Below are 72,089 nucleotides of genomic sequence, written 5' to 3' on the forward strand. Positions count from 1 at the left end.
TCGACACATCGTTGCCTCATGCTGTTGATCAGACGTCTGAAGAACTCTTGGGGAATGGCCTGCCACTCTGCCATAAGAAGTTGACCCAGATCATGAAGGTTGGCCGGAGGGGCATGGTTATCCCGAACTCTCCTGCCTAATTCGTCCCAGGCGTGCTCTATTGGGGCCAAGTCAGGCGAATATGCTGGCCAATCCATCATGGCGATACCTTGTTGTCTGAGAAAGTCCGTTACCACCCTGGCGCGATGGGGTCTGGCATTGTCATTCTGCAGAACTGCCCCGCCGCCAATCTGCTGAAGGCCTGGGAGAACCAACGGCCGGATAATTTCATTCAGATAGCGGATTCCATTCAGATTGCCATCCACCACATAGAGGGGGGTCCTGTGGTGGATAGAGATGCCGCCCCACACCATGACGCTGCCACCGCCGAACTGGTGACGTTGTCTAACATTAACGTCAGCGAAGCGCTCCCCAGGACGTCTGTAGACACGAACCCGACCGTCGTTGAACTGGAGACTAAACCTGGACTCATCAGTGAACATCACTCGACCCCACTGAACACGTTGCCACCGCAGTTGAAGCGTGCACCAGTGACGTCTGGCCGTTCTGTGACGTGGTAGGAGTGGTGGTCGAACAGCCTGGCGACGGCAGCGTAGATTATTGGCTCTCAGACGATTGCGTATGGTTTGATCAGACACTCGAGTTCCAGTCGCAGTCCGCAGATTGTCACGTAATCGGCGTGCAGTGGTTGTGCGTTGACGTAGAGCCATCCTGAAGCCAAGCAATAGCCCTTCCTCGATCTTCGATAGTCAGTTGAAGTCGTACCATTATCGAATTTGGAGTGTGCACCGTACACGAACGCAAGCTCCAATTATACAGAAATTCAGCATTGGGAACATGGAATACACGTGCAAAGCGTGCAAATGAAGCGCTTTGTGAAAAAGAAAGTTATGGGCACTTAGCAGACCTTTCGCTTTCGCCCTAATTTACATGCAAATGTAAGCATGTTTTCGCCATTAGAACTAGTCGACAGTGTCAATGACAGTGGATTTTAATTCATTTATGGGTTGCTTAGACCCACTTTCGTCAAAATGGAACAATACCATGCGTGACATTATGGTCTAGCTAATATAATTGACATTCAGAAAATAATGTCGAAAATATCGTCTGACCCTTAAATTCTTTTGAGTAGTATATATAAGATCAGTAGAATTGCGACAATTTCCTACATGTAAAGAGTCTTCACCAACATTCCCCAAGAGCCAGCTACCAAAGTGCTACATGAAGACTGGTAGCTGCTACAGATGTGACAGCTCTACAAGAGTGACAAGATGATCTGGGTAGCAGAATAGGAGTCTAATGATTACTTGATCACCTGCTCCCCTGGCCATCTTAGAACTCATATTCTGTATATACCCTCCAACGTGTTAATTCCGCCAGCGTTTCTCTAATGGACTTGAGTGTATAGATTAGCGCTGTCTTCTGGTCTGCACCAACATGACATATTTCTTACATGCATGAGAGGGTCAATTTAAAGACATCCGACTGGTTACTCCACTGTGCTGATTTAGACCAATGAAATGAACGCAACTGAAACTAATTGTTCAATGATGTGTAGTAAGGTAACTGTGCAAACGCCCCATAAATATGTAAAAAGGTGTTTAAATTTCAATTAAATGTGTGTTGTTGTTTCTTTGTTGTTGTTTTTTTTTGGGGGGGGGATATCTAAAGATAAATATAATACTACATTCCTACCAGTTGGATACCATTTATTTTATAATTCATTGTCTAAAAACGTATCCCACTTGCTTTTACTCCTTAAACATGTTTTGACACAACTTGTAAGATAAATGGTATCCACTGACCACGAATGTTGCATTCCCAATATTACAATAACCTAACTGATGAGGAGAACAGTGCACATGATTTAGACTAAATACTGAAGTTGTGCTCCAACAATCATTTAAAGAGTCATCTCTGATTCTTTGATAGTTTGTTTGTTTTGTTTAACACCACCACTAGAGCACATTGATTAATTAATCATCGGCTACTGGATGTCAAACATTTGGTAATTCTTACTCGTAGTCATCAGAGGAAATCCGCTACCGTACATTTTTCTTAATGCAGCAAGGGATATTTTATATGCACCATCCCACAGACAGGATAGCACATACCACGGCCTTTGATATACCAGTCATGGTGCACTGGCTGGAACGTGAAATAGCTCAATGGGAACACCGACGGGGATCGATCTCAAACCGACCGCGCACCAAGCGTGCTCTTTACCACTGGGCTACGTCCCGCGTCCTCTGTGATAGTTGCCAGTTTTGTTATGAATTCATTTATAAGCATTGATCCATTCACTTTGGTTTTGTTTAGATGCCTATCCATGTGTGTCAATTTTGTTATAATATTTAACATATTTATGCCATTTGCTTTCAATTTGAAGTGATGAATTATCCAATTACTCTCAAATTTACATTTCAATTTAAATAATTAGTAGGCGGTAGTCTACAAAATTAACTTTTTACGATTAACAGGTGTGGATGCCCAGCAAGCAGTTGTGGATTAACATATGCATAGCCACAAAGGGGTGGGGGTGACCCAATCACAGCTCTTCTTTCTCGTCACTTTTTAAAGTTGCCCGTCACCCCGTAACACCTCTAAAAACAGAGTGGGTACCCCACCCTAAAAAATCATGACTATGTCATTAAGACTTCCTTGTCCAAAAAGATGAACAGATCAAATTATGTTGTAAAATAAACAGGCATTAAAATAATAGATTCCAGGTATTTATTTTAATTTATAATAAATAATTTCTTTCCACAAGAACATTCAGAGCCTTTTCCCCACAACAATTTTAAGTTACTAGAAAGGTAATTAAAATGCGTCTTAAAGTATACAATCACATCTGTGATTAAAAAACCTTCCAAGAGAGCATGCCTCTGAATTCATCTAAACATGTCAGTCTTCTATTGCCCAATATTAATGATTATTTACAGCTATGCCCTCCTCCACTACCACTTCCAAAATTCTCTAACAAGCCTGCCATTTTATGATACTGGAATATCACATCAATACATACATGTGACGTGCAATATAAACGTTTAAACATCGCATGTGTTTGTGGTGGTTCAGATATTTATAGCAGTTTATAGAGTTCTTGAAAATTTGGAAAATGTCAATGCGCATTTTAGTAATTATTAGTATCTGTAAATAAATAATAATAATAATAATAATAAAACAAATTCAACAACATATATTTTTTTAATCTTCATGTTTAGTAACCTGAGCCTAAGACTCAAGTGACCTACTGCAATCCATTTTCGTATGTCGTGATGCGTAAACTTTTCAAAATTGTTATTGCTTCTCCAAAATCACTTGACCAATTTCAATCAAGCTGATACCCAGGGGCCCACGAAAATGAGTACCATGCAATGCAGGAGTCTGGTAATCTGATCCGCGATTTACTCAGCTGATCATTGAGGCCCATGTGCTTCTTGTTTTTGGGTACCTATCATCTGGGTTGGGAGTGATAGTCTCGTCAGCCCAAATAGTGGTTTTTGAATGCGTCCTGCTATATCGGTGCATGTAAAAAGTACACATTTCATAAGCCTTGTTTTGAATCCCTTCCAGATGTGGCAGTGTTCTGCATTCTTCCATAACACTTGCAGTTCCTCACACGAGTCCGACTGCACGAACCTTTTTAATCGTCTGCATGTTTGCATGTGAAGTTCATGCCTTGTTTTCGATAGCTCTGTATTCAACCTCTCACAAAACGATCGACTGTCATCAGCTGGTACACGACTACTGGAAACAGAGGGCACTGTTGTCGGTCTTGACAGCCGAGTTACCTTGATGTCAGAAGCCATTGTCGGATATAATTTCTGGCGAGACACGTTTGACCTTCGACCTGAAGGTCTGCCGTTTACTGTGGGTTCTTTTCTTTCTGTTATGTGTCCACTAGCTAAGCGCTGACCGATACATCTCGCCTGGTTATTTCGACCAACAAAGCATGTTGCATTTTCCATACAAGTCATAAAACAGCATGGGCCTGCCAGACATCCTTTCTCTTGCAACAGACATCCGTTTTCTTGTAACAGACGAGCTGAACTTGACTCTGCGTTACCATTCTGGTTATACGATTCTGTACTCCCATCTCGGATGGCAATGTTAAGCTTGGATTGATGGCTGATAATGTGACACTCCAAAGTGGCCCTTTGAAAAACATAACTTGAACACTGTTTGCTCATTTCACACATCGAGGCACATGAATACAGACTGGAATGAGGATGTATGGTTGCTTCGGGTGTTGACATCTTTCTGTTCTCTACGACCATTCCCAAACCACGAACACATGGCAAAGCTATGATGTTAGCCATCAAACATATCCATGAAACAAACATGTCCGAGATAAGTGTGGTCTTGGTCTTTACACTGAAGACAAGACTATGATCCTAACGGGTCTTTGGATTGCTTAACATATTTATATATATATGGTTAATCGTTTACTAATGTATGAATTAAAAAAAAAAATTCTGATTAAAGGTGAGATTGCAGTGCTTACCTAAATCGCACCTGTATAAAGATGAAACTGATAGCTAGCTTTAACCGAATTGGCTGATAATCTCCTTTAACAAATGGTTCCTGGGAGATATACATTATGCATGCACGATTATGTAACCAACACCATTAATGTCAGGTATAAAGCTGTTTGCCTTGTAATACACTGTACTTTGATTTTATTAATATGTACACCGATTTAGCGCCTACAGCAAAATTCCAATGTATGTTACGGGCATTGAAATGACATACACTTTCACACAATCTACTGAACCGGAGACAAACATACTGAGCAAGTACTCCACAAGTAGGCTTACTCTTTTAACAGGGCTTGTACACAGAATTTGGAGGAAAACAAACATTTCTTTTTGGCCTAATTAATGCCAAAATGTTCCATGTTTATTTGAAATTATTTTATATATAAATGTAGACAAGATTTTGATGTTCGCTAGGGTTTTTTTTTAAACTGCTTCTTCCATACATATTATGTCCTGCCAGGTATGATACTGTAACCACATGGGTCAGTAAATGCATGAACATTGATTGCAGGGCAACATTCATTCCCCAGAAACAAAATTATGTGATCTAACACAAATAATCTGTAGCCCAGTGTTATGACTAGGGCAGGTATCTAGAAAAGAAACAGCCCCCACCCTCAAATATAATAAAAAATGCTGAGGTTTTTTTGTGGTTTTTTTAAATGCTTTTTTTTCTGGCTGGAGGATACCCTATATCACTGTTCACTGGGGTTTATTACAACTGCTTCTTCCATCCATGTTAATTTAGACTAGGTATGACACTATAACCATATAGGGGTCAGTAAACTCAAGAATCTTAATTGACATCTGTTTTATTGCAGTTAACAGTAAATAGTTGTGCACCTCAGATGTACAAACAAATTGTACTATGTATTTCACATTACCCATGTCAGTATTTCACATTACCTATGTCAGCATTTCACATTATCCGTGTCAGTATTTCACATTACCTATGTCAACATTTCACATTACCCATGTCAGTATTTCACATTACCTATGTCAACATTTAACATTACCTATGTCAACATTTCACATTACCCATGTCAGTATTTCACATTACCTATGTCAACATTTCACATTACCTATGTCAGCATTTCACATTACCTATGTCAGTATTTCACATTACCTATGTCAACATTTCACATTACCTATGTCAGCATTTCACATTACCCATGTCAGTATTTCACATTACCTATGTCAACATTTCACATTACCTATGTCAACATTTCACATTACCTATGTCAGCATTTCACATTATCTGTGTCAGTATTTCACATTACCTATGTCAACATTTCACATTACCTATGTTCAGCATTTCACATTATCCGTGTCAGTATTTCACATTACCTATGTCAGTATTTCACATTACCTATGTCAGCATTTCACATTATCCGTGTCAGTATTTCACATTACCCATGTCAGTATTTCACATTACCTATGTCAACATTTCACATTACCTATGTCAACATTTCACATTACCCATGTCAGTATTTCACATTACCTATGTCAACATTTCACATTACCTATGTCAACATTTCACATTACCTATGTCAGCATTTCACATTATCCGTGTCAACATTTCACCTTACCCATGTCAGTATTTCACATTACCTATGTCAGCATTTCACATTACCTATGTCAGTATTTCACCTTACCCATGTCAGTATTTCACATTACCTATGTCAGCATTTCACATTACCTATGTCAGCATTTCACCTTACCCATGTCAGTATTTCACATTACCTATGTCAGTATTTCACCTTACCTATGTCAGCATTTCACATTACCCATGTCAGTATTTTACATTACCTATGTCAGATTTGGCATTAAACAATCTGTGAAATCTTACGGGCAGTTGTTGGGAGACTCCTCAAGATTTCAAAATTGTCCCATCCATCATATTACCAGACTTCAGATAAACAGATGTATTTGGTCTAGATACAAATTAACATTATGTCACCCATTTAGAATACTCGAAGCATAAATAAGAGAAAGGACAAATTTGTTACCACTGATGGTCAATAAACTTACTGTTTTATATAAAGTATGTCAATAGCATACACATTTATATAGGACTTTTATTGACATACACCACTTTGTTTAAGATTTATTCAGTGTTTTAGTTGTTCATTGGCAATTTCTAGTTATAATGAAAAATAGTCCCCTCCCCTCTATTTCTCGTTCCAGCCAGTGCACCACAACTGGTATATCAAAGGCTATGGTATGTGCTATCCTGTCTGTAAAATGGTGCATATAAAATATCCCTTGCTACTAATGGAAAAATGTAGTGGGTTTCCTCTCTAAGACTATATGTCAAAATTATGAAATGTTTGACATCCAAGAGCCGATGATTAATAAATCAATATGCTCTAATGTCATCGTTAAAAAAAAAAAAATTAACTTTTTTAACAAAAAAAGGGTACAGAATATAGAATTGTCTCCAGTGCTTTCCTCTAATACATCTCATAAATATTATTTTAACAGAAGGTGAGACAGAGTTTCAATATTTAATTTTGACATTTAATTTGTGATCTTGTGTATGCAAAGTGAAAAAAAAAGAAGATAAATAATTCAAATGATGTCTTACTCAAATGATTTAATCTACATACTATCATGTTACCCTCATTTCTTCAATGAATAATATATTATTGATAAATACCAGTCATTGAAAACTAGTTATTGATTATCAATTCATTTAAAATATAATACCCAGTAGATAATAAATCATGATGGTGATTACAAACTACAAAAAGAGAGGGAAAGAAAAAAAAGAAGGAAATTACAAAAATAATTACATGAATATGGAGATAAAAAAGTCAAAAACAAAAATAGTAATAAATGTTGTTTTTGAGACAAACTTTATATTTTAAAAGATTAAAATCATACTTTCATTACAATAAAAATATCAGCAGTCTTTTTGTTTTTTTAATGTTTTGTTTTATTATCAGTTGACAGACACACAAAATGTCATGACATATATGACTACACTGTATTTATGCATTCACACACAAATCAAGGCCCACAATGTTGGTTTCTGAGAAAGTAGTTTTATATCCATTGGATTCTGAAGAAAAAAACCCAAACACACTAAAGCAGCCACCTGTCTTAATACACCATCTTACTATATATTATTTCAAAATTTGAAGAAAACTTCTTTTTTCATGAATACTTAACCTGAATCCCCCCTCCTCTTTTCCAACGATCTAGTCTGAACATTTCAACAGCTGAACAAAATGAATGAATGAATGAATGTTTAACGACACCCCAGCACGAAAACAGCTGAACAAATGGCTAATAATCATCCATTGCTGTTTTATTTATATATTGAGCAATGTTTTTACAAATTGCACATAAAAAGATAGAACATTTTTGTTATTTACAGAGCACTTTTCTTTTTCTTTTTAAATGAAGCCAAACTGAAATAATTGACAAAACACACAAGAATGCTGGCTGGTACACGGTACAAGTAACAGGACTACAATTTGGACACTTTTAGATGCCGTAATATAACATTTTAACTGTTTATTACGAGAGGTGGCTACATAACACAGAGCTAAAGGTAATTAGTCCTCTTACAATATTGTATGGTATTTTGTGTTAAAAAAGTTCATACAGTTTCTTGCTCAAAATAGTAAGTTATTATGCTTACATCTAGGTATGTTAACTTTGTTTGTGAGTGTACAATCACCCACACTCACTTACACATGAGTCTGGCACTCCAGAACCAACATTTTCAAATCTGATCTGAAGATGAATAAATGCTTATGATCATTTAAAGTTTTTTTATTGTCACACACCCTGATAATTAAAGAGGAAATTATGGAACTGGCTAAATGGTGACAACAAGACACTGTTTTGAGTTTCAATGGACACGAAGATAAACTGGCTAAATGGTCACTCAGTGGCACAGTGGTTAAGCCATCGGACTACATGCTGGTAGGTACAGGGTTCGTAGCCCGGTACCGGCACCAACCCGGAGCGAGTTCTTAAGGGCTCAATGGGTAGGTGTAAGGCCACTACAACCTCTTCTCTTTCACTACTCACTAACCACCTAACAACTAACCCACTGTCCTGAAACAAGACAGCCTAGATAGCAGATGTGTGTGCCCAGGACAGCGTTCTTGAACCTTAATTGGATATAAGTACAAAATATAAGTTGAAATGAAAAACAATGGTCACAACAAGACGCTGTTTTGAGTTTCTATAGACATGAAGATAATAAAGAAGCAACTGCAATTTCATCATCGATTATAATCAGTTTTAACCAACCAATCAACTTTCGATTATACAATCAGTTAGAATTATATGCACTCAAAAGCATTAGAATTATTAGAACCATGCTGAAGTAGATCCTCAAATTTGGGCAAAAATGATAGAGATATTCTGGCAAAATGTGCTAACCTGAGGCCTTTTTATCATGGATTTCCATTATTCTACCTGCAAAATTAGTTGCAATGAATGTAAACATGCATAGTGATTCATTTACAACCCTGTTTGACAGTAATGCTAATGTTATTATCCAGATTCAGGCATTTTTGTTTAATTCTGGCAAAAACAAGCCTGTCACCCTACAAAAATGGGAGCCCGTATGCTGGCCTTGAAATAAGAAGAAGTGAGCATAACCTATTAGTAGGTTATGTAATATTGCTCAGTCGTAACCTATTGAGTTACGACTCAATTTTAAAAGTTTTAACAAGAAGAAAAATATAATTTTTACATAAATAGTTCAAGTAGCAAATAAGAGTGATGACATTGCCATTTATTTGACTCGTGGCATGGTTGCATGTTTATATTTATGATATCATCATGTATGAATGTGTGTGTGTGTGTATGCTACATTTTAGCTATTTTTAATCCATAATTAGTCATGGGTAGAGCTGACAACACCCTGGTATGAAGTGGTTTGTATATAAGTATAAACGGGTAGAATAAGAAACAAAGCAAGTACAATATCTATTTAGTATGACCCTTTTAAATGTCATCATATGATATCCTATGAACCATTGATAAGACTTAAAATGACGTCAATAAGTCTGTACCACCACAAAAGCATTATGATAAATGTAATTAAAAATATCTGTTATTTTATTTGTATGTCTTGCAGGAAACATTGTTACTTAAGAAAATAGTGAAAACCATGTATTGAGAACTATAATTTTGTTGCAAACAAAGTATCGGTTACATGAAAACAGTAAGTCGTTACCGATAAGAGACCAGATATATCATTTGTGACTTACATGTATTTTGAGGGCTGCTTTTGTCATGTTAACCAGGATAGACCCTACAAATCATTTAGTTTACCTTTAACACCTATTCAGCATCTGTTTTCTTTATGTACACAAGAAAACAAACCAATATAAATATTGTTTCGGTACATATATATAGAGAATAATACATGAGTGGCCGTTAGATACCATTTATCTCACGAGTTGTTTTAAAATGTATCTAATGAGTTGTGAAATAAATGGTATCTAACGGACACGAATGTATTATTCTATTTCTTACATATCCTCAAAAACCAGGTTTTAAGCACATTTTAACATCTTTTTTGACTAAAAAGTATTTACAGCCATTGCACTTGTAGCTGACTTACGCATCACAGACACATGAATGTCAGGTTAACTATACGTCATAGTCTAATCGATTTTCATTGTGTAATTTTTCATTGGATGTATGGCATTGGTGACCTGGTCATCACCTTGGAGCAGCCAGTTGTATGTCTTGAAACTGTTAACATACGTACATGTGTTAACAACCATGGGTAACCAAAAGCAACGCATGGAGTTCTCGCCAATGGTAGACCAAACCCACTTTGGACTACTTACAAACATTAGGACACCCAGAAGCACATTGAAAGTACAGCAGACCTCTAAGAATTGATAATTTGCATAATCCATTTATGGGTTACGCAAAAACACATCGAGGTGACCCATTTCATTTTTACATAACCCGTCATGCCCATGTAAATGATGTCATAAATTCAATGCAGGAACGAAAAATGAGTTACGCCAAACTATACTTACACGACTGATGCGCGAACGAAACTATCACTCTCGCAATTTTCAAAGGCCTGTACAGGCACTGATATTCTAAACAAGAAACTATATTCAGTGTGTAATTTTAGAAAACATCTTACAATAACAGCAAACTCAGGACAGTCCCTTTAATATTTTAAGCAAGAGACTGTCAGTTTCAGCCAGAAGTTCGGTACAATATTTTACAGGACTATGCACCTTTAACTGCAGACTGTAAAATGTTAAAATGTCGTTAACGTGTTCACACTACACAGAAGAGATTATATCACATTCCAAGTCGTCGAGTCCCGCACTCACAAACACTGTATTCTCACGACCACCTGAATTGTGCATAGGCTCTGTTGGCGTCGCACTGTTTGTGCAGTTCCTGCTTTCTTCTCACCGTTTTCCCCTGTAAATACACAGATATATTTGTATGCAGGGCTCACACTGGAATAAATTTGGTTTTAGACAATTTTCAGTTATGTACAGCATTTCCTTGAAAACGATTCAAAATGGATTAATTTAAAGAACATTTCATCAGCCAAACACTAAAAGTTGTTACTGTAGCCACTTTGCATCTAAATTAGCAACTGGCTAATTTGGCAGTGGACTGTGGACAGTGAGAACCCTGTGTATGTATATATAGGTGGAAGGAATAGTTCAATCCAGTACAGGCCTATAAATAGGTCATTTAAGTGGAAAGGGAGAGCAAGACATTTTTATTATTTGGTATTCTCAAATGTGATTTCCAAATAACAAGAACAAAAGAGCAATTTTTTAAACTATAATTATATATTATATAACTATATATTTTATGGGTTATTTTTCTACATACAATGTATATATAGTTGGAAAAAACCACCACCTCTTATAGTCCTAAAGTTGGGAAGATGGTTACTGGCACCAAATAACAACACACATACAGAAAAGCCATCTTGGATATTAAGATGGCAGCCACATATTCAATGTCACCATTGGATTCCTACTAGGAATGTGGGTCTAGGCATTAAAACTGTAATCAGTTTGATATCTGTACTACTAAATGAGATATTGAGCAAAATAACTTGTGAATGGTAGCCATCTTGGATTTCAATATAGCAGCTACAATTTTCAACCATTATCTGTCGCCATTGGATTCCTAGACCCCTAAAATGTAGGTATGGGCATTTCCACTGTCTCGATATCTGTACTAGTTACGGAGATATTAAACAAAACAGGTCCACAATGGTGACCATCTTGGATTTCAAGATGGCAGCCATGCAGGGTGCAGTTTCCGGTGGGCCCTGGACTGAAAATCCCTGTAATGTTTTTTTTTTAGCTAAGCCACCCCACTAAAATGTCTGAAGACTGCAGAGACCATAAGTGGCCTATATACAGCTCTTGGCCTAGGGAAATTACTAAACTACAAGTTTGAATCGTTTCTTAAAGTTTGAAATTATCTGCAATAAGCAGTCTTCCAGATTGCAGGGAACATTTTATTCTCAAAATCTCGATTCGCGATATTTCTAGTTAATTGAAAATTAATTAGAAACCACTGTTTAATGTTTTAGAATTGTGTAGCGATCTCTGAAACTTGTGTAGCAAATTGCGATACTGAACAGAATGTTCCCTGGACTGGACAAAAAGAAGATTGTTGTATGAAATGGCTCAAGAATGCTGGTTTAAATAACAACACCTCAGGATATTTTAGACTAGGACTATTTGGTGTCTAGCATATATGGTTATTTTGACACATCGTCGAAAGAGAACAAACAAACTCTCTGCTGCCACATACGTCATTCCTATGAAATAGGTACACGATCCGCCCATCAAACAAAGGTCATGGTGACCTAGTTATGGCATGCAACACACCACTATCCCAATGAATTGATCAGGAAAATATGGGTCCTGATAAGGATTTCCTTTAATGTGCAGTAAAGCATGAAAAGCAGGTTGCATTGACCTAGTTATGGTATACGACACACCACCATCCCAAGTTGTACTGCAGGCATGGTTTGATGAATTGGTAACATATGATCCAGAAATGAAGAGTTTACGATCGGACGTACATACATGTATGTGTGGATAAACAGATGGACAACACCATAATACGACACGTCAAAGATGGGCGTATAAAAATTTACTTTTTAAGAGGTGTGACAAACAGAATAATACACTTGTGGCTGTTGAAAACTAATTATCTTGCATAAAACTTGTGGTATCCTAAAGTATCTAACTCGCTTTTGCTCATTACATAAATCTGGAAATCACTAACTGCGTTATTATTTATATTTCAGCCTAAATTAACTCATTAGCCTAGAAAATCTCACGGTCAATATATGGTCCCGTGGCATAATTATCTTGAGCTGTTGACTTTGGTCTCTTCAAACTTGACACTGACTGCTTGTTGAAAACAGTGACTTAATAGAGGAATTGTTTGTCATTTCTTTGTGAATGTATTGATGTATAACTGTCTCAAATTGCATAAAACTGCATAGCATAGAAAAGCGATGTTATATTAATTTAAATTTGTGACTGTTATACACCGATAAATTAATTAAAAATTATAACCAATTCTTTATAATTACAAACAATACACTACATGTAGTTAAAAATATGTGTAAATCAGTTTCTTTCATACTTTCCATGATCTGTTTTACATTTTCTGCAATGTCACTTACAGCATTTTATTGAAGAATATTATTCAGTTCTTAGTAATATCATATAATCAGAAATGAGAAAATCATGTCTCAGCAGAATGTTTGCACATATACACGGACAGTACAGCCCATGTATGAACAAACGGCTGATGTGTAATGTGTTGGCTGCTGGTTTCTTTTGATAAGCCTGTCAACAAGTATATCAGATGTATTTCAAGTCTTAGCTAAATAACAGTTACTCAACAAATACCTCATTCCTATATGCATCAAGCATCTCCCATGCCAATTTCTGTTCCATGGGAAGCTTCCTCTCCTTGTCTCGACAGCTATGTATCAACCACTTCATCGCTTTCGACTGCTGCATGCTAGGATTACATGGGACAGGCACCTAGAACAAACACAACACAGAATAAAATACCAGACAATTCAGCACTTTCAACTGTTGGCATACTAGGATTAAATGGGACCGGCACCTAGAACAAACACAACACAGAATAAAATACCAGACAATTCAGCACTTTCAACTGTTGGCATACTAGGATTAAATGAGACAGGCACCTAGAACAAACACAACACAGAATAAAATACCAGACAATTCAGCACTTTCAACTGTTGGCATACTAGGACTTCAAGGAACTGACACCCAGAACAAACAACACAGAATACAACAGCAGACACTTCAGCGCTTTTGACTATTGGCAATCCAGGACTACTAAGAACTGATACCCAGAACAAACAACACAAAATAAAACAGCAGATGCTTCAGTACTTTTTACTGTTGGCAACCCAGGACTACTAGGAACTGCAAACAACACAGAATAAAACATTCTGAAGACACGTCCCTTCTTTTGACTACAGCATGCTGCACGATAGGTTCCAACTGTTAGCATGCTAAGACTACTTGGAACAGAAATGTGGAACAAACACTGAATAAAACATCAGATTCATTTCAACTACAGCATGCTGAACGATAGGTTCCAACTGTTGGCATGCTAACACTACTTGGAACAGAAATCTGGAACAAACACTGAATAAAACATCAGATTCATTTCAACTACAGCATGGCGCACGATAGGTTCCAACTGTTGGCATGCTAAGACTACTTGGAACAGAAATCTGGAACAAACACTGAATAAAACATCAGATTCATTTCAACTACAGCATGCTGCACGACAGGTTCCAACTGTTGGCATGCTAAGACTACTTGGAACAGAAATCTGGAACAAACACTGAATAAAACATCAGATTCATTTTGACTACAGCATGCTGCACTTCATAGTTTTCTAAGTTGTATTGTACTGGATCTGCAAAGAATGGATGATCTAGAATGGGTGAACAGAGAAGTAAACATCAGCCACATGACTGATTTCGACTGCTTGATGATAGGGCTACAAGGAAAAGGCACCTAGAACAAACAACAAAACAATTCAATACTTTCAACTGCTGTATGCTATCATAATGGCTATAAGGCATCTGAAACAACACAGAATTAAACTTGAGGAAAATCAATAGTCAGCTAAAAATACCAGAAAAGAAAAAAAATTCTAGTCCATATGGATTTTTTTTTTTGAAATACAGGCACTAATCTACATGCAGCCAGTAAAAGAAGATTGTTGCTGTTGTAACATGTGCCTGACTAGTACAGCTTTTCTAATAACTTACATATCTAATGAATTTTCTTCTTTAGAATGTCGGCGTCTGTACATGTATCAAATGTGTTTCTCGTCATCCTAATGTTCGTACCAATCCAAACTAGATTTTTTTTCTCCCAGTGATTTCATACATACAAAACAATGTATATTAGGAAATAAAGAGACGTTTAAGTGACAACAAACATTAGGATGATCATAAACACACTGGATACAGAGACACTGATTTATTACATTGTGATGGAAGAGACACCCATATGATATTTATCGTCTTTTCAAATTGTGGAATATGCCTTTTGAGAGGTCATGACCTCTGATCAGGTGATTAACTGTGTCACATAGTACAACTCCGCATACATCTTCATGCAAAAAGTGTGCACATAGTTCTTTCGATTAATATTTTTAAATTGGAATACTACTTGCTGTCAATACTTATAATTAAAGTTAGCAGCATAATTTAACAAAATATGTATGCTAATAATTTTGTTTTAGCCTTGAATTTTTGTTTATATTGTTTGTGTAAACGTCATTGATAGATGTGTGATGTAGGAATGCAGTTTCATTGATGAACAGCTAAATGAAGTGACCACAACATGATGTCTTGTTTAGTTATTTTGAAAATCATTCTGTATGATTTTTGTTCACTGATGTGCCAGTGTAATAAATAAAATACTATACTCGTTCCCGTGTGAGACCGTTTACATTAATTACAACTTGTGTTTTTAATCGTACATACAACACGATTGAAAACACACTCGTTGTAATACAAACGGTCTCACATGGGAACTCATTTAGTATTCTCTATGTACTAAACAAGAACATTTATTTTAAATGTAATTTTAAATTTTTTAAATGCCTTATTACAATGACAGCCAATTCGGGACAGTCCCTTTAACACTATTTTAATTGAAATATTCAATTATTTTGCTCAGAGCTTGCTAGGGGTGGGACGTAGCTCATTGGTAAAGCACTTGCTTGATCAGTCTAGGATCTATCACTGTCATTGGGCTCACTGGGCTATTTCTTGTTCCAGCCAGTGCACCATAACTGATATATCAAAGGCTGTGGTATGTGCTATCCTGTTTGTGGGATGTGCATATAAAAAGATCCCTTGCTACTAATGGGAAAATGTAGCAGGTACCTTCTTTTGTACTACAGAAGTATCGTTAAACAAAACAAACTTTAATTTTTCAAAGCTTGTTAATATTATACTGAAAAAGTAACATTTTATAACAAAATATTTTGATTCGGATCTTTGCAATTAAACATGGAAAATGATCAAACACTCACAAATGTACTGACAATTATTAGTTTCGCCTATTTTTATAAAACGTCTACCCAATGTTCTGCAAAGGGAAAAGCCACATCTACTTTTTCAATCCTAGATTAGTGCCCGAAATATTTATACATAATATACTACTGTGTAGTTAATCAATACACAGAAACTAGTCCTTGTCAACAGATTCACTTACCTGGTATGATATACCGCCTCGGACCACTTTTGTTAGTATCAACATAGGTTTACAGTTTTCTATGGCTTGGTGAAAAATAGCAACAGGATTACACTCTATGCCACTTTTCTCTTCATCTGGTGCCTTGTGGTATTTCTCCAGTTGTATACACTTAATATTCTCCAGGGTCTGGACAAAAGACAGTTAATATGATTAATATTTAACAGGTGTGTACTTATTTGTATCTGTAACATTTTCTTCAAAGATCCATTGTTCATTAAAATTCAGTTTCAGCTGGTGATCAGAAACACTTTGTATAAACAAACATTGGTATTCTAGACAAGAAAATGTTGCCTCATTACTCAGAAACATTTAAGGATTATCTGTTTTCTTTTACGTTCATTGGAATATGAAAAAAAAAAAAAAAATCCCAAACTTTGTCAATCAGCTAAGCCATTCATGTATAAGTTTGTGGATGATTTTCTTGTTTCAAATAAACATAAAATAAATAACAGATAATCCTTATAATTAAATATAAAACATGCTTACAAATATAAATAATAACACTGAAAGTTTGGATTTTCTATTGAATTATATTTTGTTTCTCAGGCAATAACACTCCATAACACAAAGTCCCAATACAGAGTGACGTCATCAAATGACATTATAGGATATTATTTTTACGCTCAAAAAAACCCTCATGCTTCAGCAGCTGAACCAATGGGTTAATGCTTAATTGTAATGAATGAAGCAGAACTTTAATTATAATACAACACTCGGAATAGTCTCTTCAGGACAAGGTTTATATTATTATGATATACTGAAATTTATTACACTTATACCCATGTGATATTTTTCGTCTCCCACAATGACAGGTCATAACCTCCTCAGTTGATTGACTGTGCCACACTGTATGTCTCCATGTAGGTCGTCATGCTAAATGCAGGGCTTCTAGAATTTTTATAAAATTCACTAGCTATGGGATCAGTAATTTTTCAAATTTACTAGCCACGATTAAAAATTCACTAGCCCTACTTTAAGTTAATAAAATTTTATTAATAGTAATAATGTCACCTAAAGAGTGAGACAGAAGCTTAAAAACACTACGATTGGGGGATGGGGGCAGGATATTCATATTTACAAAACAGACTTAAATGCAGCATTTCTCAAAATAATTTCACTAGCCATCAGGCATGGCAACAGTAGTTATTTACTAGCCCAACACTGAATATCACTAGCCATGGGAGTGGGGCTACCATAATCTAGAAGCCATGCTAAATGACAATGTCATCTTCCCCGGTCTTAGGGCCATGTCTCTAATAATTATCAAATTTATTTCCCCAAGTGAAATAATTTTTACTTGTCACAAGCTTTATTGTGTGACAAATGAAAATTATTGCATAACTGGTACCAAACTAATTATTCTATTTATTACCATAGTTATTTTGTTTTCTCTAAATGTCTTTGTATTCGATATACATACATGTATAGACTTTCAGAAATGATGCAAACCACTTTACATACTGTTCTGAGTATATAACGTTATATTTTATTCATGTTGACAGATACGTTTTTTAAAGTTCCATTTATTCTGTAAAACAAGAAGAATGAATTGTACTAATTTAAAAGTAACATTTTATTGCAAAATTAACAATAAAACTGAGATGGTAAATGCATACTCTTTAAAATGTGATGTTATTGTGTATGACTGTCAAATGATGATGATGTCACATTTAGTACTGACAGTCATTGGTTTTAAGTACCAAATTATCCAGTAATATTGTACAATTAATACACCAGTGTGAAATTATTTTTATTTTCTGTTATGAATGCCTGCTGGCTTTTGATTACTAGTAGTACATGCACACAACTTTATTATCTTTTTACCTTGTCCATAATTCTTTTGCTTTCCTCCTTTCTTCCACCAATCATCAGTAGATTTGTGAACTTTCTAAAAAAAAAAAAAAATTAAAACAAAGTATACTAATTTTAGACACATAATTATTATTTTATGCCTATTTTAATCTCCTATTGAACACTAGATGCAGAACTTTGTCAAAGTACTGTTACATGCATGTCACTGTATACAGTACTAATACACTGGCAACTTCATCCACTGTAGGGGGCGGGACGTAGCCCAGTGGTAAAGCATTCGCTTGAAGCACGGTCGGTCTAGGATCGATCCCCGTCAGTGGACCCATTGGGCTATTTCTTGTTCCAGCCAGTGCTCCACAACTGGTGTAACAAAGGCCGTGGTATGTACTATCCTGTCTGTGGGATGGTGCATATAAAAGATCCCTTGCTGCTAATCGAAAAGAGTAGCCCGTGAAGTGGCGCCAGCGGGTTTCCTCTCTCAATATCTGTGTGGTCCTTAACCATATGCCTGACACCATATAACCATAAATAAAATGTGTTGAGTGCAGCGTTAAATAAAACATTTCCTTTTTCCTTCATCCACTGTACATTACGCTTTGCTACAAGAACATGTTGGCTGACTAAAACCCAATCCCAAATTTTGGTAATTCAGTGCTTTGGCATGCTTTTAAAAAAAATAATGTACATACCAGTGAAACGTTCAGAAGGGACACCAGAATTATTATAGGTACATGTACTTCCCTAGTTTAAAAATAAAATGTTGAACAACAATTACAGGACTGCATTCATTTGTAATCTTTATGTGCACAATATAGACTTAGATTCTGCATTTATAAAATTAATGCAATCCCCAACAGGCTTCATACACTTTGTTACCAACCATGCAAATTCCACAACATCCAAAAAGGGTTGTCCATTACCTTTTTGTAGAATTTTAAAGGATTTTTGTGCAATCATCAACACAGTCAAATAATATTACAAACTTTAAGTTTTCACACAAAATATAACATGTATTCTCTTCTTAATGTTATTTTAAATAAGAAAACACATAACGGATATATATTTATCATATAATATCTTACATTTTCAGTGCAATCAAAGTATGTGATATTTTTCAGATCACATACTTTAAGAATTTAATAACTTTGCAAATTAGATGTAAATTAGTTGAGGTCTCAGCACTAGGTTTATTGACATTTAAGCAAACGTACTTGGGTGACACTCCATGATTGACGTATGCATTCATAGTCATCAAATAAAAACATTTCAATGGCAATTTGACACTGAAAGCTGTCCAGCGTTCAGAAAACAAAAAACGTTAGGCATAACTTTATTTTGATGTAAGGACATCCAAAATGACATCATTCGAGTTTGACGTCATTTCCATTAAAAAATACACTGCGCCACATATTCTTATGTCATTTGAATATCTAGTAATGGCGGACTGAAATTAAAGTTGCTTGTACAGTTTACAAAAACATGTTGTATTAAGCTTGAGATTATATGATAAAGAGATTATTACCCTCATGTATTTTGGTATCGTCAATATCATATATTAGGAATAAAAATAATGTATTATGCTCGCCAGAGGCTTTTTATTCCTAATATATGATATTGACGATACCGAAAAACACTCTATATATTGCACAATTTTTTATTTTCCATGACTCAACCCATAATTCCTTTACTTTCCAGATTTGGAAAATGAAACATGCACACTTCCAGACTTTCCAGATTTCCATGTCCCATATCAATCACTGACAATTCGCTCTTGACATAAAATTACTGGGCCTCCCAAGGCTTGATCTCTTATTGCCACACTTTAGAAGGTCTAAAATCTTTAAATGTTCTATAGATATCATATTTATACTGAATGCACTTACTGTATTTTTGTATCTGCAAATAGTGATGAGGTTTGCTCTGTTCTTGCTGCTTTAATAGGTCGAAAACGGCGTAGATCAGACTCATCCAGTGCACTAGACAATTCCGTCTTGTCTACAGTAGGCTCAAGGAAATGTGGATTGTACCGACTGCAATGCACTTGAAATGAGCTGGAAAACAATATGTGATCAATCAAAATATTATGGTAACTATATTAACTTATACATGTATCTGGGTCATTCCATTTGAAATCAATAAATGCATTTGGTATTCTAGCTTGGAAGGAAGTGACGTCGGCTCCCACTAACTCCTGCATGCAAAGTGGAAACAGATGCAGTAATTTATGACAAGGCGCTCTGCTTTAATCAACCCGACTTGTAAACCAACATCAATGACTTGATAGTATAATAAACTATTTAACTAAATATATTTCAATTTGCATAAACAGAATGAAATGGGGTTATAGTATTTTTCTCTCTGAAAACAAAAATCAAAGAAAAAATGCATGCTATTAGGCATATTGGTATGTTGGAGCCAAAACAACCACCCATGATAACCAACTGAGAATTTTCGTAATTGCAATTATTTATTGACCATGGTCAGTTTTAGATTTTAGATCAGACAGTCTACATAATAAAGAGCATTACAGAATTATTTACAGTAAAAAAAATCATGTCCATTACTGGGATAGATATTATTACAGAACATTGTGATGCATGCCTGTTATTCCGCAAAAATCAGATACGTTGGTTGTTTTTTCAGTTCTCAGATTAATTTCTGACGTGATGCGTAAAGGATTACGTAACCAGTGGCTCGCCAGAGGGTGGATTTACCGAGATGGAACAAAATGGCTATGCCTGTTGTATATAGTAGCCATCACATTTAACTTTTTTATTAATTAAATATACCAATATACTTGATATTAAGCAATAATGTGCATTAAATATCGTTGAATAAGCCTACCAGTCCAAATGCATGAGCATTCGTTTAATAACAAAAAATACTGCTTAATATAATAATAGTTATCATAAATTTGTAATTATAACAGAAAACTAAATAGCATTTAAATAATAAATGCATTGTAATTATTATGAAAAGCAACAAATTTACATAGTATTACATATATATATACTGAACAGCATTGAAAATACACCACCAAGAAATGTTTGGATTTCAAAAAGAATACCTGAGCAATAAATGTTTTTGTTGTGAACAGCAATAGATGGATGATTGATAATGACAACAAACACAACAGGATGCACAATCATTGATTAGTTTTAATTCATTTACGTATGAAAGACGTGGGGTCACAATGAAAAGTCAATAGCGCGTATGATCACCATCTGCAGCAACACAAGCCATGCAACATCTTCTCATCGATCCGATAAGTCTGCATATATAGTCTTCTGGGGATAGCATTCCACTCCTGCTGTAGTGCCTTTTCCAGTTCTTTAAAGTTATCCATTTGTGGACGACGTGAGATGTGTTGACCAAGATAATCCCCAAGATACTCTATTGGCGATAAATCAGGGGACAGTGCTATCAGGGGACAGTGCTGGCCATTCAAGCAATGAGACATTATTGTTTGCTAGATACCGTGTTGTAACACGTGCTGTGTACGCTTGGGCGTTATGTTGCTGAAATGTGTTAATATCCCGATGCTGAAGAAAGAAGGGAACGACGTGATTTTGCAAGACGTTATCCCGGTAGTAAATGGCATTCATTCTGCCATGGCAAACATGGAGTGCTGTTCGGTGATGATAACTGATCCCGCCCCATACCATGACACTCCCTCCACCCCATCAATCCATCTGGACAAGGCAGTCATTGGGGTAACGTTCTCCATGCCTATGTCAATCCCGCAACCGACCATCAGCATTCCTTAAATGGAAACTGGATTTGTCAGAGAATAGCACACCATGCCAAAGTTGTAATCTCCAATGACAATACCTTCTGCCAAAGGTCGGCGCTAATTTCGATGTATATCAGTCAGGATAGGTCCAACATATGGTCGTTGAGAACGCAGCCCAGCAGAGTGGGAAAACGTGATGGTAATTGTTATTTTGACCGCAATTTCGATCCGAGCAAAATTCCTTGGAACCGCAGTGTTCTACACTCGGTTTTATAACTTACTCTTCTTTGGCTAGTGGCAAATTTTTTTTTTACTAGCCAAGCTTAAAATGTTACTCGCCACAGTGTGACACTACTCATTTTGTATCATTTATTAATGTGTTGTAACCATCATAACATTATACTTTATAGATGACTTATGCTGCTAAATCAAATAAATAGCTTGAAACAGTGAAATTGTTTAGTTTTCACTCAATCATGAATTTGAAATGAGGACCATTTCAGAATTGATCGCATAAGGGAGGTGGGAGGGACTGTAATTATAATTCTATGCCTCATATTTTTTTCCTACATATCCTAACATTTAACTAAAATATTATTTTGTGGGTGGTGGGTACACAATTTTTTTTTTTTAAATGTCTCCCCTCATTTGATTTATGCCAGCAACATGCTTGCTAATTTTTCTACAATAGGTATAGTGCATTGTGTCAGTATTATCGCCATGTTGAAGCCACAGAAACTGAAGTTTCATTAAATTTTCTACGTGTTTTTGGCTGGCTCTGTTTTGGTTTTAGCTGTCTCGTCTTCTTGATTAGCATTTGAAGTTTTAGATTTTCATTTTCCTAAAGAATTGTAATATTTTAACATTTTGCCGCTTTGAAAGTTTTCGCCGTGCTTCTACATGGTTGGCTGAAACAGCGCATACGTCTACACAGCAAGAAAAAAGAAAAAGAAAATGCTAACTGGGGCTGCATTCGATTTGAACGATTGTAGAAACGTGCATAATGGATAAGCAGATCAAACACTTGTGTCCGTTCAATAATTACATAGTGGAAACTTTGGCAGGTTTATTTTTTACCCTGATCCACATAACATTTTGTAACGTTAAGACTACCATCCCTTCTAAAATTATGTAACACTTTGTCACCCCGTCCACTTTTCACTGCCAAAGTTATGCAATTTAACCAACATTATTCGGTTTGCTTTTTTTTCTTTCTTTTTTTATTATTTTAAATAAATAATTGATTAAAAATGCATCTAATAGAAAATATGGCCATGTATGGTTGCCGGTATTTAGTTTATGGTTTAAAAAAAAAAATCACTTTGTTTTAAAGACGTTGTCAGTAAGTAAGTCTTGACCAACAACCCCCTCCCCTCCTCCATAACGTTTGTAACGCATCGCATAGTGCATCAAAGAACGTTACGTAACTGTTGAAATGCTCACTTTGTAATGCATTGTTTAATAATCAGTCTCCATTTTGCATGTTTGATTACAATGTGTATAGTATGAACAGTGAGTGAGCAACCTTTACTTGATTTTGTACTCGTGTTCTTCAGTCGAATGCAACCACCAGTAATGTACCATAGTACAATACAGTATTCGGAGCTTCTTTATTACATACATGCTCCAGAAATCGATATCAATCGAGATATTCCAAATGGTTGTCTGCATTAAAATAACACACCAATCGAAATATCTGGATTGTTTTCGCAAATATCTGGATTGTTTTCACCAAATTACTAAAATCAACGATGAGTTCCGAATTGTACCGACAATTAATACGGAATTCACAGTGATCAATCGGACAACTTCGTAAATAGCGAAATGTTCCGACTGTACAATGATATCAACAAATTTCATTTGTTTTCGCTGCTAGGACTCTGAATGCACATGGCAAATAATTTAATACTTAGATGGCGACGATAATAAATTCAATCAGTCGCCAGGCCAACATTTTGGTCGCACTGGCGACCATTTTGGTCGCAACGTAGAACACTAAACCATTGGAAACAGCTAATGGCAAAATGGCTTGGGCAGATTAACCTTGCCATGTGCATGCACTCGAGGTTAATCTTGATGAACTAACTTGGTGACCAGTCATAACATGCCCACGTCAAATCGTCCCCGCGTACGATGGACCATATATTGTCCCCACATATGAAGGAGGCTGAGCTTTAAATAAACAAGTAAACGGGGTAGGTGGAAACATCAAAGAATTAGCCTTATTGGGCATGAAATCCTCTCAACAGACAACAATCAAATTTTAAATGTCTTGTCTTTGATGTTTGGTGTGAGTGAGTGGGATTCTTAATTAGTTGTTGTAAGCAAGATTTAGTGGCCTCTTTGATTTAACATGGATATCCTTATTGGGCATTAAATCCTCAAAACAGATAACAATAAAATTTTCATTAGAAATGTCATAATGGCGAAAGAGTTGTCAGTGTCAGGCACTGAAAAAAAATTGTTGGAAGAAAAATATTGAAGTATACGTATAGGCCTAATGGCATTCGGATCGTAGTCATAACGGCCCCAGTACTAAACGGCCTTAACAATAATTGGTCAAAATGGCCCTAAAAAGGTCAAAACGGCCAAAGTGAAAAAGTCAAAACGGCCCTTAACAAAAGTCAAAACGGCCAAATTAAAAAAGTCATAACAGCCCTTGAAAAAAGTCAAGACGGCCTTAGATATAATACTTTAAAAATGCATTTCATCTACACAAAGATAATGGTATAAATCAGTTTAAGTTATAGTTGCATCATCCTTTTACGAGAGATTCGTCTAGTTAGATCACGGTTATTGAGGCGGTCGAGTGACGCAATAACTGTGGTCTAACTAGACGAATCTCAAGTGATGAATGAATGTGTAATCCATTCTCGAAAATTGGAAGTGCCCCGAAAAAAAAAATGTTTAGCAGGTGAATACAATGCATTTATTTGTTTTTAGTGGGGAACGTAATATCTTGCTCAAAATCAAAAGGACCGACACCAAAGCGTAGTACAATAATTATTAAATTAATTGGGGATAGGCACGTTGTGGCCACTAAGAACTTGTACAGGCGATATGCACTCACTCGGAGGGTCTATACAGACCACTACCCCCTTTTTTCTTTTGATTATTAAAATAACTTGTGGGGCGGGAACGTTAAAATAATAAATTACAGGGCACACATGATTCCGTTGTTTTGGTTGTTTTTGAACTGCCTGTGATATAGGCTATATTGATTACTAATTATTACTAATGGGAATTAATTTAACGTGATAGTACCTATTGGCCGTTCTGACCACGTTTTGACCATTTTCTTTGCCCGTTTTAACTTTTTGTCTTTGGCCGTTTTGACTTACATGTTCAGGGCCGTTTCATCATGGGGCCGTTTTGACCGCATACCATGGCATTCAGGGATTGGATAGGGTTAAAATGACAATGAATTTGATTCCACTTCTCTAAAATAATTATTGTGTATGCATTGTGTAGTTGGTCTTAAGTGTGACCGGGGACGTTTTGGTAGGAACCGGGGACGATATGACTGGTAACCTCAGACTCAGGGGTCGTTTTGACCAGGTCAGGTCACAGGTGTGAGGACGTTTCGACTGGATACGCTTCAACGTGTTAGGGATGTTTGCTTTATTGGTCATGTCGTACACAAATATCGGCGCTGAACAAAGGCAGTTAACAAATAAAATTCTTGCCTTGAAAATATACTTCTTGTACAAAACGTATAAACATTTTGAAGTGACAAACGAGATAAACAGGAGGCTGCCATTTCCGGAAATGAAATAAATGTTTAAAAATATGAAACTTGTGATTGTGAAGCTAAACGAAACAAAACGAAACGAAATCGTCAACATTGTTTATAGTAGATTTCTATATATTAGCATCTTTTAAAAGAAAAATAAATTCTACTACATCTATTTTTACGATATTACAGTGAAAGTTAAGTAATAAATGATATGACATAAAGTATTTTGACATTCACGCCTGGCTTAATTAAATTATTAAAGAAACAAAACAAACCAAACTTGCCACTTATTCTACTTCCGGATCTAAACGTTTTCACATTTCTGGTTTTTGGCATAAATGATTTAGGTAAATTGTAGTGTGGATTTTGATTTATTTAAACTTTTTTTAAGTGAAAGCTAAATGCCGTTTTATGTACTGAGTGGTTAGTTGTTAGATGTTCAGACTGAATTATAAACTGTGGCATGATTGATTAGCCTATGACCATAATAAAGTTTTTTGGTGGTTTTTTTGCTGTTGGCATGTTGCAAGTTCAAGAAGTTGCAAGTGTTTAATTTTGAAAAGAAATGCGATAACGATCATGAAATTTATCATATTAGATGTATAAAATTAAAATACCCCCCCCCCCCCCCCCCCCGGTGGATTCACAGGGTAAAGTGGGTCGCCCATCACTATATCAGCAACTTTGTGACTATCGTGAAAAACTGAGCCGAGCTACCCCATAAACCAGTATATTTATGTTTGACTTGTTTTTAAGGAATCTGCATACGATTGAATCTAGTCCGAAAAGTATTGACTTAATGTGTACTTTTGTTGAATTAAGAAAACCTTTCCAAAAACAAATTGCACAAATAAGGAAAAGACAAGTAGACATTGAAAATATTTTTATACACAGTGAAATATATACACGATCGCCATTTTGCACTGTAGTGTGCACACTATATAATATTAAATGGTGTGTAGTATTAAACAAACCTAAACAAACAAGTGAAACAACAGTTTTACACCGCTGTCATTGTCAGTCTCGTCTGCTTTGCAGATTCATTGCATAAAAATGTTGGTGACGTCACATAACACGCGTCATTCTTGAAAAACAATAGCCCGGTTTACGGGAGTAGCTGAAGAATGTCAACATTAGACTATGACATGCATTTAATCTCTTCACAACAGAAAATGGCATGGATTTATTGGTTGATTTTGACAATAAATTGAACATGGTAAAACATTATTTCATCAAATCGATCGTACATTACAATGCCCGTTAATAGGCCGGTTCACGCGGTTACTCGAGGATATATATTGCGGGATATTGAAGAAGGTCAACTCACCCCAAAACCATCTTGCCTCCATCTAACTCACCCCAGCATTTGGTCAACTTGCTCCAAACTGTTTAGTCAACTCGTCTAAAAAACTTACCCCAGTGTTTTGTCAACATAGTGTTTGGTCATATATGGTCGGTCAGCTCACCCAAATCTCATTTTACTAAAGATAATTGTGATGATATCATTAAAAATGGATGTCTGTTAAACTACAGGGGGCAAAATTGGCTGATATTTTTGCTAGATATTTGATCTGGCAAGCTAAGAATTCAGCTGGCCTGAATCAAAACCTAGCTGCCAGACCAAACATGATTGATTCAAACTAATATGTTTCATAAAATAATGGGTTTTTTTGCCCGTGACAAAATGTTGATCCCCATGACAGTGACATCTGTTGAGACTGTTTTCAACCTCAGTTGTACATTAATTAAAGAAATAATTCAGGATATAAGTTTACAGACTCAACTTTAAGGTACATGTAGGCTTTGGAGTTCATTGTAATACCATACCTTAAGTTTGTAAATGCAAATTAACCAATATTAGGGCCAACCCAATACAGGTGCTTGCATGTGCAGAAAAGTGTACAGGATTGATTTGAGACTGGGGCAAGCAAAGTTTCTAGTTAGTAGATTCGGGTCATACTGACCTTAAAAAAATATTTAAAAAAAGGTAAATTCACATGGACAAGGGGCCACGTACACATGCACAGGCACATGTGACCAGTTTTAATAAGATCATCGGGTGAGTTGACAAAAAATTGGGACAAGTTCGTAACTTGTTGGGGGTGAGTTGACCAGTCGCTGGGGCAACACAATTTTTGCCAGAGGGTACAAAGGGTAAAATTACGTACCCTATAGTGATTTCCCTAGAAATTTGGCAAGACATGGTATACCAAACACTTTTAGGGCATTTTCACCATTTTCGGGGCACTTGTATTTCATTAAAAATACACAAAAATTAATTGAAATAAGCATTAATGTAATTTATATGCTTGCTTTAATAAATGAATGGCAAAAAGATATAAAAGGCTTATTTTATTAATTAATAATACCTTTTTGGGTGTTTTATAAAGGCAATTTTAGAATTAATTACTTGAAAAGGCTTGTTTAATCTCAGGGCAGCATGGCGCTGATTAAGGCAAGATGGTGCTAGACTATTGAGGCATGGTGCTGATTAAGGCAAGATGGTGCTAGACTATTGAGGCATGGCGCTGATTAAGGCAAGATGGTGCTAGACTATTAAGGCATGCATGGTGCCGCACCATGCTAAAGCAAGCTAGGGAAAACACTCAGGGCAGCGTGGCGCTGATTAAGGCAAGATGGTGCTAGACTATTGAGGCATGGTGCCGCACCATGCTAAAACAAGCTAGGGAAAACACTAATATTACCACAAGATGGTGCTAGACTATTGAGGCATGGTGCCGCACCATGCTAAAACAAGCTAGGGAAAACACTCAGGGCAGCATGGCGCTGATTAAGGCAAGATGGTGCTGCACCATGCTAAAACAAGCTAGGGAAAACACTACCCTAAATCTTGGAACTAATGGTTATATTTTTTTAATTTTTAGATACATTTAGATGATAGTAAGAGAACTGCTGTTTATAATTTGTTAAATTGGCTAAAATGCAGTATCCAGTTTCAAAATGTTTCAAACCCATAACCACCTAATTTAATAGGAGTGGTTATGGTCTGTGTTGTTTTTATTACACTGGCTCAAATTATTTTATGGCAAAAAGCCTGGGCAAGTTTACCAGCATTCTATATTCATGACTGGGTGTTTTGCCTTAAGCTTAAAGTGACCATTGCAAGAGTGTATATTGGAAAACCTGTTGTAGCTAGTTCCTATAAGTTTGAAAGAAACAATAATGAGATCACCTTACTTTTTCTCATTCCAGCCAGCCCATCACAACTGGTGCAACAAATTATGTACTATTCTGTGGGATGGTGCATTTAAAGATACTTTAATTGCTGCTAATTAAAAAGAGTAGCCCCTGGAGTGGTGGAAGTGGGTTTCCTCTATAATTATCTGTGGTCTTTTAGCCATTTATAAACTATATTTAAAATGTGTCAAGTGTTCGGTTAAACAAAACATTCTTTCTTTCCCGTGGCAGGACGTAGCCCAGTGCTAAAGCACTCGCTTGGTGTGCGGTCGGTCTAGGATCGATCCTCGTCGGTGCATGGGCCCATTGTGCTATTTCTCATTCCAGCCAGTGCACCACAACTGGTATATCAAAGGCCGTGGTATGTACTACCCTGTCTGTGGGATGGTGCATATAAAAGATCCCTTGCTGCTAATCGAAAAGAGTAGCCCATGAAGTGGCGACAGCGGGTTTCTTCTCTCAGTATCCGTGTGGTCCTTAACCACATGTCTGACACCATATAACCGTAAATAAAACGTGTCGGGTGCGTCGTTAAATAAACATTTCCTTCCTTCTTTCTTTCCTTTTTGGTGTAGAACTATTTAGCCTTTGTGGTGAGAACATGTTTTCTCTGTTTCTCAACCAAATGATAAAATAACCATATGTTACATTATTAGACACCAGATATTTAGCCGTATTTAGACCAGTGGTGGTGTTAAACATTCTTTTCCTTTCACAACATAATTCTATAAGTTTTGTTTTGTTTAATGACACCACTAGAGCACATTGATTTATTAATCATTTTCTATTGGTAATTTTGACATTTTTTCCATTAGTAGCAAGGGATCTTTTATATGCACCATCCCACAGACAGGATATAGCACATACCACAGCCTTTGATATACCAGTCGTGGTGCACTGGCTGGAATGAGAAATCACCCAATGGGCCCTCTGGTGGGGATCGATCCCAAACCGACCATGCATCAAGCTATCAGGGTGTCTGCCAGAGGGTAAAACGGGTAAAATGTCATACCCAAAAATATTTTTGGGGTATGGCGCCATGCCCAAAATTTACAGGTTAAATATCTTTAGGTGACCTTTTGAAAACATTAATAATACTGCTGTATGATTAATGTTGGCTTTGAATCATTATAAAACTATTCTTTTCATATATACATGACACAATATGGAAGGAATATATAAAACAAGGTGAACAGAGATAGGAAAATGTGTCTGAGGGATCCCAAATTTCATTTCCTTTGGCACCCGCATTTTAAAACCTCAACTGCATAACGCCATACCCCAAAAAATCTTTCTGGCAGAAACCCTGGCTATAGTGCTTTACCACTGGGCTATGTGTCGCCCCTAAGATCATTCATTTAATGTTAAATCTAATTGACATTTTTTTAATCATTCCACTGACTCAATGGCAAATGGAGATCTTTCCACACTAGTTACACTGTAGGAATTAAGTAGGCCTACAGTTACATGGTTTGAATCCTGGCTATGTAATAATAGCAAGGAACATGAAACAAAAAGTTGATTAGTTTAGAATGACAGTTGCTAATTGATTAGCAACCACTACATTTAATTAATTAATTAATTAATTAGAGCAACAGATGCTATTTAAAATAGATTACCAAATACTACAATTATTTAACATATTTTAATTGTGTATTGGTCTCTGAAACTTTAATAGAATATTGCATCATGATACTAAAGAAAATGTTCCCTGAACAACGCCATGCACAGTTCATTTTTTTTGGTTTAATATTGTAACTAGTTGATTTATTTCATTTATTACAGTAGAGTCTCGACAAAAAGGCTGATGGACAGCACAAAGAACCTGCTGTGGTACGACCATTACAAGGGGGCCGTGTATCCCCTCGATTTAAGTGTTCACCCAGATTCAGTACGAATACAGAAACTTGGTAAGTGTTTTATTAAAGCTTCAATCTCAGCATCATTTTAATATTTTACAATTGAGAGTATACAGCAGAACATGCAGTTTAATTTCTTCTCATGTGCCATTCCTCTTCTTTTTTTTTCAATTATAATATGTATTGTGTAGTCTACTTTCTCCATGCATACATTGTACCTCATACGTACCAGCCTTCATTTTAAATGATTTTCTCAGTTATTTCAGTCTGGTTTGACATAAAAAGAAAAAACTGGCAGTAACAAATTTTAAAATGTGCAGTTTGTTTTCAAAAACATTGGTCAGTATATATTTAAACCTGTAATGCTCTCCCCACAGTGAAGAATGTCATCAGCTCATGGAGGTTGAAAATATATTTTCTTGATTATTTTATCTTACTAAACTCTATATTTGATTCTTCTTTTGTAACTTAATTGGTCTCTACTATAGTTACACATGCACACACACAAAACATTAATTAAAATCTAATTTTTAAAATATATTTAATTTTAAACATTTTTATTGTCTTTTTTTTATACATGTATATAGGCCAAGCCAGCTGTATTGGTTCAACCAGCAAAAACATTCCGTCCCTAGTACACATTTGTTCAAACTTCATTGTTCGAGATTCCACACTGACAAAAAAAGCTATATCTATAGTGCCAACCACACTTTTGCTTCCACTGATCCAGGAAGCATTGCTAAGTAACAAAGATAGAGCATTAAATGTGCTGATTTCTCATTGGTCAGCTGAGACACTGTCATTGAAAAATCTTGTTCCAAGTATTTTTTCCTCGATTTTGCCACTGTACGATTCTGAATATTTATCAAACATTGTGAGAAGAGGTGTGATGTGTACCACAAACTTGGCACATGGAGTGATCCACATGCTGCAACAAAAGACGTCAACGTCCAAGTTGAAATATCTTGATTTGACTGGTTACCCAACAGGTAAGTTGTACCGATACATTACAATTTATAGGTGTGTTATCATAGTTGCCAGGCGTATGTGCAGGAATTTTAGCAGTGGGGTCTAGACTGGCGAGCAGGGTTTATTGGGAGGATTGAGATATATGCTCCCTTAGAAAATGTATTGAGAAAAAACCTAAATTTGCTTGATCAAGGAGTGTTTCGATCCCCCGAAAGCCACGTCTGCTCACACCCTGGTTGCAAGTGTTATATTGTTACATTTATTTGTGATTAATAACTACATATTAATTTATGTCACTCATATAGAAACATGTACTCTGTGCATAATTAACTTAAGAATATCGAAATTGTAATGTGCCATCACTTAGCATAAACAGTGCATGTGTTTCTTAGTAAAAATAAAAAGTAAACAGATAGCTATCAAAATAGCAGTCAGTTGGGTGAAAAAAACAATTAACATGATAATTGTGATGTTAAGCTCATAACTTGTCAATCACTTGGCTATTCTTGATAAAACAATATGCAAACATTTTTTACCTGGATTTTTAGTAACCAAACACACTTGCAACCAGTTGTGCCTTGGTGCCCCTCCAACATGCCTTGGTGCCCTAATTTTTGTTATTAAACCAAATGCAACACTTGCTATGCACCCCCCACCCACTCCTCGATTTGACCCTATAGATTTTTAGTACCCAGAAGCTTAAATATAATTTTATGTGAAAAGGAAACGTTATTAACATGTATCATCAAAAGTAGACTACGGCTTGTTGACTTTGTTGAGTAATATGGCTTGTATATCAAAGGCTGTGACCAGTACATGTATGTGCTATCCTGTCTGCATGCATATAAAAAAATCTCTTGCTACTAATGGAAAAATGTAGCGGGTTTCCTTTCTAAGACTATATAATTATGTCAAAATTACCAAATGTTTGACGTCCAATAGCAGATAATTAATAAATCAAAAGTTACTACAGATCAAAAAGAAATATTGAAAGAAACCAAACTGTTTTACGAAAAACTTTATTCCAAACAAGTTGGGGAATATGAAAATATAGCAGAGAAAATTAAGGAATACAAATTTGATAAATTATCAGAGGACGATGCAAATAAATTAGAAGGAGAATTAACGTATACAGAAATTTTATTTTATCTAAAAAGTATGAAAAATGACAAAAGTCCGGGTTCAGATGGTTTCTCAGCTGAGTTTAAAAAAAAAAAGTGGATAGACCTAGGATATTTTATAGTTAGATCTATTAATTTCAGTTACAGTATCGAAGAAATGTCTAATGTGCAAAAGTTAGGTATTATAACATGTATTCCAAAACCAAATAAATCTAAGCAATTTCTTAAAAATTGGAGACCGTTAACACTTTTAAATTGCACCTATAAAATAGCATCAGGCTGTATTGCAAACAGGATAAAAAAAACATTTTAGATAAAATTATTGAAAAAGATCAAACTGGATTTATAAAAGGGAGATACATAGGCGAAAATATACGTTTAATATATGACATTATGCAATATACCGAAACACAAAATATACCAGGTCAACTACTATTAGTAGACTTTGAAAAAGCTTTTGATTCTCTATCATGGTCTTTCATTCAAGAAGCTTTAGATATTTTTAATTTTAAGACTTCTATTAAAAACTGGATAAAAACATTTTATAAAAATTCTGTCTCAGCAGTAATACAAAATGGACACTTATCAGAAGGTTTTAAATTAAATAGAGGTTGTAGGCAGGGTGACCCATTATCTCCTTACATATTTGTAATATGTGCGTGTCACGGGGATTCTATAATTCCCGTAACTGAATAAAACACGATTATCAAAATATCTCTCCTAACTATATATCTATTAGATCTCTCTGTAACAGGCTGTTAAACCTAGTATGGCTCGTCTCTAGGTATGATCAGAGATACGATCTTATATAAAGTATATATAATATAGCACGTTAGTTCTCTAGAAAACACAACAAAAACACAATACACTTTGGAATCTGTATTAATCTACGCTGACAAATGTACAGCCGTAGTAGCAAAATTAATAACAACAATAATAACAACCCAGAACTGATCACTTAATTAGTTAATCTCTGGGTGTCTAGTTACACAATATGCGAATCACTTCACCGTTACACCACACCCGCACGTGTGATAATTGAGAAACGCTTACAGGAGAAGTTAATTAATAAAGGAATTACAACACCATTCCTAACTGGTTAATTTATAATTAACCCTTACTACTCGTTCAGTAACGTGTGATCATTTAGAACGCTTCTTGGGGAACTTAATTAATAAAGGAATTACAGCTCTATTCCTAACGGGTTAATTTTTAATTAACCCTAACTACTCTTCCAGTAATCTTGTAACACAGAATTAATACTTATCACAATAAAGACAATAACCTACAGTGTACCTAGGGTCTTCTAGGATGACTGGCTAAGCTTTATATTACCAAATACTCATGTAATGTTAGAACAATAAGTCTACGATTTACTTCGTCAGATGACCGAAGACACTGTCTAAAGAATATTGGTATAATACAGTATTAAAATATTTAAGTCACATCAATCACATCAAGGTTATACACAGAGCAGAAATGATATTTACCAAAGTCCAAACGGACTAACGTTCCTCCGGAGCCTTCCTAATCGTTCTCCTCGATATCTCTAACTTCTAGCTATTTATTCCAAAATCAGAATTGGCCTGGGGGGGAACAGGGCGGCACCTCACGTATCATCTCATATTCTACCTCGGTATATTTCTCTCTGATCGTCAGACTACTGATGCCATCGTCGCCAAAATCACGGTCGTCGAAACCGCACTCGCAGAGGAATTACGTAACTACTCGCCACATGGCCTCCACAGCGGGGCTAAGTGCATATTGGAACGCCAGATCGAGGATGGTCGCGCAGAAGTCTTACGTAACAAGTTGTCCACCTGGGCTACGGGCAATAAACTGCACACGGCACCCTAACACAATTAAAATCGCCACAGGCGAAACAAATTAAGAGCATGTACCGTGACAGTGCGGAAATACTTGCAATTTTAATACGTAATAATAAAGAAATCAAAGGTATAAATATTGAGGGAGAAGAATTCCTGATTTCTCAATATGCCGACGACACTACCTTTATCTTGGATGGATCCCCAAATTCCCTGTATAATACACTTACTACACTGGATTTCTTTGCAAAAATATCTGGTCTGAAGCTAAATTATTCAAAGTCAAAGATAATATGGATAGGCAGGAAAAGATATTCAAAAGAAGTGTTTCATCATTCTAGATAGAAGTTAGCATGGTGTTCAATTAAATTTACTTTATTAGGTATTAATTTCTCTTTAAATTTACAAGATATTATTAAAGATAATTTCGAGCCAAAAATAGAAGAAATGGAAATTGTATTAAAAGCTTGGAGTGCCCGTAAACTTACACCATTAGGCAGACTCACAGTGTTAAAATCACTAATATTACCAAAAAATAACAAATTTGATAATTTCACTACCATCCCCGTCAGAACAATTAGTTGAAAAGTTAAATAAGCGATTTTTCAAATTCATTTGGCAAAATAAACCTGACAAAATTAAAAGAGATGTTATAATTCAGGACCATAAAAACGGGGGGTTATTAAAAATGATTAAATTATCTACGTTTATAACATCATTAAAGTCAAGGTGGATAAGAAGGTTATTTTTAAACAACACAAAACTGGCATGTCTCTTCTCGTCAGTTACAGGTATATCGACCAAAGAACTAATTATATATGGTGATCATTTTATTAATTTAAAAAAAAAAAATATGACTAACCCTTTTTGGGAAGATGTTCTAGACAGCTGGCGAAACATCCATTGTAAACAACCAATAGAAAATGAAAACGATATAGCTGGTATAAACATTTGGTTTAACAGTAAAATATTAATAAATAAGAAGCCTATTTTTTATAAAAAATATGCAGAAAATGGAGTTTGTTTCATTAGTGAGTTAGTTAATACTGATGGAGGATTTCTAAATCTATGCGATTTTATTGCAAAATTTAATATAAAAACTAATTTTCTAGAGTATGCTTCTTTAATTAATGCAGTGAAATGTTTCATAGGAATATATGGAAAACATATTGATGAAATAAACAAGTCAATTATAAACGAAAAACCAGTCTACCCCCACAAGCTAAAACAACTTCTTAAAGACAAAACGGGATGTAGAGAAATATATAAATTGTTATGCTACACAAAAACCATTCCAAAGTCTCAATTAAAATATAAAAATAAAGGTTTTTGTTATTAACCAGCAGAATGGAATATATTTTACAATATACCATTTAAATGCGTTAGAGATACAACTTTACGTTGGTTTCAATATAAAATTCTACACAGATTTCTCGCTACTAACACATTTCTATATACAATACATTATATTAATTCAAATAAATGTACTTTTTGTAATCATATGCCAGAGACAATTGAACATTTATTTTGTGAGTGTTGCTATGTTAAAGAATTTTGGAAAGATATTACAAACTGGATATTCAATACTATAGAAGAGTGCATAATTATAGATAAACATATTGCCATTTTGGGTCTGCTTAAAAAAAAAAATACATATGCAATAAATTGGTTAATTATTAACATAAAATATTATATTTATTCCATGAAAATACAAAAACAAAAATTAAACTTCTCTGCCTTAAAAACTATAATTAAAGAAAAGTTGGAAACTGAAAAATGTATCTTATATAAAAATGGTAATTATGAAGATTTCAAGACAATATGGGAGCAGTGGTATAATTTATTTCAAACATCATAAAAATTTATTAAATCTATCAAATATTGAGATATATTTATTTCTAAAATACCTTCTTCCCACTTTATACTCCTTCACACATCTTTTTATAATACTTTCTTGTATCAATACTAATTCCGTACATAACATCTCCTTTTTCTTCTTTTTTTCCTTCTTGGACCCAGAAAATAATAATTTAAAAAAAAAAAATTAATAAAAAAACCCAAACAAAATATCAACAACAACAATATACATGGATTTTATCTATTCGTGTGTATATATTTTGCCATTTATATGTATGTATATAAAACTGTGTATATCATATGAAATTTAAAAAATATTGTGAGACAGTGAGCTCAGGGCACCCCAACCCTGACACTGCCTTTTTATATTCTGGGGACAATAAAATTATTTAAAAAAAAATCAGTGTGCTCTAGTGGTGTTGTTAAACAATACAAACTGTTTTTGTTGAGCAATACTGTAAACAACCATGTTAATATTATTCCAGGCCCCACCTGACCCTACCTTACTGTTACCTGACTGTATAGTAATACTGTAAACAAACATGTTATACATGTTCCAGGCCCTGCCTGACCCTACCTTGCTGTTACCTGTACAGTAATACTGTAAACAAACATGTTATACGTGTTCCAGGCCTGCCTGACCCTACCTTGCTGTTACCTGTACAGTAATACTGTAAACAAACATGTTATACGTGTTCCAGGCCTGCCTGACCCTACCTTGCTGTTACCTGTACAGTAATACTGTAAACAAACATGTTATACGTGTTCCAGGCCTGCCTGACCCTACCTTGCTGTTACCTGTACAGTAATACTGTAAACAAACATGTTATACATGTTCCAGGCCCTGCCTGACCCTGCCTTGCTGTTAACTGTATTTTTTGTGTGTTCCAGCTGAAGTTATGCTGGAGTATATCACAAGTAGCTGCATGCTAGCACACAGCGAGCAGGCACTGGTGGAACGAATCAACAAGGTGATGGAGTATTCGGCTAGGTCCTCTCAGTCCTATGACTTTCATAACATCAGTTATGTTCTACCACAGGATTCATGTTAGTACGGTTTGTATGGTGTGAATTGAGGCCTTAAAGGATTTTTATTATATTATGATTGATAGCTAAGATAATAGTTTGCATAAAGGAAGATTGTGGGATATCCCCCACCCCCAACAACAATACAAAAAATTGTATTTTTAGTTTAAAGGTGCCCATTGTGTCAAACCAATTCTGTTTGGGTGCCATCTTTCCCCCTGAATTTTGTCACACTTGATATGGCCTGGTTTTGTTAGGCAAGTGAACAGCCTTGCATAAATTCACTTTAGAGTAACAAGAATTTAGAAAAATTGCACACCTAAAAAATATTTTTATTTTATATCATAATATGGAAGTACTTTCATCTTTACCAGTAAGTACACTTCCTTTACTATTGACCACTTGAATGAATTACATAGGCTCAGTCACCAACAAATGCGCTTCATGGCTGTTGGCAGTGTTTCTTCTCTCACTAGATGCCTCATAGTTGTAGTTAGCCTGTTTGCAGAGGTGTCTTTTCTTTCGGGGTGGATCCATTCGTTTTTATGGATGAAAACTTCAGAATTCTAGACTTTTAGTAATACCCCAAAATGTGACATGTAGCTCATGTAATTTTCTACTCTTCAAGACCCAGTAACTCCTTTCTCTTCCAGATCCAATAACTCCTTACTCTTCCTGACCCAGTAACTCCCTACTTGTCAAGACCCAGTAACTGCCTACTCTTCCAAAATCTAGTAACTCCTTATTGTACAAGACCCATAACTCTTTACTTTTCTTGATCCAGTAACTCCCTACTCTTCCTGACCCAGTAACTCCCTTCTCTTCTTGACCCAGTAACTCCCTACTTTTCAAGACCCAGTAACTCATTCTCTTCCTGACCCAGTAACTCCTTACTTTTATTGACCCAGTAACTCCCTACTTTTCATGACCCAGTAACTTTTCAATACCCAATAATAGTCTCCACAGTACTCATTCACAGGACTCAAGTACCCTGTGCAAGGAAGAGCACTCATTTAATTATATTTGTCATTTTGCCAAATGCTTGCCACTGGTTACATTATAGAGCTGTGAGACATACAGGGAAACCAAAAGTCGAAAGTGTGGAATGTAATACAATAGCATGATTTAGCATCCATGTTCAGCGCTCAAATTAAGAAAGAAATGTTTTATTTAACGACGCACTCAACACATTTTATTTACGGTTATATGGCGTCAGACATATGGTTAATAACCACACAGAGTTTGAGAGGAAACCCGCTGTCGCCACTACATGGGCTACTCTTTCCGATTAGCAGCAAGGGATCTTTTATTTGCACTTCCCACAGGCAGGATAGCACAAACCATGGCCTTTGTTGAACCAGTTATGGATCACTGGTCGGTGCAAGTGGTTTACACCTACCAAGCCTTGAAATAAAAAAAATTGGTGTACCCAACACAATGTCCTGCACCAATCAGTTTGTGCCCGACATAAAAGAAGTTGTACCTGTCACAAAACATTGTAAATAAAAATGAAATAATAATTGATATATTTAATTACTAAATAACCAATGCACAATTAAGGCAATAGTCACCAAATGATGACATTTATTATTGTTACATACTTACTAGTCTATGATGCATTAATATACATGTGTATGTCCTCTGGTAAAGCTGTATCCTAACCGGACCGAGTGACGTGAGCTATAATTTTAGAAATCATGGATTTCAATTGTCGTATCCTAACCACATGCGTGCGACGCCTTTATATGTCGCGTCGCGCACGTGCAGTTAGGATGCGACAATAATCGCTTGCGGCCAGTTAGGATAGGGCTTAAGAAACCCATGAAACTGTCATCACTATCACTTTCAGATTCATGATGATCTGACTCAGACTCATCCATTTTTTTCAATGTCATCAGTGTCTTGTTTGTGGTAATATTCTATATTTATGGTTGCCAAGTGATTTTTAGCATTTGATACACGGATTTGTGGATCCTTTGATCCACACATCCAAAAAATCGTAATTATACTGCATTTCTTTTGGAAATTTTTGGCAGAGCGAGCACATCATAAGTGTAACCTCGCATTTGGTGTTTTCTTCAAACTGTAGCCACAAAGAGGCATTTGTATTATTTAATCGGAGGCCGCGGATACTGGGAACAGGGGCAGTTGATTTGTCATTTTCGGTACCTGTCTGTTCTTTTACAGCAAAGACTCGAGTTATTTTGTTCAACATCCTTTAATTGTTAACCACGAGGCAATTTGAATTGCAAACTTTAAACGAAAACGCCACAGGAAGTATATACTAAGTACGAAAGGTCAATTACTAATATGCATGACATCACTTTTCACAATGTAAGTTCCCGCAAAATCGAGACTATGAAAAATCCTACTAAACAGGTACACGGACTATAGATGAACTTCGTGTTAGACTGTCAAGTGCCCCGCGAACCGGTTCGAATCCCACTGGTACACATTTGTGTTTTTTCATTTGTAATCAATTTTTTTTTTTTATCGGTGCATTAAGTGTATTCGACTCCAAAACAACCGGCTTTTACTACAACGCGAGCTAAGGACATGATGACCGGCGCAATCGACATTGTTACCAACAAGTTACAAATTTGTACCGGACAGTGACCGGCCACTTATTTCAAGGCTTGCCTACCCATTGAGCCTTGCGGAGCACTCACTCGGGGTTTGGAGTCGGTATCTGGATTAAAAATCCCATGCCTCGACTGGGATCCGAACCCAGTACCTACCAGCTTGTAGACCGATGGCCTAACCACAACGCCACTGAGGCCGGTGCGCGCTCAAATTAAGATGCATAATGCTATTTTACTTTATTGTTTAGTCTCATTATCATCTAGTGTAGGTGTCGGGTACTCTGGTCCAGGTCGAGTTTGACTCCCGAGTACTCATCTGCAATATTTTGGACTCGTGGAGGCCCTACTCAGTAACTCCAACCTCTTCATGACCCAATAACTCCTACTCTTCAAGACCCATTAGTCCTACATTCCATGGCCCAGTAACTCCCTACTCTTCAAGACCCATTAGTCCTACATTCCATGGCCCAGTAAATCCTTACTCTTAAAGACCCAGTAACTCCTACTCTTAAAGACCCAGTAACTCCTACTCTTAAAGACCCAGTAACTCCTACTTTTCAAGACCAAGTAACTCCTACTCTTAAAGACCCAGTAACTCCTACTCTTCAAGACCCAGTAACTCCTACTCTTCAAGACCCAGCTAACTCCTACTCTTAAAGACCCAGTAAATCCTTACTCTTAAAGACCCAGTAACTCCTACTTTTCAAGACCCAGTAACTCCTACTCTTAAAGACCCAGTAACTCCTACTTTTCAAGACCCAGTAACTCCTACTTTTCAAGACCCAGTAACTCCTACTCTTCAAGACCCAGCAACTCCTACTTTTCAAGACCCAGTAACTCCTACTTTTCGATACCCAGTAACTCCTACTTTTTGATACCCAGTAACTCCTACTCTTAAAGACCCAGTAACTCCTACTCTTCAAGTTCCAGTAACTCCTACTCTTCAAGACCCAGCAACTCCTACTTTTCAAGACCCAGCTAACTCCTACTTTTCAGTACCCAGTAACTCCTACTTTTCAAGACCCAGTAACTCCTACTTTTCGATACCCAGTAACTCCTACTCTTCAAGACCCAGTAACTCCCTACTTTTCTAAATCATGCAAAGTTTTTCAAATTCTTTGTCCAGTGTAATTTTCCTTACTATGTTTCTTTTGATGCAGGTTTGCTTATAAAACTTGATGCATTTGTGACTTCATGGTCTTGCTACTCTGCCCTGTGCAAGGCTCTTAAGGTGTCCACGTTTGAGAACAGGAATTTACGCTTGTGCATTCAGCGACTTGGTGTAACATGCCTCGGTCAGTCTGCCATTGGGCTTCTGCTGAAGCAACTGGACTCAGAGGTTTGTTACATTAATTTAATTTTTCACATTTGTATAAATGAATCTGATTGAATCTGTACTAAAATCTGACATTTTAAAACCTGAGGTGCAATGGATTGCAGAATTGACTTCCTGCAATAAACCGAGTTTTTTTAATATCCCATCCAGTGCCACATGACTGGTACATCAAAGGCTGTAGTATGTTCTATCCTGTCTGGTATGGGGAAATGCATATAAAAGATCCCTTTCTGCTTTATCACTAGGAGTAGCCTATGTGGTGGCAGTGGGATTACTTTCATTGTGCTCTAATGGTGTTGTTAAACAATACAAACTTTAACTTGTGCACATAAAACACCTTGATTTTCAGTAGTAGTAGGATATGTGGCAACAACTGATTTCCTATCTCTGTCTCCAGACCAAGTGTCGAAATAATGTCAGATGCCGAAAAGCCATTACTAGTAGTTTAAAATGTGTAAAATTTGGTAAATGTGACATTCCTTGTCTAATAATTTTCATTTGTCATCAAACTATATTTTTATATATGTACTTTTCTAACTATTCTGTTATTATCTAGAATGGATTTTTATATTTATTTTTAATTTCTGAATTGGCAACACACCACCATTTTTCATTTCGTTACTTGTACATAGCAGCTTAATATAGTCCGGTTTAGGAAATAGTTCCTCATAAAAAAAAATACTACAAAATTCCGATATGCTTTTTGACATCTTTCTTTGATGATCATACGTAGGCTGACCTCTGTAGTTTGAAGCTACATGTTATATATAGTATTAACTGATAACAACTGTGCATGTGGTATAGTGTCACTTGTATAACAGCAACACAAGATGGTCTTCAAGCATTAGGGCTGTTAACTGAAAACATTTGTGGTCGACCTATGTTGATTTTTTACACAGTACTTGTCAGGTGAGAGCACTCCCTAAAATTAATAATCACATGACCCACTCAATAGTGTTGTATTTTTTTACAGAATATATTCTGCTATGGAAATTGTATTGAACTGTTGTATTTTTCACAGAATATATTCTTCTATCGAAATTGTATTGAACTGCATGGAGTAATTAATAATGGTGTGTAACCAATTATTCTGTTACCTTTTCTAGCATCTTCTTGGATTGCAAGTCAAATACAACTCACTGAATCGTGACGAGTTTGTAAAACTGGCGCCGGTTCTGAAAACCCTCACTAATCTCACTGCTCTGGATCTCTCCTGCAATTGCATCTACTTCTGGGATAGCGAGATCACATGTCTAGCTGCTGCAGATGTCTTTGGGAGCTTGCGCAATCTAATCCGTCTAGATCTGAGCAACAGCAGAATCAAAACCAAGCTCCGTCGAATATTGGCCGACATCCACCAGCCATTGCAGTATCTCCGACTGGCTGGCTGCACTTTAACAGTTTCCGACATAACGTATCTGTCACTGTCTCATCATACGGCTGGCCTCAGAGAACTCATCTTGAGTGAAAACAATCTGGGACCAGCAGCACGGAATCTCTGTCACCTTTTAACCTCCTGTGCGTCAAATTTGAACATTTTGGAACTGCAAGAGTGTGGTCTTTCAGACAGTCATTTACGTCAGCTGCAAGACTGCTTTTCACAGCTCGAGGCCCTCCTGTATTTAAACTATGCAGACAATATTGTTTCTTTGGAAGATGGGAAGAATTTAACACATACTTTAGCTAGGTTACATGAAATGCAAGTGTTGAGGTTTTCATTCCCAGTTGAGTTGTATGGAGTTGAGGAAGGGGATTCAGAGAGATGGAAAACAACATTCAGTAAAATGCTAGCAGAGATTGTTTGTGAAGAATGTGACAAAGTTGGAAAATCAAAACCTCTTCGACTTGTTCTGTCTGAACTGGAACCTGCCATTCAACCCATGGAGGTTAATTAATAATTCAAAATGTTCATGAACATCTGTGAAAAGTAATAATCAAGTGAAAAACAATGAGAAAAAATTGGACAAACATTCAGGGGGATTTTATGTTGTTTTTACCATGAGATTTGTGTTCATTATATAGTTCTGCAGATTAAGAGTGTGGTTCCAATATGATATAAATATTAAAATAACCAATTTATTTTTGTCTCACCTGACAGTCAAATGATGAGATATAGGTATTAGTTTTCCGATGGCAATGCCGACAGCATTAACTTGCATTTAGCTCCAAGGTTAAATTTTTGTGTCTGTCACGACCTATAAGTTGTAGATCGATAAAACTTGGTGCTAGTTGCATATATGAATGTTCATCTCATTGCACATTATTTTTTTTATTGAAACAAAATTAATAGCATTAAAATAAAGGTTTTTTTTAAGTAATTTTTTTTGCTACATCACAAATTATTTAATTTTTCACTGAATCAGTTTATGATAGGCAAGACATTTAATTTGACAGTTATAGTTTATTTAAATGATTACATCACCCAACAGTTTATCAACATCAGCATCATGTCATGTGAGTTGTTTGTATACCTTTGTTTTAAAGTATTTCAAACACCATACTTGTTCAGCAAAATGAAATTTAAAACCAAATAATTCGTGTTTGTCATACAAAAAGACAGTACATACATAAATATATATAATCCCACAAAATACAGAAGGGCCTAATTCACAAAACTATCTTAAGCGACATTGCACAATCCTTGTAAGAACTTTTGCACTGCACTGCCACTGCACTGTAGATCGCAAATTTGTGAGAGTTTAGTGAATTAGACCCCAGGTAATCTATAGGGTATGACAGCTTTTACTATTGGCTGTGCTCATGGCAGGTACCATCAATATGGCAGGATGTGCTTATATTTTGTTAACCTTATATCATAGAGGTTTCTTTTTTCACAGTGATTCATCAGTGAGTGCCATTACAACAATCTATGAACATATTAATCCATGAAGCTTTGCCTTGTGCAGGTCTAGACTTCCCAAAACGGTTGAGTGTCGGTCCTCCTGTCTTGGGCCATTTCATATAAGTTCTTTTTGTCCCATTTGGAACACTTGCTATTGCATGTAGTTTTAAACCTAAAACAATGATTCAAACTTGTGTTACACAGTGTAATTTAGTAATTATTCCTATCAGGCCCAATGCTGTACATATTATACAGCTTTTTATCTCAGCAAATTAGTTCTATCTTCAATAATTTGCTCCAAATAGGACAAAAGAAGACCCTTACATGTATATGAAAACGGCCTCCTTTTGGGGAGTGACAGTCTAATATTAAAAATGATCATTCTTAATGTTTGGTTGTCTGTTGTATTGTAATAAAATATATGCCTTACAGCACCTATCATGGTAAGTCGATTTTAATTAAACTAATAAAGAACTGGGTGTATGACAGTATTGAATGTAAATTAATGGTACTTTGTCCTCAAAATAATGTTTTTTATTTTAAAATTCAAGCCAGAAAAACCTGGAAAATCAAGGTTTCAATTCAAAGTCAGGGAAAATGAATTGCACATTTTAATTGATTTATTCCTAGAAAGACTTTCCATCTACTGACTTTCTGGACTGGGGTTGTCTTTATGAGATTACAATGAATGTTTTCTGACGGATGTGATCAGTTATACTTGATTAACTTTCCAAATTCATTGTAACTGTTATTGTGGATCCTATTTTGCCTCAAATAGATTACTATCAAAACTGTTATTAAAATATTGACATTATTTGTGTTTTTGTTAATACATTCATATAAGACTCATCATTCAAATAACTTAAGGTTTGGGCAGGGGGTATTTTTAGACTTGTGGTGCAGCACGAAGTGCCTCACACGAGTTGCTTAGGGGGGTCTGGGGACATAATGAAAAAAAAAGCCACCAGTAGGGGTCGACCCCCCCCCCCCCCCCCACCCCTCATTGGCTACTGGTCTGTACAGTAATGATAAGAGTAATTAATTTTGTCAAACGGTTAACTTAAAAAAACTAAACATCTGCAAAACAATGTGAGTATGGCGCCATACTCGTTTTACCTTCTAGCAGAAATCCTAACTGTCATAGTAGGGAGAGGTTTCTACGTAGTTTCTCTGCATATATTAAAAAAAAACATATTGGACAAGGTTTCAAACTCCCCTAACTCCATTAACACAAAATGTCCTTTGAGCAGTACAATTTGGTATGACAAAGGTCGGTTATTTGCATGGTAAATCTAGCATTTAATTAACCACTGATGGTGGTGATGATACGAGTAACAGAGTTTCATGGAGTGGATCAACCGGTTAACTGCTGTCTCAGGTATGGTGCCCCAAGCCTGGGTGATGGCAGGCTACAGTTGAGTTACCATTGAAATTAATCTTAAAAGTGTTCGATCGGAGTAGTCCATGTCAACATGATGGCAGTCTGAAAAGTGAAACTGGCATCAATTTCATTATTCTTCTGTATTATACCTGCAACTGTTTTTGAATACAACTCGGAGACATATTTGGCAAACTTTGGGTAGAACTGCCGATGTTTATTCTTGAATGTAGGCATAAAAAGGTGGGTATTGCGGGATGCAGATGATTCGTCCACAGACGATTCGTCCACAACCAAAAATTGTTCTTGGACAATTTGTCCACTATAAAACGGAACCATTTTTGTTGGCGAAAACGGAACCGATTGTGGCTATAACGGCACCTCACTGTATTGTCTAAAACGGAAACACATAATAGAGAGAGAGAGAGAGAGAAAAAAAATGAAAACTCATGACTTAGGTTTATTGCCGAATAAAGCCGGTCAAAATCGTATTATTCAATATGTGAAACCGTGGATTGTGCTACGATAGGAATTAACACTTACCAAATCTTTTGAGTTGTTATTACTGTAGACTGTTGATTATCAAGCATTTAAGTTACTAGTATTACACCTGTATTGCTAATTGTCTAGCCGGAGTGTCGCAGACAAAACATCAAAGCTCACAATGTTCACTGCACAGCCTTGCCGGACTTGCTTGGTTAAGTACACAACAATCGATTGCTTGTTTTGTAAATAAATAAACATCATTTTACTTTATTACGTCTGACTTCCTTCATGAGATCTGTTAGTTGTTGCTGTGTTTAAAAAGGTAATAGAGTAAATTAGTGCCTTCAGTACAACTGTTATTTTTAGCTTGAGCACGTGCTAAGATGATGCTTGACGTCACTAATCGAGGCCCATACTATGTAGCCCAAAAATAACAACACTCATGTATATAAACAATTTCATTTATTTAATTCACATAAAAATGAACTATGAGCAATCATGTTATAATAGCATATATTGTTTTCCCATTGGGAATGCGAGATAAATAGGTTTTGATTTCGGTGCCGTTTTAGCCATCGCAGGTTCCGTTTTGTCCACAGATTTTGGTACCGTTTTAGCCAACACAGGTTCCGTTTTGTCCAATTTGGTTCCGTTTTCGCCTGGGGCCGTTTTGGCACGGTTCCGTTTTCGCTATAACCCCATGACAGTAGCTAAATTAATGCTCTCATAACACAAAAACGTACTGCCCAAAACTGCAGAAATGTGGCAGTAAGATAAAAAATATAGCTTACCCAATGGTTTCAAAATTAGGATAAAATACGAGTTTGCGTATAGCGACCATCGTGAATTACACACACTATGCCATATTTTTTCTGCCTTTTTTTTTTTGCTCTTTATTTCTTCATGTGTTCTTCAAAACGACTAAATAAACAACATTTACCCTTTCACAATACTCCGTAATTTTGTATTGATAAGTTACCTTAAATTCCAAATTTCAAACTTAAGTATAAAAACTAGATAAATTGCAGAAATTATTTTATTATATAAGTGGGTACGTTTTTTGTTGGGTACGTTTTGACCAGTTCACTCCCAGAGTTGTGTCCCATGAAAAGTTGACCTATTGGTTGCATTTTGACATGACATAAATACATTTTGCTTTCATTTTTTCAAATTGCTAGTTAATACTTTACATTAAGTTTTACGGAAAGGAAACAACTGTTTATTGGATACCTTGGGGGTATTTGTTTTATGTTGTTAACTTTAAGATGTCGGATATGAGATGGAGTTTCGGGTGATCGTGATTCTGACGATAGAATCATGGTCCATGGACTTCAGTATTATAGTATGAATTATTACGTTGGCATTTCATCCATCAAAGACACTGCACCATTAATACCAAGAATCACCTCGTTCGAATGTTCAGAGAAATTATCTTCAGCCTACACGTGTTCATTTACTCTTTGATGTCGCCGACAGATGGCGGTAAGAAACTTGGGGAAATGGACCAATCACGAACGAAGCTGTCGGTGTCTGGCGGCAATTTTGGTTAGAACTTTTGAAAGATTTTGTGTCGATAAAAAATTTCAAGGACCAAAATTAGTGCAAAACAAAGACAAAGGGTTTGTGTCAAGAAGCTTTAAAAAGCTTGAAGAAATGTTGGGTGCACGGAATTTGAAGAAATTAATAGAGAGCGACATTGGTAACTAAATTTATTGACATATGATGTTATTAACTTATTATTGGCAATGATTGACAATGACAGTCACAATGGGTTGGTGTATTTCGTTGACCTTATTTGTTATTCCTTATGGAAAACCAGGCAGTAGTCATGGAATTAATTTACATCCTCCAAAGGGGTATAAACTCTGGATAGGCCTATGGGTTGCCAGGCACTGTATCAGAAAAGAATTAAAGAGTATCGTGAACAAACAAAATCCTGGTTGTTTCGCCCTGAAACCATTTCGAACCCTTCATTGTTTTGCCCTTAGTCCCGTTCACCCAGGGTTGGTTCATCCTAAATCTTATTCGTACCAAGTCGTTCCTCCCTAAAAGTGAGTCGATTCACGCCCCCCCCCCCCCCATTATTTGTTACATTTTGTAGACTTAATTTATTTCCAGCAGATGTTTCAACCTGAAAAGAAAAGAAAAATAATTTAATTAAATTAATCATTATTCTTTATCTTCACTTTTAATTTTTATATATAAAGCACTGATTATAATGAGCTTAAAAAAATAATCACAGACATAAATAGATCATCACAAATTTTAGTAGAACCAAACTCGATGGTTATTGATGGCAATGTGTAAAATAAAAAATAATTGATGGATATAGGATAAATTAATTAATAAATGTTTTTATTGATAAAATAAAAATTAGGGCGAAACGACCCTAAACGGGGGCGTAATGACTGTTGCAGTGTTGGTGGTACAAATGGGCCCAGATCGAAACAACACGGGCGATCTTAAAACAAAGAGTTCTAAGGGCATACCTGAAAAAACGTGAACCAGGTAACCCCATAAACCGGTCAGTGTTTCTGTTGGAAATTTTTTTTTGGGGTATGGCGCTACTGAAGGTTCTGTATATATATATATAGCACAGAAGACTTCACCTGGGGTTTAAGGTGTTTATTCGGAGATCACCTGGAGGGATGTGAAGATCCCGATGTACATGTAAAACATACATCAACACAAATATCTATCTCTATAACGACCCTGGAATAACAAAAGAACATAAAATAAGTTACATTTTCCAGGTTAAGTACAATTTAATTCAATATTAGTGTGATAGGGGAGCTTGAAATTAATCACCTATTTGTAAATAATAATAACAAAGGGTATTTATAGCTCAGATGCTTGGGGGAAGCCTATCGAGCAACAATGTATTACATATTTGTTGGCGGTCTCCAACTTAGCTGTGTACGTCATAGGCCTTCTTGACGTGTAATGTTGGGGTCCTGACGGTCGGCTCCGCCGGGTCCCATTAGTCGGCACCCCTACACGATCTATTAAAAGAAGTGTTTCGGAACACTTGGGGTTCTTCTTAGTTTTCGATTCTTGTGTTATATTTTGTTTTTAAAAGTCAGATTAACTTCCGAGACGGTGAGTAGCAATTTTTGGGAAATAAACATACAGCTTTATTATTTAGTATTCATCTATTTTGTGTATCGTGTATAACATGCCTTCTTTAGTTGTCATTTGTAAATAAATATCTATCGTTTTGGTTACCTTTCAAATTGTGTTTGTTCGGTCATTTATTTTATTAATTACTAGAAATCATCCAGTAAAGAACCCAGTCATCCTGTTACATTATATTACTAATGTACATTTAACACACATACATTTCAATTCAGACTCAAATCAAATATAATTATAATTCAAAGGTTAATTTAATTATCACATCATTGCTATAAGCATGTGCAAAGCACATTATAAACTAACTATACAAATAAACACTTCTGCATATTCCATAGCACACATAATCATAAACATACACATATAAGTAAATATTTAACCTACCGACTGTGGGTCAGGTCGTTTGAATAATGATGCTGGTTATGCTACATCATTGATAACCTGTCAACAAAATACCACTTATAAATAGGAGCACATAAAATATACACATAGAATATATTCATATATACACTTAATAATAAAGTAGATTAATAACTGATTTAGTTATTTACTTATTTGTATTATTAAACCTAATCAAATATTCGTCTTAGAAAACAAATATCCCTATATAATTATAAACATTATTAAACACTACTTTAACTCGTTCGCTATAGAATAAGTTTAATCAACTGCTTACACATGCTAAGTTCTAATTTAAGACTTATCATAAAATATGCATACGCTAATCTAGTTTACTACTTAAAACACATGGTTATATCTTAAAATATATGTTTGTATTTACCTGTGCTGTTAATAACTGTGCTGTGCAGAACTTGATCAATTAGAAAACTTGCAATGCAGAAAACCACCTCTGTCTTGCTTGAACGTTTAAAAGTCTCTGACTCCAGAGAACACCAGGTAACAAAAGAAACAATAGATGGGCTTACTATTGAACGACTACCTGACCTGAACACTGAGTTGAGGGTGAACACAACCCAAGCTGACAATACCAAAGACACAGGAAAACAATAGAAACACACTAAGAGACAGCTTTGCACTATTAGAGTTAGAAAGAATAAAATATATGTAAACTGTTTTAAAATTGTAGTGTATGTGATATGCAATTTAAAACATCCGGTTACATAGTAATTTACAATGAGTGCTGAATGCAACCCAGTGCTCTACAAAGCGAGTAAAATACACGCCATGGCGACTAAAAAAATTCCGTGGCATCTAAAAAATAAAATCACATTCACCAGGTGGCGACTGTCCAATAGTTTTACTTTAATCTGTAAACAAATCTGGATATCGGAAAACACAGTGGACCAGTAGCAATTTATCTTCTAAAAAACTTGTTTTTTCGGTAATTTGTTTGAAAAATAAGTTTCAGACAAGTTATATATCAGACTATGAATAACAATTTTCCAGTATTCACAAGTAAACACGTTAAGGGAGGTAATACTTCGTTATGATGTTTAGACACAGTGGTTTCCGTTTAAAAAAAACTATTTTCCGTTTCATGTTTTTGTTTCATGTTTTCTGTTTCATTTTCGTTTCAGAATACAACGTGTAGGCCTAATTAACAATTTAAATAACACAAGCTGTGACAAATTAACATAACAGGCAGACAACGCTGTTTACTTTTGACTTTTTCATAATTCTTGACAAAATTTAAAATTTTTAAGTTTTAAAAAATTAAAAAAATAATTAAGTACCTTTTGTCAAATGTATCATATAAAAAAAAAATACCGTTGGGTCTGTTTTATTTACTTTGTACGAAACCAAGACAAGGGTCCGAAAATTGACTGGTGTCGACATACATTGCTATTTGTTGTTAAATCAAAGTAGGCCTTCATATTAGTAGTGAAAAATCAGAGCAAAGGTTACAGTTATAACAACTACATAAAGCATATTTGTCCAACAACTGAGTGCACTGTTTTATTCAACGGGGCTTAGTGTTAACAAAATGTAAAAATCACTCTTCCATGACAAACGTTAGCGACATACCGCTGACTGAACTTACTCCTGGAAAAAAAACACCTGTCCCGTCTGCGCAGGCTCAACAGACTAAGCAGTGAACCAGTCCCAAGTTTAGCCAGCAAACGTTTCGCCAACGTTCACGAAGTATTTAGTTCCCAACGTGGCCATTTGGTTTACGTTTTTCAGCTCGGTCTGGCTGAATGTAGCATCGGTAAATATGACACTACGCATTTGCCAGTAGTACTGCACACTGGCCAATCGTCAGTTTTACAGTGTGTGGCAATAGTAAAATGGTATTAATTTTTTAAACTTCGCGAAAATCGTAATTCCGTTTCACAATGGGAATTCCATGAATTCCGTCCCTTTTCCGCGATTGCAGAAAAATCACTGGGTCTAGATGTTATCTCCCTTAACTTGAATTTCAAGTGTTTGGCAATAATTCGGCCCCAGATAGTTTTGGTCCAAATCTGTCCTGTCCCATTTAGAGCCCGATTTTAGTTATGTATTAAAATGAGATTGTTGAGTTACTGTGTGTCTTTACTTGTCTGTTTGAAACTCAAATATTAATTATTTTAAATGTTCGACTTATATCTGTGTTACGCAGAATCGTCTCGTGCTTATCGTCATAATAACGAATTCTCCAGTCGTGAATGTCGTTTTAATCATGTCAGAAGTAATGTTCACCAGTGGAGGATGAAAACATGCTTCTATTTTCATGACTCGACTTTAGACGGTTTTAAAGACAATTATTTACAAAACCATATTCAGGATTTACAAGGCAGTATATGTGACGAAAATAAATATTTAAACCAAAAGTAAGGTAGCCGATTGGTAACTACTAGCAACACGCTGAAGCCTGGTAATTATTATCACAATGCTTTTATTTAACTTTTAATGAGTACTACAATTTAAATGCATATCTTAGCAGTGCCATTAAAATATTAATTAGCTTAATTTTGTTTAATAAAATTATTGGGTATGGAATTTGTTAATGATAGTTAATAGTCGTTCACTGTTTTAGTGGAACTGGACACAAACAGTTGTATAATTACTATTTATCAACTAGGAATTACCCTTCACGAGTTCATTCGAATGTGGTTCTAATAACATTTACGACATTAGTAATGTGCCGTAAAATGGCACTAAAAGCATGTGATTTATATATTAGCTGGCTACGAAATATAAGTGGCTGGCGACTAAAATATTATACTTTACTGGCCAGGGAAGAGTAAATTTGAACATGCTTTGTAGAGCACTGCAACCATAATCGACAGAAAGAAAATGGGTTAATTTTAGGGTTAGGGTTAAGAAAATCATATGATACAGTAATGATAAGAGTAATTATTAAATTTGTCAAAAGTTTAACTTAAACAAATAATATCTGCCAGTGTTCACAATTAAAATGTTTCGGGCAGTATCCCAGTTGGATAATAACATTTCAAAATCTGGTATCCCACCCGAGAATTTAGTATCCCAATTTTGGATGTGGTTACCTAACATTCAAATACAGCAAACAGCCAATTTTAATTTTAATAAATAAAAAGGCTGTATTGGTTGAAAACATTTTATAATGGTTGTTTGCCTTTACAGTGTTTTTATCGACTTTGGAATTACTAGGCCTAATGAAGAAACACTTAGACTGGAAGGACACACCACAACAAAAACAATAGAGACTTGGCGGTTCTAAGTCTCCAGTGTAAAATTAGACTGGGTACGAGTTGGGAGAAATATTGTTACGGCGTACGGGTATGAGCTCAAAAATACTGTTACGTACAATGTAACTCCGTCTGTAAATGATTACTTTCACTGTAAACGAAAAATAAAAACTCAGGATTAAAAACCCCCAACATTATATGGTATCCCGGTGGGATTCTGTGTTCTTGAAGTCTGGTATCCTCAGGATACCATTAATCTCAAACACTATCTGCAAAACAATTTGGGTATGGTGCCATACCCGTTTTACCCTCTGGCAGAAACCCTGCCGGTCTATTTACATTTGACTTATTTTTAAGAAATGTGCATACAAATCATGATTACAATGACATCAAAATACTATTTTTGTTTGAAAACCTTTCCAAAAGTAAAGTGCACAAATGAGAAAAAGACAAGTAGACATCAAAATATTTTTACACAAAGGGAAATTTTATGTATACATGACCGCCATTTTGCACTGTGTGTACTATATTAAATGGCGTGTAATATTAAACATAAAAATAAACTAAAGTTTTACACCGCTGTCGGTCTCGTCTGCTTCGCAGATTCATTGCATAAGAATTTTGTTGACGTCACATGAAACGTCTCAATCTTGAAAACTATGGCTCAGTTTACGGAAGTAGCTGAAGAATGTCAACATTAGACTACAACATCATGCATTTAATCTCATCAATACCGGCCTCGGTGGCATCATGGTTAGGCCATCGGTCTACAGGCTGGTAGGTATTGGGTTCGGATCCCAGTCGAGGCATGGTATTTTTAATCCAGATACAGACTCCAAACCCTGAGCGAGTGCTCCGCAAGGCTCAATGGGTAGGTGTAAACCACTTGCACTGACCAGTGATCCATAACTGGTTCAACAAAGGCTATGGTTTGTGCTATCCTGCCAGTGGGAAACACAAAATCCCTTGCTGCCTATCGTAAAAGAGTAGCCTATAGATGTGGCAACAGCGGGTTTCCTCTAAAAAACTGTCAGAATGACCATATGTTTGATGTCCAATAGCCGATGATAAGATAAAAAATCAATGTGCTCTAGTTGCGTCGTTAAATAAAACAAACTTTACTTTTTTTTAATCTCTTCACAACAAAACATGGCATGGATATTAACATATGATGGTTGATTTTGACAATATAGTGAGCAAGGTAAACATTATAAATTTCATAACATCTATCGTACATTACAATGTGCATGTGCAGAAACCATTTCCCGTTAATAGGCTGGTTCACGTTTACTCGAGGATACTTCTAAAATGGGACATAGAAAGTGTGGTTCTTTCTATGTCTGAATATTGTTATATACCCTATATATAACTGGTATTGAAAAGTTGTGACACCATGTTTCAACCTTTTCTCAACCGAAATAGTGCAACAAATGGACACACAAACCAAAAATGTATAACTTACTGTAGTCACTAATTAAATAGTAAATTGTATTGACTTAATGTGTGCCCTGCATGCACTATCCCTATTATTATAGTTTTTTGTAAATATTTTCAGTTTGGTCTGATGTAAGAAGAAAAGGAAACATGGTTTGAAAATAACAAAAATATACTATTTTTGAGTGCAATTTAGAAAACAATCAGTTCAGAAATAAATAACTTGTAGGCCTAGTATCATGAAAACCCCTGAACCATGCATGCAGTCTATTTTCACACAACTTGTTTTTAAGGAATCTACATACAACTGAACCCTGATACCAAAATACTTTTGTTGAATTAAAAAAACCATTTAAAAAAGGGGCACAAATGAGGAAAAGACAATTTGACATTAAACATATTTTTATAAAATTTATAGGGAAATGGTAATGAAATGTATGTATACATGACCGCCATTTTGCACTGTACGCACTATATTAAATGGTGTGTTGGCCTAATATTAAATAAATTTAATAAACAACAATTTTACACAGCTGTCATTGTTAGTCTCGTTTTCTTCGCAGATTCATTGCATAAAAGTTTTGATGACATCACAATAGCCCGGTTTATGGGAGTATCTGAAGAATGTCAACATTAGACCATGACATCCATTAATTTTAATCTCTTAACAAAAAATGACATGTATTTTAACATAAAATTTGTTGGTTGACTTGGACAATAAATTGAACTAGGTAAAACATTATTTCATTAAATCTATCGTACATTACAATGTGCATGTGCTGAAACCATTTCCCGTTAATAGGCTTGTTCGTGGTTACTCAAGGATAAATTCCATAGCATTAAAAAAAGGCATTCCCCGTGGGACGGACTATGCAGATACAGTGTGGGATATCTGAAGTAAAAATGGCAGTCCTGACCCCTCTAGATTTCCTCTTTTTTACAGTTCACCAATTCCCACCCCGATATAGTCCACAGTAAAAAACAAACAAGTGCTGTGGAGAATTAAAAACCAAGAATTTGTCTTCCACAGCAATTTTTAAAAGAATTGCCATTCATGGGTAAAAGGGCCCACCGTCGTAGACATATTACAAATAGTCCGGGAGCCCAGAGAGGTTTAATTAGCATTGCGAGTACAAAAGGTCTGAGGCCTGGAATATGTAGGTGTGGGCTGTGGGACCCCCAAACGGCCATTCTTAAGTGTCATCTCCTGTACCAATCCGAGGGGCTGCCCCTCAAAATACCCCAAATTTTAAGTTTAATTAGCATGGTTGAGTACACCAATCAAACCTACACCAAAATGTTCTCTGTTGATGTACTAATTAAGATCCACCATTCTTAAGTGTCAGCTCCTGTACTTAGTCTACTTAAGAACGCCTCTAATTAGCACTAATTAGAAGTTTAATTAGCATGGTTGAGTACATCAACGAAACTGATGCCAAAATATTCTTTAGGGTACCCTGACTAAGGATCAGTGATTCTTAAGTGTCAAAACCTGTACCGAATCCACTTAAGAACGGGTCAAAGGTCAAAATCCATCCAATTTCAGGTTTAATTAGCACGATCGAGTACATCACCGAAACTAACGTTAAAATGTTCTCTGTTGATGTACTAATTAAGATCTACCATTCTTAAGTGTCAGCTCCTGTACTTAGTCCACTTAAGACTGCCACTAATTAGCGCTAATTGGAAGATTAATTAGCATGACTGAGTACATCAACGAAACTGATGCCAAAATATTCCTTAGGGTACTCCGACTAAGGATCAGTGATTTTTAAATATCAACCTCTGTACTGAATTCACTTAAGGTGAAAGGTAACAATTTGCCCAATATTAGGTTTATTAGCATTCACGAGTACATCAAAACATTAATATGTTCTCTGTTGGTATGATAAACAAGACCCACGATTCTTAATGTCAACTCCTGTAGTTAGTCCACTTTAAATGCAATGAGTGTGAAATGAAAATGTATGATTAATATAACTAAATAGTTTTCTATTTGATTGTAATATTATATGAATATGATGATATGACTATTTCCACATTTGAACAATGAAAGATTACATTTACTTTAATTCTCAATGTGAGTGTTATAGCAGTGATACTATTTGCATGAACGAGAGTAACTGTTGTAATAGTTATACATACGTTGATCCATTGTTTTCACCAGTGTCTGGTGAAATTCTGAATGTACTATTAGTTAACAATGAAAAGCCGGGTATACCAAACTTAAGATACAAGCTAGTTCACAGGGTCCATAGGTGATGGTTCTGGGCGATGTAATGGCCACTCATTTGAATAATAAATTTAGGTGAATTCTGTCCAAGTTACGAGCCACATGATATACTTTCGATTCCGCGCCATAACACATGACATAAAAATGGGATTTCTCCAAAACTACAGCATGAATAAAGAATGTGAGTATGTGATTACTATAAATGCAGTCGAACTCCAGGACTAGATCAAAACAAAAAGTGCATCCCAAAATCTAAACTAAGTTATTAATGTGATAAAAAAAATTATTGGTCACCAGACAGAAAGAAAATTATTGATCAAAACAGAACTTGAGTTCCAGTCTGGTTCCATTTCATTGCCTGCCTAAACAACTTTCACCTTCCTTAATCTTCATCCTCAGAAAGGACTGCCTCATCTTCAGATGATACTGTCATGTCTTCCTCTTCAATGCTCTCATCATCAACGATCCCGTTTTCATCTGGATGAGAGTTTCTGGCAGTTGTGTTTCTTCATGGAATATTGGTTGATAATATCCATTGTAAAAATCCCAACCATTTGATGCAGTTGGATATCAGTGAGATCGGCATTCACCCACATTTGTGCAACAAAGGATGCATGTTTCATGTGAATGTTTAGCTCTGCCTCACATGGTGGAATGGCACTAGCATTTATGCCCTTCAGCTTCTCCAACGGATTCTGTATCGTTGACTTTGGTCCATAACCCTTTTCAAATATCTTGTATCGAAAGGTATCGAGTGTTGTCTTGCTTGTAGCCTTTGCTTCATAGATGCTAGCGGTAAATGTTTGCAGGGTATTTTGTGTGATATGATTGCTTCAATCGCCATATCTTCAAATGCTTTTTGTACCTTTGTATTTTCCAGATTAGCAGATGGTCTCAACTTTCCCTTGCGAACAAATGATCCAGTGTAGTCACTACCGGTGAATGCATGGAATCCTGGTAGTGCTGCACATATCTGAGGGCCAAGTATCAAACTCAAACTTTCTGCAGTGATACAACATGATGACTGCTTTGTCAGTACATGACGCACGGATGACTATGTCTCCTTTTACCCCAGTCTTATGAGTGTCATCAACTGCTTTTGCATGAAGGCATATCTTGGTATCCGCCTCCTCGTGGTTATTTCTAGGGTCATCGACCACATCACACTTCAGAACTCCATCTACAACTTTGAAATGATGGCATTCCCCTGGAATATCAAGGTAGAGCTGGCAGCTTCCAATTATCTGTGCATATTGCTGGTCCTGCCACTCCCTTGCCAGGAACTGTGAAAGTTGGGTTTTGAATGATCAAAAACTCTGTTATCTGCTCCTCTTCTGCCTCACTCCATATCTTTCAAAGATGGCTGTGGCTAGTTGTCAAAGACGAGGTGAATTTGAATGATAGACAGTGCCATTGTTTGAATCAGAATGTTTCTTGCAAGTCCTTCGTAAGTTGAGGGTAGACAGTGAGGTAATGTATGAAGGTGAAATTGGCCGTCTACAATGCATACAGTGTGAATTCAGGGTGGCCTTTTCCGTCTTTCATCTCTGATTCCAATAAATGGAAGGGAGCGCTTTTTTTGGTTTTTGCCATTGTTCCATCTGTGCTGCACATTGACAATGGTACAGGTGTGAGTGAATATTCAACTATGAATGGCAAGTCCAGATTCCGTTTAGTTGCTAGTAACACCAGGTGAACCATAAGATCTTTGTACTCTCAAGTTCAGCTATTCTGTGGTCTTTAGCTCTGATTCTTCACACAATCATTTGTAAAGGACTTTATCTTCTCTTCAAATCTGTTGAGATTACTAATGCAGGACTGTAGGAATGCTCGGTGGTGTGACTGTCCATTTTCTGGAATGCTGAGCAGACTTTCCCGAATCTTGTCACTGGCAGCCTTCCCTGTGCAGATAATAGGACCTCAACAAAGGAGACCACAGGTCAATAGTGATGCCTTGAAATCGAGATCATTCTAAACCCAACTACCACAGTTCCTGGCAAAGTTGTAGATGGAGTTCTCAAGTGGGAAGTGGTCGATGACCATAGACATAACCACAAGGAGGCGGATACCAAGATATTCCTTCATGCAAAAGCAGTTGATGACACTCAGAAGACTGGGGTAAAAGGAGATACTGACATAGCAGTCATCATGCTGTATGACTGCAGAAAGTTTGAGTCCCCACTGTGGATTGATGTTGGTACAGCTGCCAAAACTAACCACAGATATACCAATATAATCACTATTTACCAGATACTTGGCCCTCAGATATGTGCAGCACTACCAGGATTCCATACATTCACCGGTAGTGACTACACTGGATCATTTGTTTGCAAGGGAAAGTTGAGACCATCTGCTAAGCTGGAAAAGAATACCGAGGTACAAAAAGCATTTGAAGATATGGCATTGATGCAGAACTCAGTCATATCATACAAAATACCCTGCAAATATTTACCGCTAGCATCTATGGAACAAAGGATATAAGCAAGACCACACTCAATGTCTTTCAATACAAGATATTTGAAAAGGGTTATGGACCAAAGTCAAGGACAAAAAATCCGTTGGAGAAGCTGAAGGCCATAATTGCAAGTGCCATTCCACCATGTGAAGCAGAGCTAACCATGCATATCAAACATGCATCCTTTGTTTCAGATTTGTGGGTGAATACCGATCTCACTGATACAACTGCCAGAAACTCTCATTTCTAGTTGAAAACGGGATCGATGATGATGAGAGCATCGAAGAGGATGACATGACAGTATCATCTGATGATGAGGCAGTCCTTTTTGAGGATGAAGATTAAGGAAGGTGAAAGTTGTTTAGGCAGGTAATGAAATGGAACCCGACTGGAACTTAAGTTCTGTTTTGATCAATAATTTTCTTTCTATCTGGTGACTAATCAGGAAAATGAACCTTGAGTTGAATTTTGATCACATCAATAACTTAGTTTAGATTTAGGGACACACTTTACGTTTTGACCTAGTCGTGGAGTTTGACTGCATTTAGTATAATCATATACTCCCATTCTTTATTCATGCTGTGGTTTTGGAGAAATCCCATTTTTATTTCATGTGTTTTGGCACAGAATCGAAAGTATATCGTGTGACTTGCAGCTTGGACAGAATTCTCCAAAATTGATTATTTAAATGAGTGGCCATTACATCACCCAGAACCATCACCTATGGACCCTGTGAACTAGCTTGTATCTTAAGTTTGGTATACCAGGCTTTTCACTGTTCAACTAATAGTACACTCAGAATTTCACTAGACACTGGTGAGAAGATCAAGTAAATGTAATCTTTCATTGTTCAAATGTGGAAATAGTCATATTATTATAGTCATATTATCATATTCATATAATATTACAATCAAATAGAAAACTATATAGTTACTAGTATATTAATCATACATTTTCATTTCACGTTCATTGCATTTAAAGTGGACTAACTACAGGAGTTGACATTAAGAATGACGGATCTTGTTTACCATACCAACAGAGAACATATTAATGTTTTGATGTACTCGTGAATGCTAATAAACCTGATATTGGGCAAATTGTGACCTTTGACCTTAAGTGAATTCAGTACAGGGGGTGATATTTAAGAATCATTGATCCTTAGTGGGGGTACCCTAAGGAATATTTTGGCATCAGTTTCTTTCAACGTTAGTTTCGTTGATGTACTTGATCGTGCTAATTAAACCTGAAATTGGATGGATTTTGACCTTTGACCCGTTCTTAAGTGGATTCGGTACAGGTTTTGACACTTAAGAATCACTGATCCTTAGTCAGGGTACCCTAAAGAATATTTTGGCATCAGTTTCGTTGATGTACTCAACCATGCTAATTAAACTTCTAATTAGTGCTAATTAGGGGCGTTCTTAAGTAGACTAAGTACAGGAGCTGACACTTAAGAATGGTGGATCTTAATTAGTACATCAACAGAACATTTTGGTGTAGGTTTGATTGGTGTACTCAACCATGCTAATTAAACTTAAAATTTGGGGTATTTTGAGGGGCGGCCCCTCGGATTGGTACAGGAGATGACACTTAAGAATGGCCGTTTGAGGGTCACACAGCCCACACCTACATATTCCGGGCCTCAGACCTTTTGTACTCGCAATGCTAATTAAACCTCTCTGGGCTCCCGGTTTAAAATGATAAGTACTGGCATATAATGTACACCAGCTGTATACATTCTGCCATTGTTGAGAAGCTTTATTATCGGTAATGTTCTCTACCTACAGCATTTTATATCTCAACGCTGTCATTAAGTTCGACCCTTGGGTTATGGGTTTCAGATCTTTTGAAATTGGACCCTGCATTTCATGTACTTTGAAATTTTTTAAACAACTGTTCTCTTTATATATATATATATATATTTTTTTTTTTAATTATAAAAGGTATCCATTAACTTCCAAGATTTTAGGGTACATAATTTTACTCTCTCTACCCTCTGGCTAAAACCCTGGTTGCCTAAAAACAAATTTAGGATTTGTTTATATATATGGTGTTGGTAATTTGTACATTCGTGTATACATACAGGGATTTATCCAGGCGTTGTACGTTACCGAACATCGGCACCTTCCCAGGGCTCGAACTTAACGGTGGCACCGACTGCAATTGTCGTCTTTGAGATGTCAATTGCTATAGGTAGAGATCATCACCGATGGCAATTTTATGCCGTCGGTAAAGCTCCTCGATAATGGCAAAAATTGATACACCAGGGCTCCATTCCATGAAGCGATCTTTGCTCTAAGATCACCTTAATTGCATAACTACCTTATGCAGTTACGGTGATCTTAGCACTAAGATCGCTTTGTGGAACGGGGCGCTGGTGTACATACATGTAATATGTCAATATTTAATATTTTCACATTTGAAATGTGTACATACAGCAAAATAATCTTAAAACAAAATTGCCATAGGCAGGCTCAAAATTACTGTCAGTGGGGAGTTTCGCCCATAGCAATTCATTTAAAAATTACTGTCAGTGGGGAGTGTCGCCCATAGCAATTCATTTCAAAATTACTGTCAGTGGGGAGTTTCGCCCATAGCAATTCATTTCAAAATTACTGTCAGTGGGGAGTTTCGCCCATAGCAATTCATTTCAAAATTACTGTCAGTGGGGAGTTTCGCCCATAGCAATTCATTTCAAAATTACTGTGGGAGACAAATTCTTAAGTGACATCTAAGCTGAACAGACAAAAACAATTTCATGCTGTTTACACTGGTACTAAATGATTTGCTATTCTAAGTAACACTAGGTGTAATGCAAATGGAAACAAGTCATGTACTGTACATCAAACTAGCTTCATTGCTGATAATGTTAACATTTTGTAATGAAACTGATCTAAACAATATATCAGTACATATACAAAATTGTTGTTCCTAGCTTATATATTTTATTTACCTGCAAAACAAATAGGAGTGGGAGTTAAATCAAAGAAATTTAAGAACAGTTGTCTTCATTATATAACTCAAAATCAGAACAATCAAAATAGGTGAATTTTGTTTTGTTATTTATTTAATTAATTAAGAACAATGTATTAAAGCAAATGAATATAATTATGTTTTAAATAATAATATATATATGCATAAATTTAATGGCCCCAAAAAATCCCAATTATGACTAAAATTGCACTAATTTTCCCAGTCCGATCAGCCACAGGACTGGTGAAAAATCCTGGGTAAATCCCTGACATATAATACCATTTGAAACCTATGATCTGTTTTGTTTGGTTTTTTAGATACAGAACCATTGCCATCATGTTTGATGCAGACACTGGATGGCCAGAAGTCTTTCACAGTAAGTTTTATTATTCTTAATTAGTAGGTTTTGAAGTAGAAACAGGGCAGCCTGCGAACAGTAAAAAGCAGTCCATTTATTAGACCTAGCAGGTGAAATAAAAATTACTTAAAAATTGTATGTCAATTTTCAAGAGACAGATGTATATATACTCTTCAAAAGAAGAAACGCAAAACCACATTGTCGTAACATTTTGAGAATTGATTTAATTATTGAATGGTGAGTCCGATAATTACCAAATGTTGCAGGATTGTTCACAATTCACTCTAGTCCATTGTGAGTAAGTGATAGGACACACCACCAAGGTCAAGGTCATCTGGAGTCAATACCGGGTGTGGCCTCCGCGTGTGTTGACAACTGCCTGGCACCGCCTGCCCATTGAAGCAACCAGAGTACGGATGACGTCCCGGGGGATGGTGGTCCACTCGGCCTGCAAGGCTGCTGCCAGCTCGGGCAGGGTCTGGGGCTGTGGTTGTCGCTGTCGGAGGCGTCGGCCCAACTCGTCCCATAGATGCTCAATTGGGTTCAAATCCGGTGATGTCGATGGCCAAGGAAGGACATTAATGTTGTTGTTCTGTAGGAAAGCCGTTGTGAGACGTGCTGTGTGAGGCCTGGCGTTGTCATGTTGGAACACTGCGTTGGCGTTGGCCATAACTGGAACGATGTGTGGCCGGAGGATCTGGTCAATGTTGAGGCCATTGTCGATGAATCTGGCACCACTGCAGTCGGAGTCGACGGTGTTGTGGTGTTAAGATGACACCTCGAACTGGACGTCTGGCACGAATTCCTACCTCACGTAGGCGGTTCCGTACGGTCTGGTCGGATATCCTGCGCAAACCTGGTATTGCTGCGGCTGTGGAGGTGGCAGTAGTCAATCGTTCCCGAAGGTGGCGTACCCGGATGTAGCGGTCCTGCCCGGGGGTAGTGACCCGTGGTCGACCGGATCTAGGGAGGTCACGTGTTGATCCATGTTGCTGGTAACGGTCCCACAGTCTGGAGATGGTGCTTGGGGACACATGGAATGCCCTGGCAACGGCCGTTCTGGATTCGCCTGCGTCTAGTCGGCCGATGGCATTGTTTCTCTGCGGTTCACTGAGACGTGGCATGTCCTGGATTGTCAACTGTCGGCCAGATACAGAGGCCAGGCAAGCGAACACCCTGCACTTTTATACTGTCGGTGTTCATGTTGCACGTGCAGACAACGCACGTGCAGTGGTGACATGGTTTGCACGTGGCTGCGTTTTTGCGAATATTCATATTTATGGAACTTTATTGTACAGTAGCTGCGTTTTATCGAATGTAACCGTGGGAATGTGTTTGGGACATGCAATGACCTTATATTCACAAAGCATGAACCGGTAGGAAACATAAAATCGGAGTTATAACCCATTTGTACCCTTTTGCGTTTCTTTTTTTGAAGAGTATATATATGATAATCTCATCTTCTATTTAGCTGAGGCTGAGCTTGAGATTCTTTTATGTTTTAATTTTATCATGCTCTAAAATACATCTCAAAGGTCCTAATTTTGCAAACACTGTCCCAAACCTTCCACTTTTATATTTCCGGGAGACCATATTTTGACAGGCCATGCATGTATTTCGTTTGGCCTGCTATTTAAACAAAATCAACAGCAGGCCATTGTTTACTTCCTGTTTCTAGCACTGATGACAAGAAAAATGTAATGCTGCCCTACCCAGTTTGCTACTGTGCCCTTCCTGTACTTAAAAATTTGTATGTGTATGTATATATATATATATATATATATATATATATAAATGTGTGTGTGTGTGTGTGTGTGTGTGTGTGTATGCAGGCATCATGCCATCGGGTGAAGTGAGAACAAAATTTGCTTTGATTAACTTGACTTCGCCTTGTAATTCCTCCTGTTACTGGGTACAAAAACTTTAACATCTATTCATAGATAGAAATTAAATGTTAAGTAAGAGTTCAAAACAACACCCTGGTGCCAGAAAAATAGACAGTTCAGCTCATGTAAAATGTGTTACTGACTAAAAAAATTGCAAGTGACAAAATACATGTATTACGATTGTCAACAAGAAACTAAAAGATGATAATGTGTTCTCTTTTTTTTTTTTTTTTTTTTTTATTATTATTTTTGTTTTTGATGCTGCACAAAAAACTTGGACAGTATAAATTGTTTTGAAAGTTCATTTACAATCGGAAAACATTTTAGCCATTTGCATTGTGCCTAACAAGTTATTTTGTTTGTATTAGTGTACATAAATACAGGCACTCTTACATGTTTAACTGTTTGAATTTGCAGGTTTCTGTTGAAGGAAACATTGGAAGTGGAAAGACAACACTTTTAGAATATTTCAAAAATTCTTCACATGTTGAGGTATTAGTTAATGTTAACTTTATGTTTCTAGCATGCATTGAATACATTTGTGTTTCAAAGTAGAATAATATTCAAAATCAATGCAAGCTAAAAAAAAAAATTTTTAAAATCATTCTCCAGAAATGGTGCTAGGTGAGCATTCGGAAAATGTTTTAAAAGAAATTTATTAGTATTTTTATTGCAAGGCGATCAGCTTCCAGCTCTCTTAAAACTTTCCCCAGTTGTTGACTTACTTAGTTATTTTAAATAATGACATACCTGAGTATGTACACATGTGTTCATTATGTACATTTTGTATATTATATGTGCAACACATTTTTGAATACTGGATAAACTAAAGGACTATAGGCTATATTAAAATTTATTTTGCTAAAAAAAGAGGGTGAAATAACAAAAACATTTATAAACAAACCCACTCTGAACACTTTGACCAAAATGCAAGTACAAATCAAGACTCGTGTTGCTTAATAATACCCCACTATCAACCCATTGTTTCTAATACAATTCGTATAATAGAAGAAGAAAAAGAGTAAATGATTTGGTCCAAAAATATAATTTTTAAAACTGACAACTTTTGAGGAAATTACAATAACAAATGTTTAACAACAACACTAGAGCCCATTGCCATATCGATTATAGGCTATTGGACGTCAGACATGTGGTAATTTTCTACACGTTTGAGGAAACTCACTACATATTGCCATTAACAGCAAGGGATCTTTTATATGCCACAGACAGGACAGCTACTGAGCTAGCACATGCTACAACCTTTGGTATACCAGTCATGGTGTATTGAATTGGATGGGGGAAAAAAACCAGTCTGAGAATTGATCAACAGGTGATTCAATCAGACAGCGCAAAAACCTGAGGAAAGCACTCTACCAACTGAGCTTTGAGGAGGAAGTCATATGCATAAGAAAACACCACAATGATGCAGCGTGGTAAAATAGACATTACGCTCTCTCAGAGACAGAGGCATTTTAAAATTTAAAATTGTGATGAATTACTTAAGTTGGGTAACTCAGCTATATAAAGGGAAAATGAGCTTCCTAATGCATGTTTTAGTAGTAATTTACCTCTGACCATGTACTTGTATTTGTGGTCATTTGAGATTGACACATGTCAATTATAGCCAATTTAATTTTCCTTTTTTCCATTTTAGTCTGTACTGGAACCAGTGGAACAATGGACAAATGTTAATGGCCACAATGCACTGGTAAAGAACACTACTTTATTTGTTTTTATTTTCATTTCAACTTATTTTAGTGCTTATATCCAATGAGATTCAAGCATGCTGTCCTGGGCACACACCTCAGCTATCTGGGCTCTGTCCAGGACAGGGGGTTAGTTGTTAATTGTTAGTGGTTAGTGAGAGAGAAGAGGGTGCAGTGGTCTTACACCTACCCATTGAGTTGTTAAAACTCACTCTGAGTAGGAGGCTGTGAGTCCTGTATCTACCAGCCTTATTATATGTCTGACAGCCTAACCACAACACCACCAAGGCCGGTTTTGTTTTTATACAATTTCTAAAAGTAACTGCCAGGTTTATACAGACAAAATACTTATTAACTGTTTAAGAATAGACAGCAATAATTTTTTGGTTCATGCAAGTATTATATACATGTATATAGAAAGTGTTGAAAACATACCTTTTACAAAATATATGAAGTATTAATCAAATAAATTTTAAAAATTTAACCCGTTTTTAATATATTCGTAATACAAAGTCGCATTTTCCCCATCGCTTGCCAAAAAGCCTCTGAACTCTGAGAGTTCAGTCACGTGACCCTGTGACGCAACAACAGGCATAACATCAAAGGCGATTCGCAGCCTTCCAGACATTTTACATGGAAGTGGAACACGTGCATTTTTAAAACGTGATAATGTTATTCTATTGAATTGAATTGTATGTTTGGAATATTATTTTGAAGATATCTTTCAAATGTAAAACATGGTGAACCGTTGTTCGGTGTATGGATGTACAAAAGCTGCAGTTAAAGGCAAAAGAAGTTTGCATATTTCCCCGAAAGACAAACCGACATTGTTTGCATGGAAGCAGTTCTTAAACTGAACACGTGCGTATTGGAAAGGACCGTCAAGATGAGATTCGATTTGCAATGACCACTTCACACTTGGGGATTACGACAATTATCTAAGATGGTCGATGGGAATGACACCAAAACGTTTGTTAAAGAACTTGTCTGTTCCATGCCTGTATCCCCCTTGTTCAACACGGTGCATTTATATATGTTAAAAAAATAAATGTAGGAAAAATATTTTTTAGAAAATAAAATCGCATTTTTCATGTTCGGGCTGTACATAACGATATCCCAAACATGGCCTGAAGACAAAAACAGATAGGCCTACCGAATGTGATTTTTTCTAAAAAAATATTTTCCCCACATTTATTGTTTTAACATATACAGTCAGACCTCGTTACAACAACCGTTGTTACTGCAACATTTACACCATCCGACCACAAATTGTCGGGAACAAATGTACATCAGTGTTATTCTGTTCATTAAAACGGAATTCACACCTTCCGACACCGACAGCAAATTAGGAACAAACGTGCATCCGACGTCTGAAAACACCTCTTTACAATGACATTACATAATTACAGATACCGTAGCATATTGGCAGTACACACACAACCACTTAGATTCCTTGATCCCGTAGTTAGCTGACTGTGTCACATGCTGTCCGAGCTATCGATGTCTGCGAAATCTGTAGACATGTATTGCTTTTGCAAATGAGCCTTTAGTTAACCAATTAAAAGATTAACTTCGAACAATAAAATCTTCTATTTTCATATTTTGTAAACAAAACAGGTACCAATCATAGATGTCTGTAACCGAGTAATGATTAGACTGACGATGAATGCGCCTTGTTTAATATATTTAATTATGTTTTTTAAAAACATATTTAATGTATGTACGTGTATTTGTTGTTTTTAATAATAATTGCAATACATTAATTATTTAAATGCTATCCAGTCATCAGTTAATATTAATTAGTATTAGTAAAAAAAAAAAATTCCTACATTTATTTTTTTAACATATATAAATGCATCGTGTTGAGGTGTATCTTTGTGCCAAATATGAACAATGTACACCTCGGCATTAACATTTGGGGTTTGTTTTTGTCACCGGGCGACGTCCGGGTTCCGGGCTGCAAATAGGCTGACTGCATTTGACTCGATGGATCATCTTCGGTGTACTACAGTTCAAACTGATAGGGATGTACCCCTAATGGATTTTCTCCTTCCTCACCAGTCGAGGTAGCATTAGAATAAATAAATAAATGCGACACGTCCGAAATATCCAAACTAATGTCCGATAAGAATGAGCTATTTTCCGAAGAAACATTACATGCTGTCGCCATGCTAACGTACTAATGAATGAGTGGAATTCACCTGATGTGACGTCACAGGTCAGATGCGGGTCAAATCGACTGGGTCAGTGTTTTTTCCCAGAGCGTTATACAAAAAGTCGCTTTATTAATAATTGGGGTGGTATTTTTGTTTTTTATGTTTAATAATGTAATCCTTATGTATTTCTTATATATACTGTGTATTAATAATGTGTCATGATTGTGGACCTTGATGCTGTGGGTTTTTTTTCACTTTCACAGTAATTCTTAAAACCCAAAGTTCCATTTATTCATGTTGTGAAGTCACCAAAACTAGTTTTTTAAAACAATTCAACACACCTTATGTCTGCCTCTCCATACATCCCCAATTAGTATTTGAAAAGCGCTATTTCAAATAAGTAACATGTTTGCCAAATCATGATGTATTTAGTATGACACGGTCATATTTACTTTGAGAAAACTTTTTATTTTAGGGTTTGTTGTACGAAGACCCTTCCAGGTGGAGTTTTACATTCAACATGTACGCCATGCTGACCCGAATTCAGATGCACAAAGCACCTCATGTGAGTATTACGTACTGATATTCAGTATTGTAAAATGTGATGTAATTAAGATTTACTGAAGAGACAAAATTTATGGAAAAGTCTGGTGAGATGGGTTGAAATTCAGGGTTTTTTTCACCAGAGAATTTACTAACACACAGAAAAATAACTGTACATAGACATGTACAATGCTGCTCGCCCAACCAGTTACCATGTTATGCTATGCAAAACAGTGCAACAATCGAGCAATAGTGTGTCAGTGTATGCAGAAATGAAAACTAGTATTGACTACACCCTGTACATTTGTTTTGTTCAATAAAGTTGTTTTATTCGTTTAAAAAAAAAAAAAATGTTTCAAGATTAACGGGAATCAAGTGAATATGGAATATCCACAAGTGAATTTTACTGTTCCATATGCTATGATTGGAAGATTTGATTTACTATTCTGTTTTAAAAATGAGTATTTTTAGAAAGCGAAATGGTGTCTTGTTCTGAACTGGGGGGGTGGGGGGGGAGGGGGGGTGAATTCAGCTCAGTCGGTTTAATTACAGGATTAAACTACCTCGGTGGGTCCATTCAGCTGATTGGGGTTTTTCTCGTTCCAATCACTGCACCACAACTGGACAAAGACCATGGGCCCATTGGGCTATTTCTTGTTCTAGCCAGTGCACGACTGGTATATAAAAAGCTGTGATATGTGCTATCCTGTCTGGAGTGGTGCATAGAAAAAATCCCTTGCTACTAATGGAAAATTGTAGTTGGTTTCCTCTTGAGGTTGTTAAAATTACCAAGTACCACATCCAATAGCTGATAATTTTAAATCAATGTGCTCTAGTGGTGTCGTTAAACAAAACAAAATTTTCCTTTAATAATAACAAAATTTATGAACCCTTGTTAAGCTTACATACATTTGTCTTTATTTGAATTATTTTGTTTTCAACTGATAACTTTATTTTCTGCTTTTAGAACAAGCCAATTAAAATGCTTGAGAGATCCTTGTACAGCACACAGTATTGCTTTGTTGAAAATGATTTCAGGAAGTAAGTTTATTTATTAAAGGTACTTAATCTTCTTAAACATTGTATTGTATTTCTGTCTAATACTGAGTTTCCTGCTTAACCTTGTGAGTACTGCAGGCGAGATATCTCGCCCAATGTCACGTCAGTCGACATACTGTATACTGTATCCAGTGAATTCCCCTATTTATATTTCCAGACGTTTTGCACATGACACTCACTGAAAACGGAAATTATAATAATAAAAAAAAAAGATCGTTTTAATTTTTTTCAATTGCAAAATACCTTTCGGCAAGTATTTTCGCTTGACAACAATGGCAGCACGTCGCGGTCATTTTCAGGGATCGATAGCTGATTGTGACAGCTAATTTGATACTGTAGAATACTTTATTTTTGCGGGATAAAATTTTTGCGATATAATGAAAATGGGTCAGTTCGCGAACATTTATTTTCACGAATCCCCCAACCCCCATCAATAAAAAAACGAAGTACAGATGTCAATAATTTTGTTTTAAAAACGGAACTTAGTTTTGCCGGTTGTTAAGCTAATCTGTAGAACTAATCCTACTATACACATAAAACAATAGGTTTCCTGCTTTAACCATTCAAGACTTTATTGTTTACAAGTTAATAAGCTTACAGAAGTTGCTTACCGCGTGCAGTTTTTCTTAATTCTTATAATTGTTATAAAAACAAAAACCGAAAACAAACGAAACGAAATTTGAAGGCACAAGCTACTAGTACTTGGTAACTTAAGTTTGATTGAAACAGTATTTATTGGCAATATTGCCGTCAAAATATTAGTTCAAAACGGTTTGTGATTGGCTAACAGTGAAACATCTGAACATAGCCCAGTCCGGATTTTTTCACTTCCACATTTTTAATATACTGTGATAATGCATGTTTACTTCCGTCGTTGAACAAGTGTAGACTCTGTCCGATGAACTGATCGCTAGCACATGCAAAGGAAAACAGCATAAAGCTTTTTAGTGTTAGTTTTATTATCATGTATGTACTTATCATCGTGTTCTTGATTTAAAGTTTTAAACAGCTTTTGTGTTTTGTGGTTTGTTCTGTGACAGGAAGGAGCACCGCTTTGTTACTACTAGCCTCGTACATCGGAAACTAATGTGGTATAGCTGAACGAGACTACATTTTTTTCTTCTTTTTTGTCGGCCTTTATTTTCGCGTGGAATATATTTTCACGAATTTCATTCACACGCGAAAATAAATTCCACGCGAAAATAAAGTATTCTACAGTAATAAATTTGATTGTTTTACCAACAACGAAAATCACCAAATATTGCTATATGAATCGTAGTTCGGGTTTTAAAAACATTCTGGTCAGTAAACCACTGTTATCGGGAATAATGGACATAAATACTGGACAGCTGGCCACAAATGCCCGTAAGTAAACAACTTTTTCTATTTTTTGCCTAATTTTAATCACCATTAGCTGATCTAAAAATAATAAAAATTACAAAAAACCTACGAAAATAATACTTACCGATTCATATATGAACTTTATTTCATGTATTTATAAAACATTTAAGTGAAAATATGTGAGTAAAAATTATAAACTTGTACCCACTCAATGTGGTTTTTGTTAAAAATTAATCCAGTAGTCTAAAGATTAAAAACAGTATTTTGTTCATGTGTAAATCAATTTATTTACCCACCTACAAAATCCTCTAGCAATCCATCAACCAAAATTTTAATATCTTATCTAGATTGAAGCGTTCTGTATAGTCAAACATCCTCGTAATTCAGTATTTCTAAAAGATACAAAAACCAAATGTATTAAAAACTTTGGTGTGCATCAAACAGTCACATGAAGATGTTATCTTGAGCTTCTGGCGGTGAGGAGCACCAGCAACTCCCAAATGTACATGGATAAAGAATTCTAAACAAGAAACATAACCTTCAGACTACTGGATTAATTTTTGACAAAAATCACAAGTGGGTACAAGTTTATAATTTTTACTCACTTAAATGTTTTATAAATACATAAAATAAAGTTCATATTTGAATCTGTAAGCATTATTTTCGTGGGTTTTTCTAATTTTTATGATATTTTAGATGTGTTTACTTATAGGTATTTATGGCCAGCTGTCCAGTATTTACGTCCACTATTCCCAGTAACAGTAGTTTTGCGACCAGAATTGTTTTAGAAAACAAACTACGATTCATATCCCAATATTTGGTGATTTTCATTGTTGGTAAAATGATCAAATTTATTATCAAATTAGCAGTCACAATCAGCTATCAATACCTGAAAATGACTCCGACATGCTGCCATTGTTAACAATTGAAAATACTTGCTGAAAACCACTTTCAACTCAAAATTCCAAGGTTTTTCCATTAAAAAACAAAAACCTAAAGATACAAGAAGCTGAGTTGT

At 36.1% G+C, this 72,089-nt stretch overlaps 3 protein-coding genes across 3 annotated transcripts in view; 2 read left to right on the top strand and 1 right to left on the bottom strand.

Annotated features, from left to right (window-relative positions):
* Positions 1-10,750: 10,750 nt before the first annotated feature.
* Positions 10,751-25,725, bottom strand: LOC121378558 (28S ribosomal protein S7, mitochondrial-like). Its single transcript, XM_041506788.1, has 6 exons — positions 25,652-25,725; positions 20,116-20,283; positions 18,245-18,308; positions 16,379-16,546; positions 13,508-13,645; positions 10,751-11,027 (listed from the first exon to the last, which is right to left on the bottom strand). The coding sequence occupies exons 1-6, from the start codon at positions 25,723-25,725 to the stop codon at positions 10,947-10,949; spliced, it is 693 nt and encodes a 230-aa protein (XP_041362722.1). The 3' UTR covers positions 10,751-10,946.
* A 283-nt stretch (positions 25,726-26,008) lies between these two features.
* On the top strand, positions 26,009-45,131 carry LOC121378557 (leucine-rich repeat-containing protein 14-like). The gene is made up of 6 exons (XM_041506787.1): positions 26,009-26,048; positions 30,685-30,809; positions 31,346-31,747; positions 37,423-37,578; positions 41,300-41,478; positions 42,582-45,131. The coding sequence occupies exons 2-6, from the start codon at positions 30,707-30,709 to the stop codon at positions 43,368-43,370; spliced, it is 1,629 nt and encodes a 542-aa protein (XP_041362721.1). The 5' UTR covers positions 26,009-26,048; positions 30,685-30,706; the 3' UTR covers positions 43,371-45,131.
* A 1,952-nt stretch (positions 45,132-47,083) lies between these two features.
* Positions 47,084-72,089, top strand: part of LOC121379204 (thymidine kinase 2, mitochondrial-like) — a 29,139-nt gene continuing 4,133 nt past the window's right edge. The window contains exons 1-6 of the mRNA XM_041507703.1: positions 47,084-47,880; positions 62,340-62,398; positions 64,684-64,758; positions 65,921-65,974; positions 68,604-68,693; positions 69,639-69,712. Of these exons, the coding sequence (XP_041363637.1) occupies positions 47,658-47,880; positions 62,340-62,398; positions 64,684-64,758; positions 65,921-65,974; positions 68,604-68,693; positions 69,639-69,712 (575 nt within the window). The 5' untranslated portion in view covers positions 47,084-47,657. The remainder of the gene's footprint in view (positions 47,881-62,339; positions 62,399-64,683; positions 64,759-65,920; positions 65,975-68,603; positions 68,694-69,638; positions 69,713-72,089) is intronic.

The sequence above is a fragment of the Gigantopelta aegis genome, chromosome 8 (genome assembly GCF_016097555.1).
Source record: "Gigantopelta aegis isolate Gae_Host chromosome 8, Gae_host_genome, whole genome shotgun sequence".
NCBI classification, from domain to species: domain Eukaryota; kingdom Metazoa; phylum Mollusca; class Gastropoda; order Neomphalida; family Peltospiridae; genus Gigantopelta; species Gigantopelta aegis.

Coding starts and splice junctions, on each gene's coding strand:
- LOC121378558 (XM_041506788.1), bottom strand. CDS start 25,725: ATGGCAGCCTCCTGTTTATCTCGTTTGTCACTTCAAAATGTTTATACG. Junction 16,547..18,244: donor GCAAAAGAATTATGGACAAG/GTAAAAAGATAA, acceptor TCTTTTGTCCAG/ACCCTGGAGAATATTAAGTG. Junction 13,646..16,378: donor GAGGCGGTATATCATACCAG/GTAAGTGAATCT, acceptor TGTTTGTTCTAG/GTGCCTGTCCCATGTAATCC.
- LOC121378557 (XM_041506787.1), top strand. CDS start 30,707: ATGGACAGCACAAAGAACCTGCTGTGGTACGACCATTACAAGGGGGCC. Junction 31,748..37,422: donor TTTGACTGGTTACCCAACAG/GTAAGTTGTACC, acceptor TGTGTGTTCCAG/CTGAAGTTATGCTGGAGTAT. Junction 37,579..41,299: donor TGTTCTACCACAGGATTCAT/GTTAGTACGGTT, acceptor CTTTTGATGCAG/GTTTGCTTATAAAACTTGAT.